At 38.8% G+C, this 72,089-nt stretch overlaps 2 protein-coding genes and 1 non-coding gene across 4 annotated transcripts; 2 read left to right on the top strand and 1 right to left on the bottom strand.

Annotated features, from left to right (window-relative positions):
- Positions 1 to 26,941: 26,941 nt before the first annotated feature.
- Positions 26,942 to 32,712, top strand: LOC115506800 (trafficking protein particle complex subunit 13-like). Its single transcript, XM_030304814.1, has 3 exons — positions 26,942 to 26,996; positions 31,267 to 31,383; positions 31,997 to 32,712. The coding sequence occupies exons 1-3, from the start codon at positions 26,942 to 26,944 to the stop codon at positions 32,710 to 32,712; spliced, it is 888 nt and encodes a 295-aa protein (XP_030160674.1).
- A 15,410-nt stretch (positions 32,713 to 48,122) lies between these two features.
- Positions 48,123 to 48,195, top strand: TRNAK-CUU. Its single transcript has one exon. It is a non-coding gene; the product is annotated as a tRNA-Lys (tRNA).
- Positions 48,196 to 50,638: 2,443 nt separating this feature from the next.
- On the bottom strand, positions 50,639 to 56,132 carry PBDC1 (polysaccharide biosynthesis domain containing 1). Of its 2 annotated transcripts, XM_030306023.2 has the most exons (6): positions 56,031 to 56,132; positions 55,881 to 55,946; positions 54,544 to 54,603; positions 53,893 to 54,033; positions 52,582 to 52,693; positions 50,639 to 52,266 (listed from the first exon to the last, which is right to left on the bottom strand). In XM_030306023.2, exons 1-6 carry the CDS (start codon positions 56,058 to 56,060, stop codon positions 52,016 to 52,018), a joined length of 660 nt encoding a protein of 219 aa, XP_030161883.1. In that variant the 5' UTR covers positions 56,061 to 56,132; the 3' UTR covers positions 50,639 to 52,015. The 2 variants fall into 2 exon arrangements, with proteins under 2 accessions (XP_030161883.1, XP_030161884.1); XM_030306024.1 differs by lacking the exon at positions 56,031 to 56,132 and having other exon boundaries at positions 51,722 to 52,266; positions 54,544 to 54,654; positions 55,881 to 55,947.
- Positions 56,133 to 72,089: the final 15,957 nt, after the last annotated feature.

Below are 72,089 nucleotides of genomic sequence, written 5' to 3'. Positions count from 1 at the left end.
GTACTAGTCTCTCTCTCTCTGTCTCTCCCTCTTTCTCTGTGGTTAGGGCTCTCTCCCTTCTGCAGCACCTACAATTATTTTCTCCCCAAAATTAACTCTCTGCACTTCCTACCTTCCATGGTGTGGCTATTTTTCACACTCTAGATGTGTAGTTTGTTCTCTCAGTCCTCAGATAAATTTCTTGGTGTTCAGAATGATTCAATACTTATCTAGCTGTGCTTGAAGGACAAGGCAAGCATAGGGTTCTCCTACTACTCTACCATATTAATTCCTCATAACATTTCTGTTATTGATGTGAGTATCACATTGATTGGTTTGTAAATATTGAACCAACCTTGCATCTTGGGGACTATATCCCACTTGATTGTGGTGAATGATTATTTTAATGTATTGCTGGATTCTGTTTGCTAATATTGTGTTTAGCATTTATCTATGTGGATTAGATATATTGGCCTGTAGTTCTCTTTTTTCTAGTGTCTTTATCTGATTTTGATATCAGGGTGATACTGTCCTCATGGAATGAATTTAGAAATTTTCCTTCTATTTTTTTGGAATATTTTAAGAATAGGTATTAACTCTTCTTTATATATTTGGTAGAATTCATCTGTGAAGCCATCTGGTCCTGGACTTTTGTTAATTGAGAGTTTTTTGATTACTGACGCTATCTCCTTACTGGTAGTCTGTTTACATTTTCTATTTCTTCCTAGGAGAGCCTGAGTGGCTCAGTCGGATAAGCATTCAACTTTGGCTCAGGTCATTATCTCATGGTCCATGAGTTTGAGCCCCATGTCAGGCTCTGTGTTGACAGCTCAGAGCCTGGAGCCTGGTTCAGATTCTGTGTCTCCCTCTGTCTCTGCCCTCCCCCCACTGCACTCTCTGTTTGTCTGTATGTTTTTCTCTCAAAAATACACATTAAAAATTTAAATTTTCTATTTCTTCCTGCTTCAAATATGATAGGTTACGTTTCTAGGAATTTATCCATTTCTTCTAGGTTGTCTAAATTGTTGGCATATAGTTTTTCATGATATTCTCTTACAATTGTTTTCATTTCTGTAGAGTTGTTATTTTTCCTCTTTAATTTGTGATTTTATTTGAGTCCTGTCTCTCTCTCTCTCTTTGATGAGTCTGACTAGAAGTTTATCATTTTTTTTATCTTTTCAAAGAGCCAACCCCTGGTTTCATTGATCTGTTTTATTGTTCTTTTATTTTCTATATCATTTATTTCTACTCTAATATTTATTATTTCCTTCCTTCTACTTCTTTTGTGTTTTGTTGATTTGCTTTTGCTAGTTCCTTAGGTGTAGAGTTAGATTGTTTACTTGAGATTTTTATTGCTTCTTGAGATAGGCTGTATTGCTATAAACTTCCCTCTTAGAATCACTTTTGTTGCATCCCAATGGTCTTGGACAGTTGTGTTTTCATTTGCATTTGTTTCCATGTAACTTTTTATTTATTATTTTATTTTCTGGTTGATGTATTCATTGTTTAGTCTCATATTATTTAACTTCCACATATTTTTGGTCTTTACAGATATTTTTTCTTGTGGTTAACTGCTACTTTCATAGTGTTGTGGTCAGAAAAGATGCATGGTTGTGGTTTATATACACAATGGAATACTAAGTAGCAATGAGAAAGGATGAAATATGTCCTTTTGTAGCAACGTGGATGGAACTGGAGAGTGTAATGCTAAGTGAAATAAGTCACTGAGAAAGACAGATACCATATGTTTTCACTCTTATGTGGATCCTGAGAAACTGAACAGAAGACCATGGTGGAGGGGAAGAGAAAAAATAGTTAGAGAGGGAGAGAGCCAAACCATAAGAGACTCTTAAAAACTGAGAATAAACTGAGGGTTGATGCGGGGTGGGAGGGTGGGGAGGGTGGATGATGGGCATTGAGGAGGGCACCTGTTGGGATGAGCCCTGGGTGTTGTATAGAAACCAATTTGACAATAAATTTCATATTAAAAAAATAATAAAGAAAAGATGCATGGTATGATTTTGATCTTCTTGAAATTGTTTAGGCCTTTTTTGGGCTAATATGTGATGTATTCTGGAGAGTGTTTCATGTTCACTTGAATGTGTATTCTGCTGTCTTAGGATGGAATGTTCTGAATATATCTGTTAAATCCATCTTTTCCAGTGTGTCATTCAAAGCCATTGTTTCCTTGCCGATTTTATGTTTCTGCTGGTTATCTGTTCATTGATGTATGTGGAGTGTTAAAGTCCCATACTATTGTTATATCACTACCAAATAGTTCATTTGTTTGTTATTAACTGTTCCTGTATGTATGTAGTATGTATGTATGTATGTATGTATGTATGTATGTATGTATTTGAGTGCTTTCATGTTGAGTGCATAAATATTTACCACTGTTATATCTTCTTATTGGTTTGTCCACTTTATTATTATATAATGTTCTTATTTGTCACTTGTTACAGTCTTTGTTTTAAAGTCTAGTTGGTCTGATATACATATTGCTGTCCTGGGTTTCTGTTGTCATCCATTTGCATGATAAATATTTCTCCATACCCTCACTTCCTTTTTTTAATGTTTATTTATTCGTTTTGAGGGGGGCAGAGAGAGAGGGAGAGAGAGAATCCAAAGCAGGCTTCGTGCTGTCAGCACAGAGCCCAATATGGGGCTTGATCTCACGAACTGTGAGTTCAAGACCTGAGCTGAAATCAAGACTTGGATGCTTCACCATTTGAGCCACCCAGGTGCCCCATGCTCTCAGTTTCAATATGCAGGAATCTTTAGGTCTAAAATGAGTCTCTACCAGCCAGTATATAGATAGGTCTTGTTTTCCTATCCATTCTCTCACTGTGTGTCTTTTAATTGCAGCATTTAATCAATTTACATTCAAATAAAGTATTGATAGATATATATTTATTTCCATTTTGTTACTTGTTTTGTAGTTGTTGGGTTTTTTTGCAGCTTTTTCTCTGATCCTTTCTTCTCTTTTTCTCTTTCATGGTTTGCTGATTTTCTTTAGTGATATACTTGGATTTATTTCTCTTTGGTGTTTGCATATGTGTTAGAGGTTTTTGATTTGTGGTTACCATGAGGTTTGTATATAACATCTTCTCCATATATCAGTCTATATGAAATAATGGTCACTTAAATTTGAACCCAGTATTTATTCTTCTCCCTGCCATGTTTCAGGTATATGGTGTCATATTTTACATCTTTTAATTTTGTGAAACCCTTGACTGATTTTTTTACAAAGATAGTTATTTTACTACTATTATGTTTTCTACTCTTTTACTCTGACTCATAGCCTTTCCTTTCCCCTCAGTGTTTCTTCTTTGATATTATTAGTAGGGATGGTTTAGTGGTAATGAACTCCTTTAGTTTTGTCTTTATCTCTCCTTCTGTTCTGAATTATAACCTTGCTATAGAAAGTATTCTTGGCTGGAGATTTTTCCCTTTCAGCACTTTAAAGATACCGTGCCTCTTGCTTGTGGCTTGCAAAGTTTCTGCTGAAAAACCCACTGATAGCCTTATGGGGTTGGTTTTGTATGTAACTGTCTTCTTTTTACTTGTTGTTTTACTTTTTTTTTCATCACTACTTTTTGTCAGTCTGATTACTATGTTTCTTGTTTTGGATTTCTTTTGGTTGATTTTAGGGGGATCTTCATGTCTCCTGGATCTGGGTATTTGTTTTCTTTCCTTAGGTTTTGGAAGTTTTCAGTTATTATTTATTCAAATACATTTTCTTCCCCCCTCCTCCATTTCTCTCTCCTCTCCTTATGGGATCCCTATAATGTGAATGTTATTATGCTTGATGGAGTCACTGAGTTCCCTCAGTCTATTCTCATTTTTCATAATTCTTTTTTCTCTCATTTGTTCAGCTTGAATACTTTCCTTACTTTGTATTCTAGTTCATTAATTCATTTCTCTTCTTCTTCCACCTATTTATTCCTACAAGTGTATTTTTAATTTAGTTTATTGCATGCTCTATCTCTGATTCATTCTTTTTATGCTTTTTATCTCTTAAAGGTATCACTGATGTCCTCCACTGTTTGCTCAAGTCCAGTGAGTATCCTTTTAAGTTTATTTCCTTATTTTGAGAGAGAGAGAGGAAGAGAGAGAGAGAGAGAAAGAGAGAGAGAGAGAGAGAGAGAGAGAGAATGAGTGGGGGAGGGGCAGAGAGAGAGGGAGAGAGAGAAATCCAAGCAGGCTCCATACTGTCAGTGCAGAGCCCAGTGTGGGGCTTGAACACACGAACCTGAAAGATCATGACCTGAGCCCAAATCAACAGATGGATGCTTAACTGACTGAGTCCCCCAGACACCCCCAGTCAGTATCTTTATGATCATTACTTTAAATCCTCTATCAGGCGTGTTACTTATATCAGTTTCGCTTAAGGTCTCTTGCTATGGATTTCTCCTGTTCTTTCATTTGTGACACATTTTTCTGTCTCCTCATTTTTCTAGCTCTCTGTATTGGTCTATGTGTTAAGAATGTCAGCTATGACTCTTGCTTTTGAAGGTAGTGTGTGGAACATGCACTTTTTTTTTCTTTTTTTTTTTTTATGAAATTTATTGACAAATTGGTTTCCATACAACACCCAGTGCTCATCCCAAAAGGTGCCCTCCTCAATACCCATCACCCACCCTCCCCTCCCTCCCACCCCCCATCAACCCTCAGTTTTTTTTTTTTTTTTTTTTTTTTTTTTATATGAAGTTTATTGACAAATTGGTTTCCATACAACACCCAGTGCTCATCCCAAAAGGTGCCCTCCTCAATACCCATCACCCACCCGCCCCTCCCTCCCACCCCCCATCAACCCTCAGTTTGTTCTCAGTTTTTAACAGTCTCTTATGCTTTGGCTCTCTCCCACTCTAACGTCCTTTTTTTTTTTTTTTTTTTTTTCCTTCCCCTCCCCCATGGGTTCCTGTTAAGTTTCTCAGGATCCACATAAGAGTGAAACCATATGGTATCTGTCTTTCTCTGTATGGCTTATTTCACTTAGCATCACACTCTCCAGTTCCATCCACGTTGCTACAAAAGGCCATATTTCATTTTTTCTCATTGCCACGTAGTATTCCATTGTGTATATAAACCACAATTTCTTTATCCATTCATCAGTTGATGGACATTTAGGCTCTTTCCATAATTTGGCTATTGTTGAGAGTGCTGCTATGAACATTGGGGTACAAGTGCCCCTATGCATCAGTACTCCTGTATCCCTTGGGTAGATTCCTAGCAGTGCTATTGCTGGGTCATAGGGTAGGTCTATTTTTAATTTTCTGAGGAACCTCCACACTGCTTTCCAGAGCGGCTGCACCAATTTGCATTCCCACCAACAGTGCAAGAGGGTTCCCGTTTCTCCACATCCTCTCCAGCATCTATAGTCTCCTGATTTGTTCATTTTGGCCACTCTGACTGGCGTGAGGTGATACCTGAGTGTGGTTTTGATTTGTATTTCCCTGATAAGGAGCGACGCTGAACATCTTTTCATGTGCCTGTTGGCCATCTGGATGTCTTCTTTAGAGAAGTGTCTATTCATGTTTTCTGCCCATTTCTTCACTGGGTTATTGGTTTTTCGGGTGTGGAGTTTGGTGAGCTCTTTATAGATTTTAGATACTAGCCCTTTGTCCGATATGTCATTTGCAAATATCTTTTCCCATTCCGTTGGTTGCCTTTTAGTTTTGTTGGTTGTTTCCTTTGCTGTGCAGAAGCTTTTTATCTTCATAAGGTCCCAGTAATTCACTTTTGCTTTTAATTCCCTTGCCTTTGGGGATGTGTCGAGTAAGAGATTGCTACGGCTGAGGTCAGAGAGGTCTTTTCCTGCTTTCTCCTCTAAGGTTCTGATGGTTTCCTGTCTCACATTTAGGTCCTTTATCCATTTTGAGTTTATTTTTGTAAATGGTGTGAGAAAGTGGTCTAGTTTCAACCTTCTGCATGTTGCTGTCCAGTTCTCCCAGCACCATTTGTTAAAGAGGCTGTCTTTTTTCCATTGGATGTTCTTTCCTGCTTTGTCAAAGATGAGTTGGCCATATGTTTGTGGGTCTAGTTCTGGGGTTTCTATTCTATTCCATTGGTCTGTGTGTCTGTTTTTGTGCCAATACCATGCTGTCTTGATGATGACAGCTTTGTAGTAGAGGCTAAAGTCTGGGATTGTGATGCCTCCTGCTTTGGTCTTCTTCTTCAAAATTCCTTTGGCTATTCGGGGCCTTTTGTGGTTCCATATGAATTTTAGGATTGCTTGTTCTAGTTTCGAGAAGAATGCTGGTGCAATTTTGATTGGGATTGCATTGAATGTGTAGATAGCTTTGGGTAGTATTGACATTTTGACAATATTTATTTTTCCAATCCATGAGCAGGGAATGTCTTTCCATTTCTTTAAATCTTCTTCAATTGCCTTCATAAGCTTTCTATAGTTTTCAGCATACAGATCCTTTACATCTTTGGTTAGATTTATTCCTAGGTATTTTATGCTTCTTGGTGCAATTGTAAATGGGATCAGTTTCTTTATTTGTCTTTCTGTTGCTTCATTGTTAGTGTATAAGAATGCAACTGATTTCTGGACATTGATTTTGTATCCTGCAACTTTGCTGAATTCATGTATCAGTTCTAGCAGGCTTTTGGTGGAGTCTATCGGATTTTCCATGTATAATATCATGTCATCTGCAAAAAGCGAAAGCTTGACTTCATCTTTGCCAATTTTGATGCCTTTGATTTCCTTTTGTTGTCTGATTGCTGATGCTAGAACTTCCAGCACTATGTTAAACAACAACGGTGAGAGTGGGCATCCCTGTCGTGTTCCTGATCTCAGGGAAAAAGCTCTCAGTTTTTCCCCGTTGAGGATGATGTTAGCTGTGGGCTTTTCATAAATGGCTTTTATGATCTTTAAGTATGTTCCTTCTATCCCGACTTTCTCAAGGGTTTTTATTAAGAAAGGGTGCTGGATTTTGTCAAAGGCCTTTTCTGCATCGATTGACAGGATCATATGGTTCTTCTCTTTTTTTTGTTAATGTGATGTATCACGTTGATTGATTTGCGAATGTTGAACCAGCCCTGCATCCCAGGAATGAATCCCACTTGATCATGGTGAATAATTCTTTTTATATGCTGTTGAATTCGATTTGCTAGTATCTTATTGAGAATTTTTGCATCCATATTCATCAGGGATATTGGCCTGTAGTTCTCTTTTTTTACTGGGTCTCTGTCTGGTTTAGGAATCAAAGTAATACTGGCTTCATAGAATGAGTCTGGAAGTTTTCCTTCCCTTTCTATTTCTTTGAATAGCTTGAGAAGGATAGGTATTATCTCTGCTGTAAACATATGGTAGAACTCCCCTGGGAAGCCATCTGGTCCTGGACTCTTATTTGTTGGGAGATTTTTGATAACCGATTCAATTTCTTCGCTGGTTATGGGTCTGTTCAAGCTTTCTCTTTCCTCCTGATTGAGTTTTGGAAGAGTGTGGGTGTTTAGGAATTTGTCCATTTCTTCCAGGTTGTCCAATTTGTTGGCATATAATTTTTCATAGTATTCCCTGATAATTGTTTGTATCTCTGAGGGATTGGTTGTAATAATTCCATTTTCATTCATGATTTTATCTATTTGGGTCATCTCCCTTTTCTTTTTGAGAAGCCTGGCTAGAGGTTTGTCAATTTTGTTTATTTTTTCAAAAAACCAACTCTTGGTTTCGTTGATCTGCTCTACAGTTTTTTTAGATTCTATATTGTTTATTTCTGCTCTGATCTTTATTATTTCTCTTCTTCTGCTGGGTTTAGGCTGCCTTTGCTGTTCTGCTTCTATTTCCTTTAGGTGTGCTGTTAGATTTTGTATTTGGGATTTTTCTTGTTTCTTGAGATAGGCCTGGATTGCAATGTATTTTCCTCTCAGGACTGCCTTCGCTGCGTCCCAAAGCGTTTGGATTGTTGTATTTTCATTTTCGTTTGTTTCCATATATTTTTTGATTTCTTCTCTAATTGCCTGGTTGACCCACTCATTCGTTAGTAGGGTGTTCTTTAACCTCCATGCTTTTGGAGGTTTTCCAGACTTTTTCCTGTGGTTGATTTCAAGCTTCATAGCATTGTGGTCTGAAAGTATGCATGGTATAATTTCAATTCTTGTAAACTTATGAAGGGCTGTTTTGTGACCCAGTATATGATCTATCTTGGAGAATGTTCCATGTGCACTCGAGAAGAAAGTATATTCTGTTGCTTTGGGATGCAGAGTTCTAAATATATCTGTCAAGTCCATCTGATCCAGTGTCTCATTCAGGGCCCTTGTTTCTTTATTGACTGTGTGTCTAGATGATCTATCCATTTCTGTAAGTGGGGTGTTAAAGTCCCCTGCAATTACCACATTCTTATCAATAAGGTTGCTTCTGTTTATGAGTAATTGTTTTATATATTTGGGGGCTCCGGTATTCGGCGCATAGACATTTATAATTGTTAGCTCTTCCTGATGGATAGACCCTGTAACTATTATATAATGTCCTTCTTCATCTCTTGTTACAGCCTTTAATTTAAAGTCTAGTTTGTCTGATATAAGTATGGCTACTCCAGCTTTCTTCTGGCTTCCAGTAGCATGATAAATAGTTCTCCATCCCCTCACTCTGAATCTAAAGGTGTCCTCAGGTCTAAAATGAGTCTCTTGTAGACAGCAAATAGATGGGTCTTGTTTTTTTATCCATTCTGATACCCTATGTCTTTTGGTTGGCGCATTTAATCCGTTTACATTCAGTGTTATTATAGAAAGATACGGGTTTAGAGTCATTGTGATGTCTGTATGTTTTATGCTTGTAGTGATGTCTCTGGTACTTTGTCTCACAGGGTCCCCCTTAGGATCTCTTGTAGGGCTGGTTTAGTGGTGACAAATTCCTTCAGTTTTTGTTTGTTTGGGAAGACCTTTATCTCTCCTTCTATTCTAAATGACAGACTTGCTGGATAAAGGATTCTCGGCTGCATATTTTTGCTATCTAGCACCCTGAAAATCTCGTGCCAATTCTTTCTGGCCTGCCAAGTTTCAAAAGAGAGATCAGTCACGAGTCTTATAGGTCTCCCTTTATATGTGAGGGCACGTTTACCCCTTGCTGCTTTCAGAATTTTCTCTTTATCCTTGTATTTTGCCAGTTTCACTATGATATGTCGTGCAGAAGATCGATTCAAGTTACGTCTGAAGGGAGTTCTCTGTGCCTCTTGGATTTCAATGCCTTTTTCCTTCCCCAGTTCAGGGAAGTTCTCAGCTATTATTTCTTCAAGTACCCCTTCAGCACCTTTCCCTCTCTCTTCCTCCTCTGGGATACCAATTATGCGTATATTATTTCTTTTTAGTGTATCACTTAGTTCTCTAATTTTCCCCTCATACTCCTGGATTTTTTTATCTCTCTTTTTCTCAGCTTCCTCTTTTTCCATAACTTTATCTTCTAGTTCACCTATTCTCTCCTCTGCCTCTTCCATCCGAGCCGTGGTGGTTTGCATTTTGTTTTCCATTTCCTTTAAAGCGTTTTTCAGCTCCTCATGACTGTTCCTTAGTCCCCTGATGTCTGTAGCAAGAGATTCTCTGCTGTCCTGTATGCTGTTTTCCAGCCCAGCGATTAATTTTATGACTATTATTCTAAATTCACTTTCTGTTATATTATTTAAATCCTTTTTGATCAGCTCATTAGCTGTTGTTATTTCCTGGAGATTCTTCTGAGGGGAATTCTTCCGCTTGGTCATTTTGGATAGTCCCTGGTGTGGTGAGGGCCTGGAGGGCACTTCCCCTGTGCTGTGGTGTATAACTGGAGTTGGTGGGCGGGGCCGCAGTCCGACCTGATGTCTGCCCCCAGCCCACCGCTGGGGCCACAGTCAGACTGGTGTGTGCCTTCTCTTCCCCTCTCCTAGGGGCGGGATTCACTGTGGGGTGGCGTGGCCCGTCTGGGCTACTTGCACACTGCCAGGCTTGTGATGCTGGGGATCTGGCGTATTAGCTGGGGTGGGAAGGCAAGGTGCACGGCGGGAGGGGGGGCAGGCTTAGCTCGCTTCTCCTTAGGTGATCCACTTCAGGAGGGGCCCTGTGGCAGCCGGAGGGAGTCAAATCGCTGCCGGAGGTTTGGCTCCGCAGAAGCACAGAGTTGGGTGTTCGCGCGGAGCGAGCAATTTCCCTGGCCGGAGCCGGTTCCCTTTGGGATTTTGGCTGGGGGATGGGCGGGGGAGATGGCGCTGGCTAGCGCCTTTGTTCCCCGCCAAACTGAGCTCTGTCGTCCGGGGGCTCCGCAGCTCACCCTCCCTTTGTCCTCCAGCCTTCCCGCTTTCCGAGCAGAGCTGTTAACTTATGACCTCCCAGACGCTAAGTCGCGCTTGCTAAGTCGCGCTTGCTGTCTGAACACAGTCCGTCAGGCCCCTCCGCTTTTGCAAGCCGGACTCGGGGGCTCTGCTTGGCCGGCGAGCCGCCCCTCCGCCCCGGCTCCCTCCCGCCAGTCCGTGGAGCGCGCACCGCCTCGCCGCCCTTCCTACCCTCTTCCGTGGGCCTCTCGTCTGCACTTGGGTCCGGTGACTCTGTTCTGCTAATCCTCTGGCGGTTTTCTGGGTTATTTAGGCAGGTGTAGGTGGAATCTAAGTGATCAGCAGGACGCGCGGTGAGCCCAGCGTCCTCCTACGCCGCCATCTTCCCAGAATCCCCTCTGTTCTCAGTTTTTAACAGTCTCTTATGCTTTGGCTCTCTCCCACTCTAACGTCCTTTTTTTTTTTTTTTTCCTTCCCCTCCCCCATGGGTTCCTGTTAAGTTTCTCAGGATCCACATAAGAGTGAAACCATATGGTATCTGTCTTTCTCTGTATGGCTTATTTCACTTAGCCTCACACTCTCCAGTTCCATCCACGTTGCTACAAAAGGCCATATTTCATTTTTTCTCATTGCCACGTAGTATTCCATTGTGTATATAAACCACAATTTCTTTATCCATTCATCAGTTGATGGACATTTAGGCTCTTTCCATAATTTGGCTATTGTTGAGAGTGCTGCTATGAACATTGGGGTACAAGTGCCCCTATGCATCAGTACTCCTGTATCCCTTGGGTAAATTCCTAGCAGTGCTATTGCTGGGTCATAGGGTAGGTCTATTTTTAATTTTCTGAGGAACCTCCACACTGCTTTCCAGAGCGGCTGCACCAATTTGCATTCCCACCAACAGTGCAAGAGGGTTCCCGTTTCTCCACATCCTCTCCAGCATCTATAGTCTCATGATAATTGTACTTTTAATCCTCTTCACCTATTTCCCCCTTTCCCCCACTCATTTCACCTCTGGTGACCACCAGTTTGTTCTCTATATTTAAGAGATTATATTTTGATTCTCTCTTTTTCTTTATTCATTTTTTTCATAATTACACATGTGTGTGAAATCATATGGTATGCGCTTCCTCTGACTGACTTATCTTAGCACTGTACCCTCTAGCTACATCCAGGTTGGCAAATTGCAAAATTTCATTCTTCTCTATGGCTGAGTAATATTTCTTTGCATATATACCACATCTTTATCCATTCATCTATTGATGGGCACTTGAGTTGCTTCCATATCTTGGCTATTGTAAATAATGTTGATATAAACATAGGGGTGCATATATCTTTTTGAATTAGTGTTTTTGTATTATTTGGGTAAATAACAGTAGTGAAATTATTGGATCATATGGAAGTTCTATGTTTAATTTTTTTTCAAGAACTTTCATTAGTGGATAATGGTGTATGAGATGTCCTTTTTCTCCACATCCTCACCAATACTTGTTGTTTTTATGTTTTTGATTTTAGCCATTTTGAGAGGTATGAGGTTTTGATTTGCATTTTCCTGATGATGAGTGATTCTGAGCATCTTATCTTCTGTGTAATGGCCATATGTAAGTCTTCTTCAGAGAAATATCTGCCCATATCTTCTGCCTATTTTAATTAAATTATTTGTTTTTTGGGTGTTGATTTTTGTAAGTTCTTTATATATTTTTATATTAACCCCTTATCAGATATCTTTTTATAAATATCTTCTCCCATTAAGTAGGTTGTCTTCTTGTTTTGTTGATTGTTTCATTTGTTATGCATAAGCCTGTGATTTTTATGTGGCCCCAATAGTTTATTTTTGCTGTTTCCTTTACCTTAGAAGAAATATCTAGAAAAATGTTGCTACAACTAATGTTGAAGAGATTAAGGCCTGTGTTCACTTTAAGGATTTTTATGGTATCAGGTCTCACATTTAGGGCTTTAATCCATTTTGAGTTTGTTTTTGTGTATGGTGTAAGAAAGTGGTCCAGCTTGATTACTTTGCATATAGCTGACCAGTTTTTACAGCACCATTTATTGAGGAGACTATCTTTTCCTGTTGCATATTCTTGCCTCTTATGTCATAGACTAAGTGACCATGAAATTGTGTGTATATTCTGGGCTCTCTATTCTGTTGTATGGATCTGTGTGTCTTGTGCCACTACTATGCTGCTTTGATTATTACAGATTTGGAGTATATCTTGAAATCTGTTATTATGATACCTCCAGTTTGTTCTACTTTCTTCAAGATTACTTTGGCTCATTGGGGTCTTCTGTGGTTCCACATAAATTTTATGATTGTATGTTATAGTTATGAGACAAATCCTGTTGGTATTTTGATAGAGATTCTATTAAATCTGTAAACTGTTTTGGATAGTATGGATATTGTAACATTTGCTCTCTCAATCTATGAGCATGGAATATCTTTCCATTTGTTTGTGTCATCTTCAATTTCCTTTATCAATATTTTGTAGTTTTCAGAGTACAGGTCTGTCACCTCCTTTGTTACGTTTATTCCTAGTTATTTCATTCTTTTTGTTTCAATTATAAATAATATTGTTCCTCTCTTAATTTCTCATTCTGCTACTTCATTATTGGTGTATAGAGACACAAGAGATTTCTGTACATTGATTTTGCATCCTATGACTTTACTGAAATTATCCATTATAGTAGTATTTCACTATAGTATTTAGGGTTTTCTATATAGAGTATCATGTCTTCTGCAGATAGGCACATGTTTACTTCTTCCTTACCAATTTGGATGCCTTTAAATGTTTGGTAGAATCTACCTGTGAAACCATCTAGTCCTGGACTTGTGTTTGTTGGGAGTTTTTTGATTATTGATTCAATTTAGTTGCTGGTAATTGGTCTGCTCAAATTGCTTTTTTCTTCTTGCTTCACTTTTGTAAGTTATATGTTTCTAGGAATTTATCCATTTCTTTTAAGTTGTCCACTTGTCATATAATTTTTCATAATATTCTTTTATGATCCCTTGTGTTTCTGTGGTGTCAGTTTTTATTTCTCCTCTTTCATTTCCTATTGTATTCATTCAAGCATTCTGTCTCTTTTCTTTTGGATGAGTCTGGATAAATGTTTATCAATTTTGTTGATCTTTTCAATGAACCATCTCCTTGTTTTATTTATATGTTCTATTGTGGATTTTTGTTTTTATTTTATTTATTTATCCTGTAATCATTATTATTTCTTTCCTTTTAATGACTTTGGGATTTGTTGGCCCTTTTCTAACTCTTTTAGGTATAAAGTTAGGTCATTTATTTGAGATTTTCCTTCTTCTTATGGTAGGCCTCTATTGCTATAAAGTTCTCTCTTAGAACTGCTTTGGTTGCATCCCAAAGATCTTGAACCATTGTGTTTTAATTTTTGTTTATCTCCATGTAGTTTTTTATTTCCTGCTTGAATTCTTAGTTGATCCATTTATTGTTTAGTAACACATAATTTAACCTCGATGTATTTTTTACAGATTTTTTTCTTTAATTTCAGAGAGAGAGAGAGAGAGCATGAGTGGAGAAGAGGGGCAGAAGTCACGAGAGAGAAAGAGAATCTCAAGCGGGCTCTATACCAAGTGTGGAGCCCCACGTGGGGCTTAATCCCACAAACCATGAAATCATGACCTGAGCTGAAATCAAGAGTCAGACGCTCAACGAACTAAGCCACCCAGGTGCCCCATCTTGTTTTTATTTCTAGTTTTATAGTGTTGAGGATGGAAAAGATGCATGATATGACTTTAGTATTTTTAATTTGTTGGGACTTGTTTTCTGGCCTAACCTGTGATCTATTCTAGAGAATGTTCCCTATGCACTTGAAAAGAAAGTGTATTTGTATATTTTAGGATGGAATGTTTTGAGTATATCTGTTAGATCCATCTGGTCCAATGTGTCATTAAAGCCACTGTTTTCTTGTTGATTTTCTATTTGCATTATATCCATTATTGTAAGTGGAGTTTTAAAGTCTCCCACTATTATTGTATTATTATTGGTTACTTTATGTTTGTTAGTAGCTGCTTTATGTTTTTGGGTGCTTCCATGTTAGGTGAATAAATATTTACAATTGTATGTCTTCTTGTTGGCTTGTTCACTCTATGATTATGTAGTTTCTTTCCTTGTCTCTTGTTACAGTTTTTGTTTAAAAATCTATTTTATCCAATATAAGTATTCCTACCCCATCTTTTATTTCAGTTACATGTGTATCATACATGATTTCTATGCCTTCACTTTCAATCTGCATGTGTTTTTAGGTCTGAAATGAGTTGATTGTAGACAGGATATAGATGGATCTTGCTTTTTTATCCATTCTGTCACCCTATGTCTTTTTATTGGAATGTTTAGTCCACTTACATTCAAAGTAATTATTGATAGGTTTGCATTTATTGTCATTTTGTTACTAGTTTTATGGTTGTTTTTGTAGTTCTTCTCTTGCTTTGTGGTTTGATGGCTTCCTTTAGAGATATGCTTAGATTCCTTCCTCTTTATTTGTGGATATCCATTATAGGGTTTTGAGTTGTTGTTAGTATTAGGTTTATATATGATATTCTGTACACACAGAAGTTCATATTAAGTTGATGCCTTCTTAAATTTGAACCCTTCTAAAAGCACTAAATTTTTACTATCTCCCTCATGTTTTATGCATATGGTGTCATGCTTTACATCCTTTTGTTTTGTGAATCCTTTGCTGTTTTTAACATTCTCTCCTTATCACTATATTTTTCCATTTTAATTATTATGTGTCTGGGTGTGGACATTATTGTGTTGATTTTTGGGAGGCTCTCTGTACCTCCTGGATCTGGATGTCTGTTTCCTTCCCCAGATTAGGGAAGTTTTGAGCTTTTATTTCTTCAAATAAATTTTCTTTCCCCTTTTCTTTCTCTTATCTTTCTGGGATCCATATAATGTGAATATCATTATGTTTGATGATGATGTTGCTGACTTTTCTTAGTGTATTCTTATTTTTATTATTCTTTTTTTTCTTTTTCCTACTCCATTTGGTTGTGTTTTTGATTATTATGTTTTCCAGATCACTTATTTGTTCTTGTGCTTCTTCTTATCACCTATTTATTTCCTCTAGTGTATTTTTTTTTAATATTTTTTTTCAACGTTTATTTTTATTTTTGGGACAGAGAGAGACAGAGCATGAACGGGGGAGGGGCAGAGAGAGAGGGAGACACAGAATCGGAAACAGGCTCCAGGCTCCGAGCCATCAGCCCAGAGCCTGACGCGGGGCTCGAACTCACGGACCGCGAGATCGTGACCTGGCTGAAGTCGGACGCTTAACCGACTGCGCCACCCAGGCGCCCCACCTCTAGTGTATTTTTAATGCCAGTTATTGAGTTCTTCATCTCTGGTTTTTAAAAAGTATTTTATATCTATTTTGAGGGTCTCACTGAGGTTCTTCACTGTTTTCTCAAGTGTAGTGAGTAACTTTATGACCATTACTTTAAATTCTTTATCAGGCATATTATATATCTCCATTTTGTGTAGCTTTCCTGCTGTGATTCTGTCCTTTTCTTTCATTTAGGATATATTTCTCTGTCTCCTCATCTTGTCTAACTCTCTGTGTCCATTTCTATGTGTTAGGAAAGTCAGCTACATTTCTTGCTCTTGAACGTTGTGGCCTTATGAAGAAGAGGTCCTCTAGTGTCCTGCCATGTATTGTTTGTTCCCTGTTTACCCAAAGCTGCCCCTTCAGAGTTGTCGCCTATGTGTGTTGTGTGTGTTCTATTGTTGTGGTTAACCTGCATTTGCCTTCAGTCCAGTCATCTGCACCGGTCCTTTGCTTTCTTTGGACAGTGTTTGATCCCTGTGTTGTTAAGGTCCAATCTGTAGCAGCCTTGGGCTTTAGTTGAGTTAGGCCAATTGTTTTTCATAGCTGTGGTCATACCAAACAGCAAGGTACTCTCCCTGTGTTGTCCCCTGCGAGGCTTTCATTGGTGGGCAGGACATGTAGTCAGAGTAGATGTCTGCCCCCAGCCCACTCTTAAGACTACAGTGGAGCTGTGTGTGGTTATCTTCCCCTTTCCACATAAAAAGAGCCACTTTGGGGTGGTGCTGGCCACTGTCAGGGCTTCTTGCACAATGCCATGCTTGTGGCACTACTTTGGATCTACTCCTGCTAAGTGCAGGTTGGATGGTGCGGATCTGTAGGGGAACACAGATGTAAGGCATGTTGTTAGCAAACCAAGTGATGTGTTTGTGTCAAGGGGAACACAGATGCAGGGCATGTTGTTAGCAAACTAAGTGATGTGTTTGTGTCAGTTACTGCAGGTGTCTATGTATCTAGGCTAGGGTGTGTGGAAGGGAAATGCTTCCTGCCAGCTCTTTTGTTCTTGAGAAGTCTCCTAAAGATCTCTGTGCCTCCAGCACACATTCTGAGATTAATAAATAAGTCTCCTTCCCAAATATCCCAGGCCTTTTTCAAACTGCTGCTTCTATGCTAGATCTTGGTGGGATTGTTTGTTATTCTGTCTCTTTAGGGGTGTAGACTCAGTTGCCTATCACCCTTTGGATCTCCCAGAGATGAGCACACTTATTTCTAAAGGTGCAGGTGTTAAGCCCCACTACTTGCATAAACTTACATATTTAAGCCCTTCTGATTTTCATAGACAAATTTTATTGGGAATTTGTCATGCTTGAGGTGCCTGGTGTGGAGTCTGCTCCTTACCTTTCTCATTTCTTATGGTTTTCCTCCCTCTGTTATACAGTCTCATGGGTCACTTTTGTTCCCAATATCATCTCTGCCTTTCCTACCATCTTCAGTATGGTCCCTTCTCTACAATTAGCTGTGGAGAGTATGATCCACAAGTCTTGGGATCATTTTCTGAGTTATTTACACTTATGTAGCTGTTATCTAGATGTATCTATGGAATGAAGTGAGCTTAGCATCCTACTACTCTTCTCTCTTCCCTGTAAATATATCTCAAATATTCTTTATCCATTCATCTTCCCAGGGACATGTGGGTTGCTCCCATATCATGGCTATTGTAAATATAGCTTCAATAAACATAGATACATATATCTTTCTGAATTAGTGTTTTTATTTCCTTTGGGTGATACCCAGTAGTGGAATTACTGGATCATATGGTATCTATGTCTAATTTTTTTAAGCAATCTTCATACACTTTTCCATAGAGGTTGCACCAATTCACATTGTCTCCAACTATGCACAAGGTTCCCTTTTCTACGCATCCTTGCCAACATTTGTTATTTCTTGTCTTCAATACTAGCCATTCTGATTGGTGTCAGAGGATCTCTCATTGTGGTTTTGACTACCATTTCCCTAATGGCTAGAGACGTTGAACATCTTTTCATGTCTGTTGGCCATCTGGGTGTCTCCTTTGGAAAAAAAAATGTCTATTCATTTCTTCTGCTCATTTTTAATTGATTTTTTTTTGTTTTTTGGATGCTGAGTTTTATAAATTCTTTATATATCTTCAATTCTACCCTCTTATCAGATATAACATTTGCAAATATGTTCTCCAATATTGCTATTTTGCTTAATTAATGCTTTTCTTTGCTCTGCAAAAGCTTTTTATTTTAGTGTATTGCAAATAGTTTATTTTTGCCTTTGTTTCCCTTGCCTGAAGCAACATATCCAGAAAAATTCTGCTAAGACCAACATTCAAGAGATTACTGCTCATATTTTCTTTTAGGATTCTATGGTCTCAGGTCTCACATTTACGTCTTTAATCTACCTTGAGTTTATATTTGTGTATTATGTGAGAAAGTGGCCCAGTTTCATTCGTTTGCATGTTACTGTCCAGTTTTCCCAGAAGCATTTATTGAAGAGACTATTTTTCCCATTGTATATTCTTGTCTAGTTTGTCTTAATTAACCATATAAGCATGGGTTTTTCTCTGGGTTCTCTATCTTGTTTCATCAATCTATGTATCTATTTTTGTGCCAGTACCATACCATTTTGATTACTACAGCACTGTAGTATATTTTGAAATCTGGGATTTTGATACCTCCAGCTTTGTTCTTTTTCTAAAGATTGCTTTTGATATTCAGAGTCATTTTTAATTCCATACACAATTAGGATTATTAGTTTTAGTTCTGTGACACATACGATAGGTATTTTAACAGAATTTGCATGGAATCTGAAGACTGTTTGGGATAGTATGAACATTTTAACATTATTAATTCTTTCAATCCATGAGCATGGCATATCTTTCCATTTGTTTGTGTTGTCTTCAATTTTTTCATCAATGTCCTATAGTTTTCAATATATAGCTTTTTCACTGGCTCAATTAAATTTATTCCTGGATATTTTACTCTTTTGGTACAATTGTAAATTGAATTGATTCCTTAATTTCTCTTTCTTCTACTTTCTTATTAGTGTATAGAAACACAAAAGATTTTGATATATTCATTTTATATCCCACAACGTAACTAAATTCATTTGTTCTAATAATTTTTTGTAGAATCTTTAAAGTTTTCTATATATACTATCATGTCATCTGCAAATAGCAACATTTTAAATTCTACTTTACCTATTTAGGTGCCTTTTATTTCTTTTGCTTGTCTGATTGTTGTGGCTAGAACCTCCAGTACTATGTTGAATAAAAGTACTAAGAGGGAACTTCTCTGTCTTATTCATGATCTTCTCATGAATTCCATTTTTCACAATTGGGTAAGATGTAACTGTGGGTTTTTCATATGTGGCTTATAATATTTTGAGGTATGTTTCCTTTAACTCCACTTTATTAAGATATTTTTTTCATGAATGAATGTTAAATTTTGTCAAATGATTTTTCTGCACCTATAGAGATGATCATATGGTTTATGTTCTTTCTCTTGTTGATGTGATATATCACGATTTGTGAATATTGAATCACCCTTTGTACCCTGGAATAAATCCCACTTGATCTTGGTGAATTATTTTTTTAAGATATTGTTGTATTCGGTTTGCTAATATTTTGTTGAGAATTTTTGCATCTATGTTTATCAGAGATGTTGGCCTGTAGATTTAATCCTTTTTTTGTAGTGTCTTTTTATGGTTTTGGTATCAGGGTAATTCTGACCTTGTTTAATAAATTTGGAAGTTTTTCTTCTTCTTCTATTTTTTGAAATAGTTTGAGAATAATGGATATTAACTCCTCTATAAATGTTTGGTAGAATTCACCTGTGAAGCCATGTATTCATGGACTTTTGTTTGTTGGAAGTTTTTGTTCATTACTACTTCAATTTCATTACTAGCCATTGATCTGTTCAAATTTTTTATTACCTCTTGCTTCAGATATAGAAGATTATGTGTTTCCAAAAATTTATTTATTTCTTATAGGTTGTCCAAATTGTTGGCATATAATTTTTCATACTATTCCTTTATAATTCTTTGTATTTCTGTGGTGTCATTTGTTATTTGTCCTCCTTCATTTCTGATTTTATTTATTTAAGCCTTTCTTTTTTCTATGAGTCTTGCTAAAGGCTTACCTTTTTTATGTTTTCAAAGAACCAACTCTTGGTTTCATTGATCTTTTCTATTTTTTTTTCAGTCTCTACTTCACTTATTCTTTTCTTTAATATTTATTATTTCTTTACTTCTATTGGCTTTGGGCTTTTGTCCTTTTTCTAGTTCCTTAGGTGTAATTTTAGATTATTTGTTTGAGATTATTTCTGTTTCTTAAGGTAGGCCTCTATTGCCAAAAATTTCTCTCTTAAACCTGTTTTCTTTTTCTGCATCTGAAAGAGTTTGAACCTCTGTGTTTTCATTGTCATTTGTCTTCATTAATTTTTTAAATTTCTTTTTTGATTTATTTTTTGACCCATTGGTTGTTTAGTAACATGTAGTTTAGCTCTCATGAGTTTTTGCTCTTTTCCATATTTTTCTTGCAATTGATTTCTTGTTTTATACCATTTTCTTTGGAAAAGATGTTTGATGTGATTTCAATCTTCATAAATTCAATGAGACTTCTTTTGTGGCCTAACATGTGATCTATCCTGGAGAATGTTCGATGCACACTTGAAAATATTGTGTATTTTGCTGTTTTGGGATGGAATGTTCTGTATACATCTGTTAGGTCCACTCAATCTACTGTATAGTTCAAAGTCATTGCCTCCCTGTTGATTTTTGTCTGGATGATGTATCCACTGATATAAGTGGGTGTTTAAATCCCCTACTATTATTGTATTACTGTCAACTTTTCCTTTTAAGTCTGTTAATATTTGCTTTGTGTACTAGGTGATCTTATGTTGGGTGCATAGAAATTTACATTTGTTATAGCCTCTTTGTGGATTGATGCTTTTATCATTGTGTAATGCACTTCTTTGTCTCTTGTTACAGTCTTTGTTTTAAAATCTATTTTGTCTGATATAAGTATTGCTACCCGAGCTTTTTTTCACACCCATTTACATGTAATGTCTTTTTCCATTCCTTCACTTTCAGTTTCTGTGTGTCTTCAGTTCTGAATGGAATCTCTTGTAGGTAGCATATAGATGGGTTATGGTTTTGTTTCTATTCATTCAATCACATTGTCCTTTGATTGGAGCTGGAATATTATTTTGCTAAATTTGTCTGATGCATACCTTATTCTAAGTGGCCTATCATATTGTGATTATGTCCTTTGACAAACTGCAGGGAAACGTTATCATATTTCCCCATTGTTGCATGCCAAAATGTGCATTCAGAACTAGGCAGCTGCCTTGACTACAAATACTGCCCATTTAGACTGTCTGCCTCATCTGCTCCCCCTCACCTTCAACTTCTGTGTGCTTACATTGGAATTCCTGACCATGACTTCTGGCCACTGCAAGCCCTTGCCACAATTTCCTTTGACGTTATTATGTTTTCTTCCATCATGTTTCTTCCTGATATTATTATGATCTCTTCCATGATTCTTCCCATCACTATTGTTACTTCTTACAACACACTTCATTTCCATTTTCCTTCTACAACACCAGGAAGACACTTCACAAACACTGCCAATACTTTAATCCAATGAGCTGGAGAAGCTACCCACACACTGGGAATCAGAAATCCTGGACTAGTCATTTGATTTCTAATCATCTGTACCCACCTTAAATGCTTACTTGGTGATATATTCAATTTCAACTAATACGAATTAACAAGAATGTCTTTGCTCCCAGTTTTCCTTCATTTAGATGCCCCACCCAATTTTTGCTCAATTGATCCTCAAGGAGTCATTTTGGAGGCACAAACAGCTCTTGGCCTACAGACGTTTTAACTGCATTATCAAGTCTGGTATAGAAGAAATATCCAATAAATGTGTACAAATTACTGGGTTTCTTGCTGGAGGCTCTGTTGAATGCTTTATACGGGAACCTCTGCCTTTACCTTTTATTGCAGGTCTACATTGCAAGGCTTTCACATCATACATTGTTTTTCCCCTAGCCCTCTGATTGGCTTCCCCTGGTCCATGTATTACAATGCACAATTGTCTCCCTTGACCTGTCACTGAAGATTTATCCTACATGTTACAAATGCCCTGCTTTTGCTATTATGGCTAGTTACCAATGACCCAAAAGAGCTATTTTCATTCCCTTAGTCCTGGGAATTTCAATTTTTACTAGGATTGACTGGGTTGAGCACTGGTACAATGGCCCTAGCCACCCCAACTTGGGTAACTGAGGCTAGTTAACAATTATCAGCTATCTTACCCCAACATGCACAATGGCTACATAAAACCCTGTCCCTTGTGCAACAGGCTCATGAGTCTCTTCCTCAGGACAAGTTCAAACCTACTTACACAAGATAGCCCAATATGTTAACATATTCCACAATGTTACCCAAATCTTTGAATAGACTTCCACAGCCCTTTGAGCTCATTGATCTATTTGTCATGACTGGACCCTACAACTTAGAGACAATGACTATAGACTGTATTTGAGACTATTGTCTCTTTAATTATTATAGGAATTGTTATTATAACCTAGTTAGATATGTACTTTCTTGGTTAAAATATGCCACATCCTCGAATTTTAATATATCTACTATCCAAACTGATAATATTTTCACTGTTAACTCTGATGCCTCAGCATCACAGGGAGGATTAACGGTGTAAGAACTTACCAAAGAGCTCTTTTGCTTATACTGTAAGTGTTTGACATTAAGCTTTTGATGTCTGAAGCAACCACTTCAAAGACATTCATCTTGAATAAATACATGGGCACCTACACAACTAGATAAAAAGCCAGGGTTCCCTATTCATGAAATTCCCCTTTGTATAAAGTTCTGGTTCACCTAAATAAGTGTTTGGCTGACCACTTGCTTTTTACTTCCTGCACTTTAATTCCCACTGTATGTTTTAAATTCATCTATTAGAACAAGACAGGGATGTCCACACTCACCAATGTTATTTAACATAGTACTAGAAGTCCTAGCCTCAGCAATCAGACAACAAAAAGAAATAAAAAGCATCTAAATCAGCAAGGAAGAAGTGAAAAATTCACTATTTGTTGATGACATGATACTCTACATAGAAAAACCAAAAGACTCCACCAAAAAACTGCTAGAACTGATACAAGAACTTAGTAAAGTCACAGGATACAAAATCAATGTACAGAAATCTGTTGAATTTATATATTCCAATAATGAAGCGGCAGAAAAAGAAATCAAGGAATCAATCCCATTAACAATTACACCAGAACCCACAAGATAACTAAGAATACTCTGAAAACTACAGAATGCTTATGAAAGAAATTGAAAATAATTCAAAGAAACGTAAAAACATTCCATGCCCAAGAATTGGAAGAACAAATATTGTTAAAATGTCAATACTACCCAAAGCAATCTACACATTTAATGCAATCCTTATCAAAATAACACCAGCATTTTTCTCAGCTAGAACAAACAATTCTAAAATTTGTATGGAACAAAAAAATACCCTGAATAGCTAAAGTAATTTTGAAAAGGAAAACCAAAGCTGGAGGCATCACAATTCCAGTCTTCAAGCTGTATTACAAAGCTGTTATCATCAAGACAACATGGTACTGACACAAAACACATAGATCAATGGAACAGAAGAGAGAACCCAGAAATGGACCCACAAATGTATGGCCAACTAACCTTTGACAAAGCAGGAAAGAACATCCAATGGAAAAAAGACAGTCTCTTCAACAAATGGTGTTGGGAAAACTGGACAGTGACATGCAAAAGAATGAACTTAAACCACTTTCTTAAACCATGCACAGAAATAAATTCAAAATAAATGAAAGACCTAAATGTGAATCAGGAAACCATCAAAATCCTAGAGGAGAACACAAGCAGCCATCTCTTTGACCTCGGCTGTAGCAACCCCTTACTAGATATGTCTCTGGAGGCAAGAGAAACAAAAGTAAAAATGAACTGTTGGGACTTCATTAAGATAAGCTTTTGCGAGGAAAGGAAATAGTCAACAAAACTAAAAGGGAACCTTCGGAATGGGAGAAGATATTTGCAAATGACACATCTGATAAAGGGTTGGTATCCAAAATCTATAAAGAATTTAACAAACTCAATACCCCAAAAAACAAATAACCCAGTTAAAAATGGGTAGAAGACATGAATAGACATTTTTCCATGAAGACTTCCACATGGTTTGCAGACACATGAAAAAATGCTCAACATCACTGATCATCAGGAAAATAGAAATCAAAACTATGATGAGTTATCACCTCACACCAGAGTAGCTAAAATTAACAACAAAGTAAAAAACAGGTTTCGGCAAGGATGTGGAGAAGGGGAACCCTCTTACACTGTTGGTGGGAATGCAAACTGGTGCAGCCACTCTGGAATACAATATGAAGTTTTCTCAAAAAGTTAAAAATACAATAATCCTATGATCCAGCAATGGCACTACTAGGTATTTACCTAAAGGATACAAAAAAAATGATTTGAAGAGATACATGCACCCTGATGTTTATAGGAACATTTTGGCAGTAGCCAAATTATGTAAAGAAACCAAATGTACAAAAATTAGTGAATACATAAAGAAGAAGTGGTATAGATATACAATGGAATATTACTCAGCCATCAAAAAGTATGAAATCTTACCATTTGCAATGATGTGGATGGAGTTATGCTAAGCAAAATAAGTCATTCAAAAAAAGACAAGTACCATATGACTTCACTCATATGTGAAATTTAAGAAATAAAACAAATGAACATGGGGGTAGGGGAAGAGAGGCAAACCAGGAAACAGACTCTTAACTATATAGCACAAACTGAGGGTTGTTGGAAATGAGGTGGGTGGAGGGATGGGTTGAATGGGTGATGGGTATTAAGGAGGGCAATTGTGTTGTGCACTAGGTGTTGTATGCAGGTAATTAGTCTCTGAATTCTGCACCTGAAACTAATATTACACAGTATGTTTACTATTTGAAATTTAAATACAAATTTGGAAAAAATAAAGAAACGTTTACTGATAAAATAAAAATCACCTGAGATCTCTTCCCCCTATGATGTCTATCATAGCCATGTTAGTGGCTTTTTCTTGAAATGTCTTGTTATGTATATATTAATAAGTGCTTTTTCTAACCTTGATGGGTTTTTCTCTTACTTTATTTGTAATCTCCCTCACCATGATTATATCCCTACTCTACTCCTTTCCTAGGTGGATCCTTCCAAATCCTTCCTTATGTTCACATATAAAATATATAAATTGTGGGAATGATTCATTACTGTTTTGTTAACAAAATGTTATGCTAGCTTATGTACTTCTCTGTATATACACCCCTAGGTATGTGAAAACTCCTACTCAAAAAATTATTCCATTTATATATATGTATTTATATACTCCTTCCTTGTGTATCTCTGGTTGATATACTCCTTACTCATTATATATCTGGTTGATAGTGTAAACAGTATAAGAAAGTTGTACCGGAGGGACAGAATCTTAAAGACACTTTTTTTAAAAAAATGTTGCTGGGTTTTCTGGAATTGTTTCTCTAATCTGTTTACGGGTACTAATTCCTCTATTTTCAGTGATAAAGACCACATTGCAAATCCATGTCAAAAATTAAAGAGCTGAGGCGCCTGGTTGGCTTAGTCATTTTGTCTCAGATAATGATCTCATGGTTGAGATGGAGTCTTGCAACTGGCTCTGCACTGACAGCACAGAGACTGCTTGGGATTTTCTCTTTATCTCTTCCCCTTCCCTGTTCACATGTGCATACACTCTCTCCCAAAATAAATAAGTAAACTTAAAAAAAAGAAAAAGAAAAAAATCTGAGAGCTTCAGTTCTAATCTAATCTGCAAAAATGACCTGAAAGCTTTTGTCTTCCCTGAAGGAAACCCTTATCTTTTTGTAGCTACAAGGCTGTGATTTCTGAAAATCAGAGTGTCATCTTGTGAGTGGCTGAATTACAACACAAATTGGTTCACAGGTTCTCTTCTGCTAAAGTTAGGGAATTAAGTAATGGAACCTTGAGATTTAGAACAGGGACATTTGCATAGATCTCAATAAAGGTGGTGACAATACCCTCAGTCTCTCAATTCTACCGAGCCTTTTTACCAGTAGAAGTGTTACTTGGTGGTGGATTGTGTAACTCCTCTGTCCTTATCCTCTCAAAGGAAAGAATTCAGTGGAGAGACTTGATAGGGAGTTTAAGTAGCAAAGGTTTTTATTTAACAAAAAGCAACAGTACACTCTAGAGATAAAGGAGTGGGTTGACCCAAGGATAGGTAGCAGTGCTGAGTTTCTTATTGTGTTTTTTATGGGTGTTTATTCAGTCTCCTCCCTCCCATCTTATTATTGCTCCACCCTCAGATCCGCCTTGGTTTCCTCCCCTCCAACATTTGCACAACTTTGTGTTAGTCATTTTCCCATAAGCACCTAACTGCAACCCACGGGAGTGGGGGGGGGGCAAACCACAACACCAATACTATAATAACCTCAGGGTTACTAGTAGGTAGGGTCTTTGTTAAATGCACATGTTCCAAAGTTGGAGAAGTCTCTGTATCCCGTATCGTCTCTTATCAGTCTGTGTTAAACTGCAAAAGCAGTTGGTCTAAGGGAGATAGGACAGTCTCTGGGTGGAAATCAGGTGGTCCCTGGCAATTGTCCATCCTTTACCCTTCTTTCTCCCCTCCTGCTCATGTCTGCCTACTGCAAAAGAAGGAACGTATTTGTCCCTGCCTATGTGTTATTCCCTTTTGACCAGAAAAACCTGTAATGATATTTTCTTAGGTAAATGCCTGGGAGAGACTGCTAGTTCTCCTTAAGACCTGCTCCCACCACTTCCTCTTTGCTTCTAGACCTACATGCTTCTAGACCTATATAACTAGACTCGAGCCTCAGTAGGCCCAATGGGTGAAGCACGAAGTGTGATATATGAGTATGTGTGATATACACTAACGGAGCTGCATTATATTTTTATTTACACAGAAAATTATCTGAAGAATATGTGTGAGAATGTGTTTTAAGGGTGTGGAATCATGATAGTGGTGATGGTAATATAAAGTTGTATCAAATAAAATTGAAAAGCCAAAACTGCCTTGGTATAAAAAAGAGGAAGTAATCCAAAGCATTAGGAAGATTTGGATGTTAGAGTGGATTTATCATAGAACACCTGCTCGTCCATCCCAGGAGTGTCCAAGGGACACAACTTTCATCATGATTGTGCAGAATAAACTTGTGAGGGGAACTTTAGCATCCTTGAAAAGCTCTGTGATCACTATTCCCTGTAGGTCAAATGTTACACGGGAAACTGTCACCATCAAACAAGGATCCCTAAACTCAATAGGGAGAATGGGATTCCTGGATTGCTGGGGCCAAGGTGTGGCACTTAATCACCAAAGAGAAGGTGAGCATGGTTAATGTAATGGACAGCACTGCCAAATCAGTAATCAGAATAGCCTGACTTACAGAGACCTACAGCATTAGATAATTGATCATGGAGTCCCCAAAACTGAAATAGATGGGCAGCTTATGAAATTTTTATTTGATCTGTCTGCACAGGAGTGATCTAGGCTTAGTGAACAAAGTCATTAAAACATTGAGGTAGTCCTATAAGTTTGCAGACTGGAACCAGTTTACAGATCCAAATGCCTTTTTTTTTTTTTAATTTTTTTTTTCAACGTTTATTTATTTTTGGGAGAGAGACAGAGCATGAGCGGGGGAGGGGCAGAGAGAGAGGGAGACACAGAATCGGAAACAGGCTCCAGGCTCCGAGCCATCAGCCCAGAGCCTGACGCGGGGCTTGAACTCACGGACCGCGAGATCGTGACCTGGCTGAAGTCGGACGCTTAACCGACTGCGCCACCCAGGCGCCCATCCAAATGCCTTTTGAAAGAAGGTTGGGGGCATGTTCCATAGAGGAAAAACCCTACTACACTATTAGCAACTTATATTGTTAATTTCTGCCTACCTTCCCCAAAGGGATATCTGATCATTAATCAGGGGCCTGTGCAGTGAGAAAAGAAAAATAATTAGGCTTTTAAGGGATTACTGAACACTGGCTTTGAACTGACACTTAATTCCTGGAGACTTCACTGTGAATCTGCAGCACATAGAGTATGGCTTATGGAGGTCAAGTCATCACTAGAAATTTAGCACAGATCAATCTCTCTGGCTTAGTGAGTACACAAAACCTACCCTGTAGTTATTTCCCCCAGATCCAGAATTCATAATTGGAAAAGACATACTCAGCTACTGGCAGCATCCCTACATTGGTTACCTAACCTGTGTAGTGAGGGGATATTATGGTAAGAAAGACTAAGTAGAAGCCCCTATTACTGTGACTATCTCTAAATATGGTCAGCTAAAAAGAATACATTTCTAGATGGATTTCCAACTTTAGTGTACCATCAAAGAATTGAGAGATGAAAAATTAGTAATTCTTATCACATTCCCATTCAACTGGCCTGTTTGGTTAGTACAGAAGACAGATGAGTCATGAATAATAACAGTAGATCTTATAAGTTTAATCAAGTGGTGGCTCCAAGTGCAGCTTCTATTCTAAATGTGATTTTATTATTTGAACAAATTAATACATTCCCTAAACCTAGTATGCAGTTATTAATCTGGAAAATGATTTTTGTCTATACATTTAACCCTTGAGCAATGCATTGGTTGGGGCACTGAACCCCTGTGCAGTTAAAATTCTTCATATAGCCCTTGACTCCTCCAAAACATAACTAGTAATAGCTTACTGTTTACCAGAAGACCTACAGAGAGCATAAATAGCTGATTAACACATATTTTGTATATGTAATATATATTGTATTCTTACAATAAAATCAGCTAAAGAAAAGAACATTATTAAGAATATCATAAGAAATAGAGTATACATTTACAGTACTATATTGCATTTATTTTTTTTTAAATCCGTGTATAAGTGAAACCGTGCATCCCAAAGCTGTGTTGATCAAGGGCAACTGTATTTGTTAGTAAAGACCACCAGAAGTAGTTTTCTTTAAGCTGGTAGATCGAGAAATATACCTTCACTGTCCTAACTCAGTAATATATCAACTCTCCATACCTATGTCATAATTTAGTCACAGGGACCTAATTGTCTTTCTCTTCCACTGGACACCATGCTGGTCCATTAAATTGATAGTATTGTACTGATTAGACCTGGTTAACAGGGAGTATCACCTACACTAGTTACTTTGGCAAGACACTTCTTGCCAGAAGGTGGACAGGAAATCTCACAAAAATTCAGCCACTTTCTACCTCAGTAAAATTTCTGGTGGCCACTGGTCTAGAGCACAAGATATACCTTTTAAGATGAAGGATAAGTTTTTTTCATTTACCTCATACCTCATTATCTATGCTACTCTTACCCATTCACAAGTGACTGATTTTGAATGGGGCCCAGAAAAAATGAAGATCTTGCAAAAGGTCAAGGCTGCTGTGAAAACTGCATTTCCACTTCTGTCATTTGCTCCAAAAGATATGATGGGGCTTGAAAAGTAAGTGGCATGTAGAGATGATCTTTCGAGCCTTTGGAAACCCCTACAGGTGACTCACAGACTCAGGATTTGGGGCAAAACCAAGTCATCTGTGGAACATTACTCCCCTTTTGAGAAACAATTTTGGGGTTGCTTGCTACTAGGCCTTAGTAGAGACTAAACACTAAACCAGGAGCCAAAAATTTACCATATGACATAATCTGCCCATCATAAACTGGGTACTGTGGGACTCAAGCCATGAATACAAAGTTGAGTGTCCACAACAACACTCCATTATTATGTGGAAGTGATATATATTAGATAAGGCTCAGCAGGTTCTTAAGGCACAAGTAAATTGCATGAAGAAGTGCCTCAAATGCCCATAAGATCCTACTTCTGCTACTTTACCTTCATTCTCTCAACCTGAATCTGTGGCCTCTTTGGGAGTTCCCTATGACTGGTTGACTGAGGAAACAAAAATTCTGCTCTATTTTACAGATGGTTCTCCACAATACACATGCATGTCCCAAGAGTGGACACCTGTAGCACTACCAACCTATTTGGGGATAGCCCTAAAAGACAACAGTGACTCGAAATCCTCCCAATACACAGAACTTTAAGCAGTGCTCCTACTGTTCACTTTACCTAAAAGGAGAAATGGCCGGGGTTCCTGGGTGGCTCCTCTGTTAAGTGTCTGACTTTGGCTCAGGTCAAAATCCCATGGTTTGTGAGTTTGAACCCTGTATCAAGTTCTGTGCTGATAGCTCAGAGCTTCTGGATTCCGTGTCTCCCTCTCTCTGTCCCTACCCATCCCCTCTCAAAAATAAATGAACATTAAAATATTTTTAATAAAAAAATAAGAAATGGTCAGAGGTAGGAGTATATAGCAGTTGGTAAGTTGTGGCCAATAGTGTGACAGGATGGCCTGGAACTTGGAAGAAACACAATTGGAAAATCAGAGATGAGATCTGGGGATGAGAAATGTGGATAGATCTCTCCAAATCAGTACAATATGAAGCTATTAGTGTACTATGTGTATGCTCATCAAAGGGTAACTTTAGCAGACAATGCTTTCACTACTCAGGTGGATAAGATGGCCTATTCTTTAGACATCCATCAGGCTCCTTTACCAGTCATGCCTCTCATTTCCAATGGGCTCATGCACAAAATGGCCATGGTTGCAAGGATGGAGGTTATTGATAGATTTTACAATGTATCAACTTTGCTAGGCTGAACTACATTTCCCAGAATTCTGTGTATTGTATGTTTCCAGTTAGGATGGGCCACAAGGAAGATTCTGCCAAGATTTTGGAGATATAACAAAGGCAGCAGGCATATTGTAACATAAACACGTTATTGCTTATCTGTTGACCTAATTCAGGATGAAGCAGCAGCTGAGGCAGTTATGTGTGTATAGCTCCAGGACAAGGGAGCCTTGATTCTACAGGATACTATTGCCACCCAACTCAAAATCACTAAGAATGGACATGGGTTTCAGTCCATCCTGTTGCCTTCCAGTTTGTGTTCATGAGATTACAGCCTTCTCTTGATCTTGCCTTTCTGCCTGCCCTGTGGGTTTCAAACACCTGCATTGGATGCGAAAACAATATTACAGGGACTGCTAGCCCCAATAATTATGTAAGCCAAATCATTATATCTATGTAGCTATCTAGCTATCTCTATCATCATCTATATTGCTACTAGTACTACTTCTCATGTTGAAACTTGACTGATATAGTTGTTTGGAAGCCAGGTCCTTTCCTCTATGTAGTGTCCTTGATTTGTTCTGGGCCTGCCTGTACCTCTTATCCCCAATGACTACATCTGGTGAGCATATTACTCATGTTTTGTTAAAAAATCATTTGTATTTTATGATGTTTTGACATATTGGGGCCTTGCTGACCAAGGAGAGACTGCCCCTCCCAGGGAAAGCTATTTCCTTTAGATAGCATATTACTCCCCTGTGAGAATGCCTTTTATATGCAAACCAGTCTGGAGCCCATACCAGCCAACTACCTCTTTTATGGAGCTTTCAGTTTAAACCACTATCCCTTTGCCCTAATATAACCTAGGACAGGTACCAGGCAATTAGAGAAAGTCCCTATAGCCAGGAGCCTGATGACATTATTCAAATTAGCCAACTCTAATCTGCTTACTTTAACTGCTTTGTCTTTCCCACAGAAATTCCAATGAAGACTTGCACCTATGTGTTTCTTTCATTCCTCTGCCTCCTGACCAACCTTAGTGCATCCCCATGTGGCCATGTGTGGCATACCATGCCACCATTTCTTAAGAACTGTAAGTATTAAACTCTTCATTCAAAAGCAATTATCTCCATGTCTGTCATTTCACCATACATGACTCAAATGGACTCCAGTGCTTTATAAGACAGTGGGGCAAAATTGTGGTCAAAATAGAAGGGAATCCACCCAGACAGATTTTTATGACACTCAAAGTTGTGCTATCTACTAAGCATAGTTTATTCACCAACTTTCCAGTTACATGTGAAGATAGGGATTTACCTGGTAATTTCTCTAACCAGCTGATAACTGGTGGCCCCCTACCAGAAATGGCAATGTTTGGGGGAGGTGTTGGCTTTATGATAAATACTTAGAAATACATTTTTGAGAGGCAAATTCCATTTATGTGAGAATTCCCAATGATTGCAAATAAGTTGTAAAATCATATTGAAAATACTGATCTTCAGACAAGTACTCAGCCTTTACATCTTTTGGTCTTCATGGCTACCATGGCAGAACATTCATTCAATTGTTGCATTGATGATGTCATCCATGACAAAATAAGGACACTTGGAAGAGTCATCCTGTAGGTTCAGTATCTATGCAATGGTGTGGAGGAAAGATGTTTTTTAGTAAACTGTGCTTATTTCCTTTTCTCCCTCCATTTGAAGTTAAAACAAAGTTTTACAATTCAGGGATGAGTGACTTATTTCTTGAAATCCAGATTCAGAATATTTCATCTTCAACTGTCTTTATACAAAAAGTTTTATTAAAGCCACCTGAAATGTACACCAGGGAAGAATTAAATACTGTCAATCAAGCTGGTGAAGATCAGTGTACCTTTGGAACAAGAACATTTTTACAGTCAATGGAAGGACGCCAGTATTTATACTACCTTGAGCTTAAACAGGAATTTTCTGAGAAAGCTGGTACCATTAGGGGACTAATAGAAATGGGAACATTAGATATAGTGTGGAAAAGAGATCTAGGTGAGATGGCAATGCTACAGACAATCCAGCTTCAAAGAGAGGCTCCAGGTTATGGAAACATGAGGCTGTCTTTGGAAACAATCCCAGATACTGTAATTTTAGAAGAGCCTTTTAATATTATCTGTAAGATAACCAACTGCAGTGGTAGGAAAATGAAATTGGTTTTGAAGATGTGTGATACAGATTCTATTCGTTGGTGTGGAAGTTCAGGAAGGTATCTTGGAAAGCTGTCACCAAGTTCATCTCTCTGCTTCACCTTGACACTACTGTCCTTAAAACTGGGCCTACAAGGTGTCTCTGGCATACAGGTAACAGACAAAGTATTAAAAAAAACCTATGCCTGTGATAACCTTGCAAAGATCTGTGTAATACCTTCCACGTTTAAAATGAAAAACTGAAGAAAATTACTAGTGTTATGCTTTCCACAGAGAAGTTTTACATACATTTTTCAGCATCAAAATCATCAATAGCAAATACACAGATTATTTTCATTTACTTCCTTTAAGACTGTGAATGCCGGTGATAATTAAACATTTGTTGATTTCAAAAAAAGAGCAATCTGTCGATTTCCATTTTATATTAAGTGCACTCTAACATTTCTTGTTTTAGTAAAGCTGCTATTGAGAACATAAAAACTTAGCAGTATATTGATAATTTAAATGATTATTATGGTTTATTTGCCAAGAGTTCAATTTATCCTGTCTTATTTTGATGACAGTGCTAAATAAAATTCAGGATGACTCTCATTATTTAAACGTGTTGACATTTACTACTTGGAAATGACAATATTTTAAAGTTGTATTCCAAATTATTAGGGCTTACATTTTTTTACACACTGAACTGGCTCTTTTTCACTTATTTTTCTTGGTAAAATTTTATGAACATGTGGAGTTATTTTCTTCAGTTGTTATGCCTGCAAGGGCCCTTGTGAATCCTACCTGGATTAGTCAGTTGGTTTTTAACAGTGTAATGGTTTTTCACTTTTATTCAAAGCCAAAATCAGCCTTGTTTATATATGTACATCCACATACACACACCTAAAATGTGCGACTTCCTTTCTTAAGTAGATTTAGTAGGTTTAGTAGGTTTGCAAATTTTGGGATGAGGTTTGGAACTCTGAACTAAAATGGTCACTTCCATAAGTGCAAGAACAGGCATTTGTTCCCACCTCTGTCTCCCACAAAAATATGGATCTCCTAATTACTATTGAGGTTGGTATGATAAAGAGGTGTGCAATAAGAATATTTTATTGCGATCTGTAAAAAAAAAATTATCCTATCTTTTACTTACATGTCAGTTTTTTGTTAGAAAAATAAAATCATCTCAGACATTAATCATTAACTTTTGAAAATATAAGATCCATACTTCAATAATATTTTCCTCGAGTCTCTACCCTTCCACATTGTGTTTCTTTTAATGATTATGCACTAATTTCTTAGTTTAGAAACAATTCATGAATGCATTATACATAGAAATGACAGAAATTATAAGCCCCCTCCATTTGCTCCTTTAGGCCCAAGAATAGTAATGGACTTTCTCATATTAGCTTTCGGTTACTGTTTTATCTACCTCCAGCTTTTCTGACTCACTGAACACACCTGAGTAAATAATACCTTTACTAACTTTGACCCCATTCTCTCTTTTTTATTGAAGATCTGATTGATCAACATAAGCAGATATACATGAATATATGCATACACACTATACATATACCACACACAAGTGTGTACCCCATGAGCTCCTTGCCCACACTTGGACATTAAAATTAGTAGTATAAAGTCATAAAATAACTTGTTTTACCCATGAGGTACATTTATGGAATCCTTGTGTGAAAAGTATTAGGAAATCAAAAACAAGTGATGAATTAAAAGGCAAGATTAAAAACAGGGTTTGGATGGAAAGGTTGAAAGATGGTGGCAGAGTAGGAGAACCCTAGGCTCACCTTGTCCTACAAACACAAATAGATAACTATCAAGTCATCCTAAATACACCAGAAACTGACCTGAAGACTGGCACAATAAACTACGCAAATAAAGATAAAGAAAATGCCATATCAAAGAAGGTAGAAAGTTTGGAGACTCAGTTTGTGAGAGAAATAGATCATGGCCACTGTGGTGGGGAGGGAGCCACGGTTATGGAGAAGGGTGAGGAACAGACTAGCACATGGCACACAGGAAAAATGAATCCCCAAAGCAATTGACTTGGAAAGTGAGAGGGGCTGACTTTCGTGAATTCTTGCAATCAGTGGGGCTTAAAGCCTGGAGTTTTAAAGTTAAGTGGGCTTCACTATGATCCAGAGGAAATTGCACTGCTCTGGAGAGAGAACAGGCAACTTGTGGATACATGGCATGAAAACAGTGATTTGAAGAGTGGCTGGGGCAGACAGTGGGAAGGTTATTTGTTCTCAGAGCACATCTCAGAGAGACAGCATTCATGTAGAGATCCTTCTTGGAACAAAGGAACTATCAGGAACCATTTCCACCCCCCCCAGAACTGTTCCTCAGCATCAGCACAAGGCCACATACAGGAATAAGCATAGCACCTACCTAACTCGCTTACACAAAGCCCCTGCTCCCCATGCTCTGGTGGAACTGCCTTTCTTAGTAACACTTGCCTCAGTCCCAGTGCAGCAGGCCCCCTGCCCCAGAAGACCACCCCCAAACCCATCTCCTGACACAGGATTTATACTGCGCCTCAGTTCCAGCAGCAGTATTGACAAGTCTCATTTTCACAAGCAGACCAGAGAACACCTAGTTAAAACATGCCACATTCAGTCCAGGGACAAAACACTGCCCACAACAGGCAAAAAGAGCATCTGCAGATGACTAGCCTGAAGGATAAAGTAGCCAGAACAAAAGAGCAGAGCATATGAAACACACATTGGTGACACTCCCAGAAGTGCCAGTCCCTAGGGAATGGGACATTATACTGCAGGATACTACAGAACCTCTTCTTCATGAGGCCATTACCCTCAAGAATAAGAGAGACAGCTGACGTTGCTAACAAACAGAAACAGGCACAGAGGCTTAGAAAAATGAAAACACAGAGAAATTTATCCCAAATGAAAGAACAGGACAAGGTCACAGCCAGATATCTAAATGGAAAGGATATATGTAACATTCCTTATAGAGAATTTAAAGTAATGACCATAGTGGTGCCTGGCTGGGTTCATTAGAAGAGCATGTGACTCATGACCTCGGGGTTGTGAGTTTGAGCTCCACTTTGTAGAGGTTGCTTAAAAATTATATTTCTTAAAAATAGTAATGATCATAGGATACTCACTGAACTTAAGAAAAGAATGGAAGACATGAGGGAGACCCTTAACACAGAGAAAAGGAATAACATAGCAGAAATGGAGGGCTCAAGGGGCACCTGTGTGGCTCTGTTGGTTAAGCATCTGACCCTTGATTTCACATCATGTCATGATCTCACAGTTTGTGAGTTTGAACCTTGCATCAGGCTCTTTGCTCTGACAGTGTGAGCCTGCTTGAGATTCTCTCCCTCTCCTTCTCTTTCTCTCTCTCAAAATAAATAAACTTAAAAAAAAAAAAGAAATGGAAGGCTCAATAACTGAAATGAGAAATACACTTGATGGAATGAACAATAGAGTGATATATACATATAAGTGATACAAGGGCTGGTTCAATATTTGCAAATCAATGTGATACATCACATTAATAAAAGAAAGGATAAGAACCATATGATCCTGTCAATAGATGCAGAAAAAACATTTGACAAAATACAGCATCTTTTCTTAATAAGAATCCTCAAGAAAGTTGGGATAGAAGGAACATACTTTAACGTCATCAAAGCCATAGATGAAAGGCCCACAGCTAACATCCTCAATGGGGAAAAATTAGAGCTTTCCCCCTGAGATCAGGAACAAAACAGGGATGCCCACTCTCACCACTGTTATTTAACATAGTGTAGGAAGTCCCAGCCTCAGCAATCAGACAACAAAATGAAATAAAAGGCATGCAAATTGACCAAGAAGAAGTCAAACTTTCACTTTTTGCAGATGACATGCTATTCTACACGGAAAACCCAAAAGACTCCAGCAAAAAGCTGCTAGAAGTGATAAATGAATTCAGCAAAGTTGCAGGATATAAAATCAATGTACAGAAATCAATTGTATTTCTATACACCATTAATGAAGCAACAGAAAAAGAAATCAAGAAATCAATCCCACTTACAATTGCACCAAGAACCATTAAATACCTAGGAATAAACCTAACCAAAAATGTTAAATATCTGTATGGTGAAAACTATAGAAAACTTATGAAAGAAATTGAAGAAGACACAAAGAAATGGAAAAATATTCAATGCTCATGTACTGTGAGAACAAATATTGTTAAAATATCAATACTACCGAAAGCAATCTACACATTCAATGCAATCCCAAACTTTACACCACAAAAGCCATAGGCCACCAAACTTTACACCACAAAAAACTAGAAACCGAAGAACATACTAAGCCCAAAGTTAGCAGAAGGAAGGAAATGACAAAGATCACAGCAGAAATAAATAAAATAGAGACTAGAAAAACAATAGAAACCATCAATGAGATTAAAAGTTTTTCAAAAAGATAAAATAGATAAACCTTTACCTAAACAAAATTTACACAAGAAGACAAAAGAAATAAAATCATAAATAAAAGAGGAGACATTACCACTGATATATTTCTGATCCTACAAAAATACATAGCATTATAATAGACTACCATGAACAACTGTATGCCAACAAATTGAATAACATAGGAGAAATAAATAAATTACTCAAAACAAACAAGTTACCAAGACTGAATAAGGAAGAAATAGGAAGTCTTTACACCTGTCAGAATTGATAAAAATTTTAAAAAAGGAATAACAAGTGTCAGTGAAGTGTGAAGAAAAAGGAACCCTTGTACCCTCTTGTTGTGAATGTGAATTGGTGCTGTCACTGTGGAAAACAGGATGAGTGTCCCTCAAAAAATTAAAAAAAGAATTACCATATGATCAGTATTTCCACTACTGGGTATTTACTCTAATAATATGAAAACACATATGCACCACTATATTTATTGCAATAGCCAAGATATGGAAGCAACCCAATTGTCCATTTATAGATGAATGGATAAAGAAGGTGATATATATATCATATATATAAACATCACTCAGACATAAAAAAAATTAATGAAAAATTGCCATTTACAACAACATAGATGGAACCATAGAGTATAATTCTATGTGAAATAAGTCAGTCAGAGGGCTGCTAAATCAGACACTGGCTGTTTAGCCTGCTTTGCCCCAAGTTCCATGTCCCTGTGCTCTAGCATGACTGCCATTCTGTGTCAAATCTACATAAGTCCCAGTGTGATGAGTCATTTTCCCAGAAGACCAGTGCTTGTCCCTGCCACACAAGGTCTCTAAAGTTTAGATTTTAAAAGTCAGCACCTTGGCTGGGATACAGCCCAATGTGCAGTACATTGCTCCAGGCAGGCACAAAACCTGGAAACAGACAGCAAGAAAACAGTGATCTGAAAAATACCTGGGATACAGGAGAAGTAATTCACTCTTCTGGGAGTGCTTCCTTGAGAACAGCAAGCACAGAGACACCTCTCCAGGGACAGAGGAGCTGGCTGGCACCTGTTCTCTCACCTGCCCCACAGGATAAATGAACTTCAGGAAACAGCACATCACCAACACTGAATGCCTAACCTGCATACAAGTCCTTGTCCCCTGTGCACTGCTGGTACTGCCTTTCTTGGGCAAGTGTTCATAAGGACCGGCACAGTGAACCCTTTCCCAGAAGACAAGTAGAAACCCCACAGGTACCCCATCTACTAATGATAGAGTTCTGTAAGGCTAGTGGAAGTACCACCAATTCTCATTTAACAAGAAGACCAGAGCACACCTAGTTAAAATTTGCCACACTCTGACCAAGGTCCAAATTCTGCCCATTGCAGGCAAGAAAAATCTCTACAGAAGATTGACCTGAGGGTTAGAGAAGCCAAAACACAGCAGCAGAGGGCCTGCAGCACATATCACTGACACTCACTGAACTGTCAGGCCCTGGACACTATATGATCTCTTCTTCATAAAGCCACTACTCTCAGAAGGAAGCGAAGCAGGCTTTTCTAACACAGAGAAGAAGACAGAGATGTAGACGAAATCCCAAGATGGGAGAATTCATCCAAAAAGAAAGAATAAAATGTCACAACCAGAGATCTAATTGAAAAAGATATAAGTAATATGCCTGATGGAGAAATTAAAGCAACAGTTATAAGGATACTCTCTGGGCTTGAGAAAAGCATGGAAGACATCAGGGAGACCCTTTCTGCAGAGATAAAAGAGTTAAAAAATAATCAGGAAGAAATGAAAAATGCAATAACAGAGATATGAAACAGACTGGATGAGTGAACACAAGAATGGAAGAAGTAGAGGAACAAATGACATAGAAAATAAAATAATGAAATATAATGAAGCTGAAAAAAAGAGAGAAGAATGATGGATCATGAGAGCAGACTTAGGGAAGTCAGTGACTCCATAAAATATAATAACATTCATACCACAGGGCTTCCAAAAGAAGAAGAGAGAGAAAAAGGAGCAGAAGTTTTATTTGAGGAAATAATAGCTAATAAATTCCCTAATCTGGGGAAGGAAACAGACATCCATATCAAGGAGGCACAGAAAACCCCATAAAAATCGACAAAGCAGGGGCGCCTGGGTGGCGCAGTCGGTTAAGCGTCCGACTTCAGCCAGGTCACGATCTCGCGGTCCGTGAGTTCGAGCCCCGCGTCAGGCTCTGGGCTGATGGCTCAGAGCCTGGAGCCTGTTTCCGATTCTGTGTCTCCCTCTCTCTCTGCCCCTCCCCCGTTCATGCTCTGTCTCTCTCTGTCCCCCCAAAAAATAAATAAACGTTGGGAAAAAAAAATTAAAAAAAAAATCGACAAAGCAGGCAAACACCAAGACATATTACAGTTACATTTACAAAATATGGAGATAAAGAAAAAATTCTTTAGCAGCAGATATCTCCACAGAAACTTGGCAAGTGAGAGGGGAGTGGCATGATATAGTCAATGTGCTGAATGGAAATAATTTGTATCTGATAATACTCTGTGCATCGAGGCTATCATTCAGAATAGAAGTAAGGATAACGACTTTCCCAGACAAAGAAAACTAAATGAGTCCATGAGCACTAAACCAGCCCTGCAAGAAATATTAAGGGAACTCTTTAAGTGGGAAAGACCAAAAGCAACAAAAAGTAGAAAGAAACAGAAAATCTCCAGAAAAAATGACAAAACAAGTAATAAAATGGTACTCAATACATATCTATCAATAATTACTCTGGATGTAAATGGCTTAAATGCTCCAAACAAAAGAGATAGGGTGTCAGAATTGATTTAAAAAAAGAAAAAAAAAAAGAAAAACAAGACCCAACTATATGCTGCCTATAAGAGACTCATTTTAGACCTAAAGACACCTTCAGATTGAAAGTAAAGGGATGGAGAAACACTTATCATGCAAATGGACATCAAAACAAAAAAAAAAGGTGGAGTAGCAACACTTATAACAGACAAACTAGATTTTAAGCCAAAGAATGTAATAAGAAATGAAGAAGCGCATTATATCATAATAAATGGGTCTAGTCAATAAGAAGATCCAACATTGTAAATATTTATGTCCCAACATGATAGCACCAAATACATACAGCAAATAATAACAAATATAAAGGAACTCATTGATATTAATATTATATAGTAGGGGACTTTAACACCTCACTTACATCAAAGAACATATCATCCAAGCAGAAAATCAATAAGGAAACAATAGCTTTGAATGACACAATGAAGCATGTCATAGACTCTAACTCTAAAGTTATCTTTTGTCTAGCAAAAGAGCAGATGCAGGATTAAAACGAGAGATGGCTAATGTCCGGGAAAAAGACAAGAGCCCTGAATAAGGGTCCTTTCCCCATATTTATTCTGATCAGATGGCTTGCAAACATTATGGGCATGTACAAAGAGACAAAGAAACTAGGAACATTAACTTCAGGACATGAGGGGGAAAAGGGGATTTTGAAGATATACAGTGTTTGGGGTTTGGGTCAATATAAAGCAAAATCCAGGTGCCGGGCAGATGGGTAGATGGTTGTTAACAACAGACAGGAGGTATCGTGTCTGTTTATTTTTGCCAGCCTAAAGGATGAAACAGAGGGAATTACCTCAGGTTTAACAAGGCACCTTTTCCTTTGTTAATCATCTCTGCTCTGGGCTGCATTGCCTGCAGCACAGTGGTCCATAGTCCTATTCACCAATTTACCTAACCTGGCCTTATTCTCCTATGAAAGCAGCTTTCTGCTATAGTACTAAATTTTGGGTGCTTTCACCTTGAATATCTAATCTTGTTATTCCTATATATTGGGCACCTTTGCACTGTTTCTATTTCAGGCCTTTGCCTCTCCCTCTCTATTTTGGGGTGACTTTGCACCTCCCTACTCCTGACACTTTTGTGCCTCCCTATTCTTGGAGTGCCAATCTGGTTACCCAAACTCAGGTGTGAGCATTTTAGGACTTTGTATTTCTTTATGCCTTGTTAACCTGTTGGTGTAAGCCCGGGGGGTTCCTAAGCTTATCCCCCACAGAAGTAGATAGACTTAACAGATATATTCAGAAAATTCCATCCTAAAGCAGTATAATACACATTCTTTTCGACTGCACATGACAGTTTCCCGAGTATGTAACACATTAAGTCAAAACTCAACCCTCAACAATTACAAAAAGATTGACATCATACCATGCATCTTTTCTGACCACAATGCTATGAAACTTAAAGTCAACCACAAGAAAAAACTTGGAAAGACCATAAAGACATGAGTCTAAGAACATGCTACTAAAGAATAAATGGGACAACCAGGAAATAAAAGTACAAATAAAAAGTACCTGTCAACAAATGAAAAGGAAAACACAAGAGTCCAAAAGATTTGGGATATAGCAAAAGTGGTCATAAGAGGAAACTATAAGAAGAAACTATATAGCAATAGAGGCCTATCTTAATCAGCAAGAAAAATCTCAAATAGGTAACTAACTTCACACCAAAAGGAGCTAGAAAAAGAACAACAAATGAAGGCTAATACCAGCAGAATAAGAGGAATAATAAAGATTAGAGCAGAAATAAATGATTAAAAAAAAGTAGAAGAGTTCTATGACATCAGGACCTGGTTCCTTGAAACAAATTAATAAAATTGATAAACCTTTAGCTACTCTTCAAAAAGAAAACAGAAAGGACCCAAGTAAGTAAAATCACAAATGAGAGAAGAGAAATCACAACCAACACCACAGAAATACAAACAATTATAAAAGAATACTGTAAAAATTTGGATGCCAACAAATTGGGAAATATGGAATAAATGAATATATTCCTAGAAACTTATAACTTAAAAAACTGAAGCAGGAAGAAATAAAAAAAAACTTGAACTTACCAGTAACCAGGAAAGAAATGGAATAAGTAATCAAAAATTTTCCAACAAACAATATCCAGGGGCAGATGTCTTCACAGGAGAATTCTACTAAACATTTAAAGAAGAGTTAATACCTATTCTTCTCAAACTCTTCCAAAAAATAGAAATGAAAGTAAAAGTTACAAACTCATTCTACAAGGCCAGCATCACACCTATTCCAAAACCAAAGACTCCACTAAAAGAGAACTACAGACCAATATTCCTTATGAACATGGATGCACAAATTCTGAACAAAATACTAGCAAGTTTAATTCAACAGTACGTTAAAAGAATCATTGACCACGATCAAGTGGGAATTATTCCTGTGTTGCAAGCATTGTTCAGTATTCCCAAATCAATCAATGGGACACCACATTAATAGAAGAAAGGATAAGAACTATATGGTCTTCTCAATGGATGCAGAAGAAGCATCTGACAAAGTACAGCATCCATTTTATTTATTTATTTATTTATTTATTTATTTATTTATTTATTTTTAAGTAGGCTCCACGTCCAATGTGAGGCTGGAACTCACAACCCTGGGATCAAGGGTCAGATGCCCTACTGACTGAGGCAGCCAGCTGCCCTGGTATCCTTTCTTGATAAAAAAAAAAAATGTCAACAAAGTAGGGATAGATGGAACATACCTCAACATCATAAAGGCCATATATGAAAGACCCACAGCTAATATCATCCTCAATGGGGAAAAATTGAGAGCTATTACTCTATGGTCAGGAACAAGACAGGGATGTCCATAATCACCACTGTTATTTAACATAGTTCTGGAAGAACTAACCTCAGCAATCAGAAAACAAAAAGAAAAAAAGGCATCCAAATCAATAAGGAAGAAATCAACCTTTTGCTATTTGCAGATAACATGGTACTCTATAAAGAAAACCCATAAGATTCCACCAAAAATTTGCCAGAACTGATGCACAAATTCAGTAAAGTCACAGGATATAGAATAAATGCATAGAAACCTCTTGCCATTCTATAAACCAATAAAGATTCAGCAGAAAGAGAAATCAAGGAATCAGTCCCATTTACAATTGCACCAGAAAGAATAAGATACCTAGGAAGAAACAAAACCAAAGATGTAGAATATCTGTATTCCAAAAACTAGAAAACATTGAGGAAAGTAACTGAAGATGACACAAAGAAACGTAAAAATATTTCATGCTCATGGGTTGGAAGAACAAATATTGTTAAAATGTCTACATTACTCAAAGGAATCTATACACTTAATTCAATCCCTATTAAAATACCACCAGCATTTTTCACAGGGATAGAAAAAAAAAGTTCTCAAATTTATATTGAACCACAAAATATCCCAAATACCCAAAGTAATCTTGAAAAAGAAAAACAGGATGGAGGAACCGTAGTTCTGGACATCAAGTTATATTACAAAGCTGCAGTCAGTGATCAAGTCATTATGATACTGAAGAAGCTATACCTGGCTAACAGACACATGAAGAAATGTTCAAACCGCTCATCATCAGGAAAGGACAAATCAAAAACACAATGAGATACCTCACAATTGTCAGAATGGCTAAAATTAACAACACAGGAAACAACAGATGTTGGCGAGGATATGGAGACAGGGGAATCCTTTTACACTGTTGGTGAGAATGAAAACTGGTGCACCCACTCTGGAAAACAGTATGGAGTTTCCTCAAAGAGTTAAAAATACAATATCCTATGATGCAGCAATTGCACGACTAGGTATTTACCCAAAGGATACAAAAATACTGATTCGAATGGGAACATCCACACCGAAGCTTACTGCAGCACTATCAACAATAGCCAAATTATGGAAAAAGCCCAAATGTCCAATAACTAATGAATGGAAAGAAGAGTTTGTATGTGTATGTATACATACACAGAATGGAATATTACTCAGTCATCAAAAAAAGAATGAAATCTTTCCATTTGCAATAACGTGGATGGAACTAGAATGTATTACGCTAAGCAAAATAAGTCAGTCAGAGAAGGACAAATACCATATGAGTTCACTTACATGTGGAATTTAAGAAACCAAACAGATGAACATAGGGGGAAAAAAGGAGAGAGGTGGGAGGCTGGGTGACTCCGTCAGTTAAGCATCTGACTTGGCTTGGGTCATGATCTCACAGTTCGTGGGTTCGAGCCCCGCATCACTCTGCACTGTCAGTGCAGAGCCTGCTTGGGATTCCCTCTCTCTCTCTCTCTCTTTCTCTCTCTCACTTTCTCTCTCTCTGCCCCTACACCCTTGCACTCTATCTCTCAAAATGAATAAATAAACTTAAAAGAAAAGAAAAAAAATGGAAGAGATTTTCCTAAAAAAGCGAGACAAAAAGAGAAGCATAAAACAGACTCTTATATATAGAAAACAAACTGAGGTTTGCTGGAGAAGAGGCAGGCAGGGGGATGGGTTAAATGGGTGATCGGTATTAAGGAGGGTACTTGTTATGATGAGCATTGGGTGTCATATGTAAGTGATGAATCACTAAATTCTACTCCTGACACTAATATTACGCTATATATTAACTAACTGGAATTTAAATAAACTTGAAACAAAAAATAAAACAAAACAATGTCTGTAAAAAGAGATTTTATATTATTATATAATAATAAAGGGGACAAACCAACAAGAAGATATAAGAGTTGTAAATATTTATGCACCCAACAAAGAGCGCCAAAATACATAAGACAGTGTTAAAAAGACCCTAAAGGAACTTATCAATAGTAATACAATCATAGTAGAGGACTTTAACACCCTACTTACCTTGATAGGCCTATCATTGAAACAGAAAATAAACAAAGGAATAGTCGTTTTGATGACACATTGGACCAGATGGATTTAACAGATACATTCAGAACATTCCATACTAAAACAGTAGAAGTCCTAGCCACAGCAATCAGACAACAGAAAGAAACAAAAAGCATCCAGAACAGTAAGGAAGAAGTACAACTTTCACTATTTACAGATGACATGATACTCTATATAGAAAATCTGAAAGACTCTACCAAAAACTGCTACAACTGATAAACAAATTCAGTAAAGTTGCAGGATACAAAATCCATGTACAGGAATCTGTTGCATTTCTATATAGCAATAATGAAATAGCAGAAAGATAAATTAAGGAATCAATCCCAATTACAATTTCACCAAAAAACATAAGATACCTAGGAACAAACCTAACCAAATAAGTGAAAGACCTGTATTCTGAAAACTATTAAGTATTGATGAAAGAAATTGAGGAGAACACAAAGAAATGGAAAGACATTCCATACTTATGGATTGGAAGAACAAATATTGGGAATATGTCGATACTACCCAAAGCAATCAACAAATTCAATGCAATCCCTATCAAAATAACATCAGCTTTCTTCACAGAGTTAGAACAAACAATCCTACAATTTGTATGGAAACAGAAAAGACCCCACATAGCAGAAGCACTTTTGAAAAAGAAAATCAAAGTTGGAGGCATCACAATTCCAGACTTCAAGTAATATTACAATGTTGTAGTAATCAGAACTGTATGGTAGTGGCACAAAAACATACACATAGATCAGTAGAACAGAACAGAAATCCCAGAAATGAACCCACAGCTACATACATGGTCAAGTAATCTTCGACAAAGTAGAAAAGAATATCCGATGGGAAAAAGACAGGCTCTTCAACAAATGGTGCTGGGAAACTGGACAACAAAATATAAAAGAATGACATGCTTTCTTACACCATACACAAAAATAAATTTAAAATGGATGAAAGACCTATATGTGAGACCTGAAATAATAATAATCCTTGAGAACACAGGCAGGAACTTCTTTGACATCAGACTTAGCAACTTCTCACAAGATATGTATCCTGAGGCATTGGAAACAAAAGCAAAAATAAACTATTGGAACTTCATCAAAATAAAAAGTTGTTTTTTTTTTTTTACAGCAAAGGAAGAAATCAGCAAAACTAAAAGGCAACCTTACAAAATGGGAGAAGGCATTTGCAAAGGACATATCTGATAAATGGTTAATATGTAAAATATATAAAGAACTGATAAAACTCAACACCCAAAAAAATGAACAATCCAATTTAAAAAATCAGCATAAGATGAGAATAGACATTTTTCCAAGGAAAACATACAGATGGCCAACAGACACATGAAAAGATGCTCAACATCACTCTTCATCTGGGAAATACAAATGAAAACTACAATGAGGTATCACTTCACACCTGTCGGCCAAAATCAACAACATAAGAAATAACAGGTGTTGGCAAGGATGTGGAGAAAGGGGAACCCACTGCACTATTGGTGGGAATGCAAACTGGTGCAGCCACTTGGAAAACAATATGGAGATTCTTCAAAAAGTTGAAGACAGACAGGGGCACCCGGGTGGCTCAGTTCATTGAGCATCTGACTTTGGCTCAGGTCATGATCTCCTGGTTTGTGAGTTCGGGCTCCACATCAGGCTCAGAACCTGGAGACTGCTTCGGATTCTGTGTCTCCCTCTCTCTTTGCCTCCCCATCCTGGTTCACACTCTCTTGCTCTCTTTCAAAAATAAATAAACATTAAAAAGTTGAAGATAGAACTACCCTACTATACAGCAATTGCACTACTAGGTATTTACCCAAAGAATACAAAGATACCAATGCATGCACCCCAATAATTATAGCAACAATTTCTACAATAGCAAACTTTATGGATATAGCCCAAGTGTCCCTTGACTGATGAATGAATAAAAAATATATGGTAAATATATAGAGATACATACAATGGAATATTAATCATAGATAAGCACAAATTATTGCCATTTGCAATGATGTGGATGGAGCTAGAGAGTATTATGCTAAGCAAAATAAGTCAGTCAGTAAAAGACAAATATCATATGATTTCACTCATGTGGAATTTAAGAAACAAAATAAATGATTATGGGGGAGGGGAAGGGAGAGGCAAACCAAGAAACAGAGTCTCAACTATAGTGAACACATTGATGGTTACCAGAGTGGTAGGGGTTGGGTTAAATAGGTGATGAGAATTAAGGAGTGCACTTGTTGTGATGAGCACTGGGTATTGTATGCAAATGTTGAATCACTAAATTGTAAACCTGAAGCTAGTATTACACTGTATATTGACTAATTGGAATTTAAATTAAAAGGTTTTTAAAAAGTATGAACACCAGAAGTAAAATCTGAATCCATTTTGAGGACACAACTTTAGCCTCCCAAAACAACCACAAATTGCTACAAAGGGCCATATTTCATTTTTTCTCATTGCCACATAGTATTCCATTGTGTATATAAACCACAATTTCTTTATCCATTCATCAGTTGATGGACATTTAGGCTCTTTCCATAATTTGGCTATTGTTGAGAGTGATGGAACTGGAGAGTGTAATGCTAAGTGAAATAAGCCATACAGAGAAAGACAGATACCATATGGTTTCACTCTTATGTGGATCCTGAGAAACTTAACAGGAACCCATGGGGGAGGGGAAGGGAAAAAAAAAAAAAAGAGGTTAGAGTGGGAGAGAGCCAAAGCATAAGAGACTGTTAAAAACTGAGAACAAACTGAGGGTTGATGGGGGGTGGGAGGGAGGGGAGGGTGGGTGATGGGTATTGAGGAGGGCACCTTTTGGGATGAGCACTGGGTGTTGTATGGAAACCAATTTGTCAATAAATTTCATAAAAAAAAATAAATAAAATAAAATAAAAAAAAAGTCTATATTGCAGAATCCAAAATTGGAAAAAAAAAAAAAAACAACCACAAATATCTTGGAGAATAAGTAAAGTCAAAATTATTTGATAAAATATTATTTTGACTAAATAATATCTACCTGAGAGGTAGTAAGTCTGAGTGATCAAGAGCACAAATTCTGAAAGCTCATTATCTTGGTCCAAATTTTGTGGTCAATTATAACATTCTAGGGCACTGTGACAAAAAGCACTGTGATAAACACTTCATGAGCATTATATCATTATATCATTATATCATTTACTTTTTTAAAAATCTAGTCACCCCAATCTCAATTTTTTAAAGTAAGCTTTACACCCAACATGGGGCTTGAACTCACAACCCTGAGATCAAGAGCTGAATGCTCTGTTGACTGAACCAGCCAGGCACCACAATTCAGTATCAATTCTTATAAAATGAAAACATTCTGACTTAAAGAAAATGCAATTTATATTGAAAAAATTAGACAAATCCTGAGTAGAGTAGAAAAAAATAAAAGCTAGCCAGACATATAAGTGGTCATCATGTGAAAGTAGTGCAGTTCAGGAGACCAACATCATGTTGATATCTGTAATGCTTCTATAATTTTAGAGATAGAAACATACAGACATGGAGGGGTACCTGGCTGGCTCAGTTGGTAGAGCACATGACTCTTGATCTTGGGGTCATGAGTTCAAGCCCCATGCTGGGTGTGGAGCTTACTTAAAAAAAAAAGAAACATGTAGGCATGGAAAAATGGCCATTCACAGAACATATATACACCACATGCTTTAATTTTGAATGATCAATTAAGATATTGACTATTTATCTGAATAAAAAAATATATGAGAGTAATTGTGGTGTACTAATGTAGGGTAGTGAAAATCATCCATATTGTGAGTAAGCAAAGAAGGTTGTATTATTTGTAGAAAATTTTAAAAACAGTAATAAAACCAACAAAAACCCGGTCTGCTTGAATTATCACCATGCTCTGTCAATTTTAAACAATGTCAGTGATAAAATACACCTCTCCAGAAAAAATATTTTGTCTAAGGTCTAAACAATTGATTAAGTTACTGTTGAGTTTTATTAATATATATGTAAGCTTCAAATGAAACCTACTCATTACTAAGCACTGTATTGTTACCTATAAACAAATACAGGGAACTCCCGATTATACTAATGGCCCTTGATGCACACAGACTCAGCTACAAGAACTCCTTCAAAAAATAAATTCAAAATGGTTTAGAATCATTGAAGCTTGCCTTCGGTACGGTTCTATGTCTCCAATCATCTGGTACAACATTTTTGTTTAAACTATAGTTTCGAAATGAATAATGACAGTGCAGTGAATGTTTCTACTTTTGAAGTGGTCTCAGTACGCCTTCTTTATTCATTTCCTATTGCTGTTGTAACAAATTACCACAAATTTAGTGGCCTAAAACTTTAAAATGACTGTGATTTCTCTTTTGTAAATGCCAAAATTACTTTGTGCCCTTTCCCTGCCTCCAAAAGATGTCATGGACATAAACAACTGGAATGGTACCACATTCTGAATAAATCATAGATGTTTAAACACTATGTCAAGCCTGGCTTCATATCATATTCCAAATAATTCAGAACAAAGGCTCAAATCCCAAACATCCTGACCTCTATCACAAGGCTATCACCTACTAATAGGATTCCCCTTCTTCTAGCTTCCAATAGCATGTTCCTTACTTCCTTTTGAGCCCTCATCCAAGGCATCCTTAAAGTCCATATTACTAGTGACAGCCTGTTTAAGGCAATTTTAAGGATTTATCAGGCTCCTCAAAATTCTTCTAGCCTTCTCCCACTGCTTGATTACAAAACCACTCCCACATTATAGGTACCTGATACTGCAGCACTCCACTTCCAGTACCAGAGTCTGGGGCAGTTTTCTACTGCTCTGTAACAAAGTACCACATAATTAGTAGCTTAACACAACACCCATTATTATCATACAGTCCTGTGGGTACAGCTTAACTGGGTCCTCTGCTAAGGGTCTCACAGGGTATCAGTCTGGTGTCAGCCAGGACTGCAATCTGAGACTTAAGGTCCTCTTCCAAGTTCACTGGTTGTTGGTAGAATTCAGTTTCTTCTAACTAGAATGAAATTCCCATTTTCTTGCTATCAGCCTGGGAGCATTCTCAGCTCCAAGTGGCTACCCTCAGGCCCTTGCTACATGGCCCCCTTGACTCACAACACAGCTTTTAGCTTAAGGCCAACAGGTGAACAGATGCTGCTTATCTTAAGGGCTCACCTGATTAGGCCAGACCCACCCAGGACAATCTCCCTTTTAAATCGAAATTAAATGGTAAATTAAATGCAGTAATGAAATCCCCACATATTCACAAGGCTTGCCCACACCAACCGAAGGGAATCACACAGGGCATGTATGCCATGGGTGGAAATCTTGGGACCATCGTAATTCTGCCCACTCTTTCCCCTTTGAACTTGGATGCTGCCTTGGATTCCTGACCTTACAGTGCTGCTGAAGTGTTCCATGTTCTTATGCCCCTCCCTTTTCCCAGTTTGCATGTCCTAGTCCTTGGACTGATGAGCAACCTGGAAAAGACCACCATAGGCAGGATTGTATGCAGCCAACAATCTTTATTCTTCCCCAGTCCCTCAGGCAATGTGTGTGGACATACGTTTGTGGATATTTAAGAATGAATGAACTAGAGAAAGTCAATATAGCAAAAAAGTTCTTAATTTCAAAAAGTCTGTCTAGTATGAAGTATTTAACACTCTCCTACCCATTTAAAAACATATTTCTCATAAAATGAAGTCTAAACAGATGTTTTAAATATTTTTAAGAATTGGCTAAAGAGAATTCATAGAGAAACCTATGTGCTTCATGCACAACTATTGCTACTAGCTGTATGTATCTCTAGTTCAGCTCTTGCCTAGAAAATAATTTATCGGGGCGCCTGGGTGGCGCAGTCGGTTAAGCCTCCGACTTCAGCCAGGTCACGATCTCGCGGTCCGCGAGTTCGAGCCCTGCGTCAGGCTCTGGGCTGATGGCTCAGAGCCTGGAGCCTGTTTCCGATTCTGTGTCTCCCTCTCTCTCTGCCCCTCCCCCGTTCATGCTCTGTCTCTCTCTGTCCCAAAAATAAATAAAAACGTTGAAAATAATTTATCAATTAAGTTTAACTTTTATTTTTCTTCTATGTCCACTGGGGGAAAAAGCCTCATTTTCCCCACTTCTTTGCTCTGATAAATCCTTTCTTCAATGATCATGCTGTGGTTAGTTTTAAAAGTATTTATTTACTGTTTGTACTGTAAACATTGTGGCTTCCTCTAAATAGTTTTGGCATCAAGGTCAGTAGGTCTATGGGGACATGCACAAACTTTATACATATATAAAGATAACTGAAACATGCACTCTTAAAAGTCATTAGATGAGAAGAAACCCCCTTCCCAATCTATATAAAATCAACTGGTCTATTTTTTGAGTCTGACAAAATATTTAAAAATGTTCATTTTTACATTTATATATAGTGTATAAATGTATGTTATTGTTCTTAGCATTATAAAAGGGAAGTCACTCTACCAGGCTTTATATTAATTATTATTTTGAGCTAGCTTTCAGGTAACAACTTGGGTACCAGAAGAGAAGCAGGTACTGAAGCAGGTCCAGTCCTCTTCTAATGTGAACTGGGCCACATTCACTAGTCTGTTAGGCTCAGGTCCCTGCTCTTATCACCATAGAATATTTATCAAATATTTTGTGAGATATATCAAAGAAAATAAGAAAGCTATACTTACTCAAATACCAAGAGTCAACTCTTATATACGAACTTCTAATCCCCAAACCATATACAGGGCACCTGAGTGGCTCAGTAGGTTAAGAGTCTAGCTCTTGATTTCTGCTCAGGTCATAATCTTATGGTTCATGTGATTAAGCCCCGTACTAGGCTCCACGCTGACAGTGGAGCCTGCTTGGGGTTCTCTTTCTCTCTCTCTCTCTCTGCCCCTCCCCCACTCATGTAAGGGAGCACTCTGTCTCTCTCTCTCTCTCTCAAAATAAATAAACTTTAAAAAAAGTCATACACAACTTAACAGGTTTGAGAAACATTCACTATAGGAAACAATGATAAGCATTTAAAAACAGGCATAAATCATTTTATATGACATGATAAAGAGGTTATATACTTGAAAAAAATCTGAAGTGTCAAATAATTTGAAATATCTTTTAAAAGTCAATCACAGATATAGTCATAAGAACCAAAAGAAATTTATTTATAAAATTTCTTACTTGACCAGTGGTGAGAACCAAGAAATACTATACCAAGCAACAATCAACTAAGACCCCACTTATAGTCTTTAAGCCAGTTCATACAAGAGAACAACCAAAGTAGCTCTTGATTATTAGGCTAGAAAGATGTCCTTCTGCGTGTCTTTCAATTGCACAATGACATATATTTAACCACAGGAGTCTGTGCGGCCAGTATCATGGTATCTATAGACTTAGTTGAGTCACCCCTTCTAGGGGGCTATTCCTTGTCTAGCTTACATAGCTGTTTCACTACTCTTGTTGATTTCTTTGTTGGCTTCTTTCTCTTTTTCTTCTCCTTTGTTGGTTTTCACTTTTTCTCCTTCTCTTTTGGCTCCTTTCTCTTCTGCTCTTCCACTGTCAGCTTTCTCTCTTCCATGGTTGCCTTCTTTCTCTACTTCTTTGTCATGAACACTGATGTAAACTGCTTTGTTATAGCCTTCCCGGTTCCGAGCAATTTCAATGGCAAAAAATTGTATCCTGGGGGCTGAAAGGTGAATAGAATTGATTATTGGTCATAGTCACAGTTACTTCTCTAAACCTACTGGAAATCTACCAAAAAAGCTGAACTAACATTCAAAGTATTCCAGAACAGTCATAAACTTGAGAGATGTGTCATTCTAATCTTGTTAAATGAGGCAGAAAATACTCAACTATCTTAGTCACTCAACAAACAGTAACATGATCTTTAAATATATAACAAATAAAATGATCCCCAAACTATTCATGTCATTAATTCTTTGGTAAAACCAGATCCCTCACTTTCTTTATACAGAAACAATTATAGAGGCAAGAATCTCACCAAAGATGGTGTTTTCCTCAGTGTAGCCCTGAGAACAATCCAGTCGCAGCAAAGTACCATAGTTGAAGTCTTCTACAATTCCGTCAAACTTCAAGCAAAATGGCCTCCACTTCTATAAAGGCAAAAAAGATGCCCTAGATGACAAATGCAGGAGGCTGGTGAAGTCAGGCCAGGGAAAGGGATTCCACTTGCTCAGTAAGGAAAATAGCCATAGGGAAAGAGACTATGACTGAGCTGATTTCTAGTTTCACTAGCATTGAGTTTCTGTGCTAACTATTGTCTTTAGACTGGTATTTCCCAACATGAACGATATTTTAACTTGACAAAAATATTTAAATCCTTAACTACAGAATTAAAATTTGATTTAATTTTTTTTTAATTTTGTTTTGAGAGAGACAGAGCACAAGTGGGGGAGGGGCAGAGAGAGAGGGAGACACAGAATCTGAAGCAGGCTCCAGGTGCCAAGCTGTCAGCACAAAGTCCACCACAGGGCTCAAGTTCATGAACCCGAATTCATGAACTGTAAGATCATGACCTGTGCCGAAGACAGATGCTTAACCCACTGAGCCACCCAGGCACCCCTAAAATTTGATTTCTTAAACATATTGTTTTGTTTTTAAGTTATTGTTAACTCAGCCCAAAATAGCTATTCATCTCCACTGAAGCACAAATGAGACCAAGGTGGCAGGAATGTGGCACAAAGTCACAAAGTTAAATTTTAAAAAAGAAGTCCATTCACTAGAGGCAATTTTCCAAAGATCAGTAACAACCCGCTAAGTGTTAAATGTTTACATTTTTCATAAGACAAGGACCTACCCTCACGGAAATATTTTCCCCACTATAATAGTTTTAGCACACTGTCAAAGTATAAGATAATCAGGTAAGTAATGTGAAACCTAAGTTTTCCAATTACCCATGGCCCACAATAATGTGAACTTAAATCCAGGTAATTCAACACCTCTCTGTACCCTATTTGCCAATCGTCCATCCAAGCCTTCTGGCTAAACTACTAACATAAGCAAATTTGTTTCTCCCCCCCTGAAAAGGCTGGGTAGAAAGAAAGAAAGAAAGAAAGAAAGAAAGAAAGAAAGAAAAGAAAGAGATCCAGTGAACATGAAAAACTCATAAACCAGGAAAATGTTTATTTTGTTTCATAACTTACTTATTAGTTGATTATAACTACATAAAAGCCCTGGTTCTTTACATATTTCCTTAAAACAGACAGAAAAAAGTTTAAATGTATAAAAATATATTTACAATCAATAATTGTTGGTCAGATTATAGGTAATATTTAAGAGAGAGAAATCTTACCTCTTTAGCTGATTCTGATTTGAGCTCTTCTGGGTCCAACACATCTATCCTGAGTTTCTCAAAATTTTTTCGAAACTCAGAATAGATTTGGTCATCCACTTTGGTGAGTTTCAGGAACTGTGGGTCAACTGATGAAATGAGCTGCCAGACATAAGACAACACACAGATGCTAATCTCTAATTTGCTACACTTCTTTCCTCCTTCCCCAGAAAATCCTTATGGTTCTAAGGGCAGAAGACTTTATTAGGAAGTACAGACAGACTAGGTCCCAGTTGAAATCATGACATAGTTTTCAAGGGCCATGATCTACTACAGTCCTTTACACCATTTAAACATTTTCGGTCCTAGTACTGCCTGAATATTGCCCTCTATGAATTGTTCATTCAGTCATCAAACATTTATTAACTGCTTACTATGGACTAAGAATTATTTTGCCAGTTAGCAGCAGAAAACTGGGCAAAGAAATACAAGTCCTCATTGTCAAAACAAAATTCACTTCCACCCCCCTGTTTTCTGTGAGTAAGATCTTACAGTAATAAAAATTATCTCCAAAATACAACTGCTTAACTTGCTGAGCACAGTCATTAGCAAAGAACCATACACTACAATTACATGTTTAATTCTGCTTAATAATGAAGCCAGACAACTCACCTTGTAGTAGACTTCAGCATGCTGCATTGCTTTCATGGCCCAAGCCATCTCAATATCAGGCTGCAAAGGAGTGAAGAATGAATGCCAGGTCAGAATCTCCAAATCCTGCTACTAGAGAACAAATTAAGGATGTCTGTAGAGGTCTAGTTAATGCTCAATAACACTACCAAATGTGGTGTTACTGTCAAAGGATAAAAACTGAACTAATGGGTCTGGACAGTATAAAACTTTTGTCCTTATGAAGGAAACTACCTACCAAAAGAAGCTACCTACACAGTCTAATCAACAGCAAAAGCCACTGGCTCTTTTCCCAGCAGCTAGTGAAAGCATAGGAGACTACATATAGTGGTAGATAAATTGCCTTCTCAGGACTGAGTTAAATCACTGTAAAACTGACTGAAATAATATACTCACATACAATACTGAGTTGTTGGGAATACAAAGTAAGATAATGGAAGTGAAATATTCTTCACTTTTAATAGTGTAGCATGTTATAATCATCATTTGTGCTTATCAGATAGCCAATTCCCCATCCTATAACACTTAAAAATGAATCAGTATTGTGAAGCCAGCTAGGTTATAAATAAGCCTTACAAAGTACCCACCACCTGTTCCATTAAAATCTCCCATTCCAGCTAGATGGATCTGTTTCACTGAACCCAGAAAATCCACTTGCATTTTTGCCTCCACACCTTCCATCAGGTCCTTTTCCCAACTGCCAACCCATGTACTTTATCCATCTATACTTTGGGGATCCAGCTAGAGATTCACTTTCTCAGTGAAGTCTTAAGACCTCTACTGTCTCAGTTCTAAGGGGTTTCTTCTTGGGCTAAACTCCTTTAGATCTTATATCCTAATCTAGTATACATCAATGATATTTTTATTTGAGTGTTACTATATTGTTATGTCCAGATGTCTTGTATCTCAAAAATATCATGTGCTTTCTCTTTAAGAATCTAAACTAGACACACCATAAGTCAGTGCCATTTTACTGAATAAGGTTATCACTCAGGAACCTTTAAAAATTAGTGATTCCACAATCTTATCCCCCTCCCAAATATTTTCATTTAATTGGTATATATTGCGACCTGGACAACAGAACATATAAAAGCTTCTCAGGTGGTACTATTGCAGCAAAGTTTGGGAACAATTTCCATTGGCATTTGGCATGGGTTTGTGGATCAAAAAGATTAGAATTAATAAAAAAGTGTGGTCTCTGGCCGGCAAGGAGAGGGTTCACAGAAGATATCAGCTCAGGGGGTTACAATTTTCTGTTAGGCCCTGCAGACATCCCAGGGTAGTTGGGTGAGTGGAAGCTGGGGGTGAGTCATACTCACATCGTTGCCATAAGACTCAGCTGGGAGAGAAAGAGCATGTGCCACAGACACCAGTTCCCCGGAAACCTGGGAAGGGAAAAAGAAGAGAGGAGTCATGTTCAATGCTCGACCCGGCTCGAATTCCCCACCCACCCCAGAGCAGCGTCTCACCGGCTCAGCAGTCACACCAGTCGCCTCCATGTTGCACACACAGCGCAAGCACCCGTTTCCCGGAAATGACTATATGTGTGCTCTTTCTGCAGTTGGTTGGAAAAGGAGGGCCGGGCCAGACTGGCTCTCTTCCGGCTGTGCCTGCTTGCAATCTCCCTCGCCTGGAGGAGGGTGGAGGCGGAGTCACTGGCCCCGCCTCCGATGTGCTACCGGGGCTCAAAAGGGTGTGGCTTTGTTGCACAGTCAGTGATGCTTGAGGTGGTCTCAGGTAGCTGAATGCTCATTAATATCACTGGTGATCAAGCGAAAAGCCTGAGTTAAAGCTTTCACGTGCCCAACGCGCTGAGTGACCAGCAGAGATGTGGATTCACACTCTCCATTTGTGCAAGCAGGTGCATACACCCATACAGCACACACACCCCCAATACTCCACCTTGGGAGAAAATTACAAACAAGCATGGTGCTAGGCAATAGAATGAAGGGATAAAGAAGTTAGTCCCTGTTTTGGAAGAAGTGCATACAGTGAGAGGGAATCTAAAGTGGTTGTCAAGAAATAGCATTATGCATGTGGAACAGAAATAGAGGATAAATACACTGAATTATAAAGGGCAACCAGCAAAGGAGGCCAACCAGGCAAGGAAGGACACGCCAGGGAGAGAGAATTGCATGTGAAAAGGAACTTAAGAACTAAAACCAACGGGACTTTATTACAAATGTTAAAAAAAAAAAGCTGCAGTAAGAGAGTAGTCATTTATAATCTTAAGGGAAAAGTTGGGTTTTCTATGCTGAATATTAAGGATTTCAGACTTTAACCAAAAGGAATGGTAGCCTAATAAATATCTTTAAATAGACAGTCTTGTGAGGAAAAATAAGTTCTAAGAAGATCATTAAAGGAAAGAGTGGAAGATAACTTTGAAGAAGGCAATTTTGCCGGCACAGAGAACAAACTGAAGGCACAGGATGATGGAGACTTAACAAAGGCAATAACAGTTGAGACGGATTCTGAGACTTAACAAGGGAAATAGAATCAGTAGAACTCATGGACTAATTGGGTATGGGGGATAAAGAAGAATCAGGATTCCAGTGTGAGTCCCAGATTTCAAAATGGGATTTGGGAATGCATGCATTGAGCTAAAAAACACAAGAGAAGGGATGATGAGCTTAATTTGAGGAGTTGAGTTTGAAGAGCCTATGGGACATTCAGATAGAATTGAGTAGTTAGAGAGGGATATGATCAGAGATATAAATCATATAGCTGTTTCTTTAGGTTTAATTGAGCCGTTCAGAGGAAACTATGAAGAGCTGTAAAGACACAAAGAGTGGCAGGCCAAAGAAAGAACAATTTATGAAGAAGAAAAAGGCAGGGGAAATAAAAGAGTAAAAGAGAGAGAGAGGGAGAGAGAGTTGTCAGTGAGACATCAGCAAAGAACCAAAGGAGAGTCTCACAAAAAGCAAATGGGTGAGAGAACTTCCAGGAAGAAATGAATAGTATCCAATAGCCTGGGTTGAGTACACTAAGCCCACAAATATTGAGAGGTCATTGACAACCTTAGCAAGAACAGTTTTTAGTGGAATGGTCAGGGCAGAAGTCAGATGGTAGTGGGTTGAGAAGGGAGTGGGAGTTAAAGAAGAGATGACAATGACCATAGAAAGTTCTTCCAAAGAGTTGAAGCTAGAAAGAGACATGAGGTCCAGGGACTTTTCAAAGTTGTGGTGAAGTACACATAACAGAAAAATTCACCCTCTTAACCATTTCTAAGTACACAGTTCAATAGTGTTAAGTATATCCACACTGCTGTGCAACAGAACTAGACCCTCTTGCAAAATGGAAATGCTACAGCCCGTTAAAGCAACAACTTCCCATTTCCCCTGCCCCCCAGCCCCTGGCAAGCACTATACTACTTTCTGTTTCTATGAATGTGACTACCGTAGATACCTCATATAAGTGCAATCATATAGTATTTGTCTTTTTTGTGACTGGCTCATTTCACTTAGTATAAAGTCCTCAAGGTTTGCCCATGTTGTTGCCATGCGACAGTATTTCCTTTGTTTTTAAGACTGAATAATATTCCATTGTATGTATATACCACATTTGGTTTATCCATTCATCCATCCATGAGTATTTGGGTTGCTTCCCCCCTTTTGGCTATTGTGAGTAATGTTGCTATGAGCATGGGTGTGAAAATGTCACTTTGGGACACTACTTTCACTTCTTTTGGATTTATACCCAGAAGTGAAATTACTGGATCATGTGGTAATTGTGTTTTTAATGTTTTGAAGAACCTCAGGGACTTTTTAAATTATTATTTTAGGTTTAGAAAGACTTACATGTGCTGGGGAATTGGCCTTATGCAAAAGACTTCCCTGGAGGGTGAGCTAGGTATCTCCAGAGAAACGGAATGAAGACAGGTAGTAAAAACAGGAGATTGAGGTGTTCCTTCCAGAAGCTTCCTGTTTTGTCTATGAAGCATGAGAAGGCAGCTGAGAGCAAGAGGGAATGTGTTAAAGTCTTGTCTTGAGAAGAATGTCTTAGAAGTCCTGCATAGCAGCTCACAGGAAAGGGCAGACCACTCTAACAAGGAGATGGAGGGACATTCTCAGGGAACAGCTAAAACTAGAGGGCATGATTCTGCAAGAATAGCAGTCTGTGTTTAACCCAGAGGTTCAACTGTAAGATGGGTCATACACATGGATGCTGAATGTTTGTGAATGTGGAGGTCTGACCAGGAGGTCAATAGACAACAGTAAAATGGAGGGTTAGACTCAAGATGATGGCCAAATATGTGCATAACAAGTGAATATGAATAGAATTTTAGGAAACACAACTGGCCTTTTACCTGAGGAACCATTTAGGTAATTTGCTTTATCTAATGTTTTGGGCAGATTAATTGCCTTTTATTTATAAAACAGAAAAGTTATTATGATGTATAGTATAGGCACAGTTTGTTAGGATTATTTTACTTTTTTTTTTTTTTTTAACATCGGGGGACTTAACTTCTCGCCGCTCAAGTATTCACAGCCTTAGATACTTGCAGAGACCAGAAACTGGGGAACTCACAAGATTGGAAAAGCCAAATGCTCTGTACCTGCAAACAGCAGGAGATGTAACTGTCACCCAGAGTCTTTCCCATTGCCAGGCCAGGCAGAAATATCAAAATAAGCATTGGCCTTTGCACTCACACCTATGGTTTCAGATGGACTCAAGGTAGCGGCTATTGAAATAAGGGAAAGAGGAGTGGGCCAGTAACAAAAGACAGTTCATAAAAGGGGAGAGTTGATGGACTTTCAGAACCGTATCGAAGAAAGGCCCTTTGGTGTGGGGCAAGAAAATTGGAGATGAAAGTTCAACTGGGATGATTCTTTTCTGGAAGTGCACCACTGAGTTGACCTTTGGCAGGTAATGTGGACATGCCACGGATGGAGCCAAAGGCATCACCAGTCCTGACTAAGGTGCTGAAGTATCTGTAATGCCAGAGATAAAGTGGGGAGGGGGGAGAAAATGCAACCTAGAATTTGCTGGAGCTAGGGAGCCATAGGGTGGTAGAAGGAATCTTACATGTAAGGAAGGCATCTTCCATTATCAAATATGTTTGTCATTGGCAAGGGTGAGTGCTGCTATTTGCAGGCGGTAAAGTCATGTAGATCCTCCTTAAAATATGGATCACATGGTCTTGGTGGCTGTCAGACTATATGGGAAGACAAACTTGAAGGACCTTGAAAATGGTCATTAAAATTTGGGATGAAAAATAGGACTATGGTCTGAAACCATGTAAGTTAGTCTACTATGAAAATGTAAAATCTGGAAAATAAAAGTGTTTTCTGTGACAGGTGTGGTTCATGATACCTACAGAGGTTGGCTTGTGGCCATCTTATGGAGAGTGTGTTTCATGCAGAAACAGGGTGTTAGAGATGACATCTTGAGTGATTGCGTCTGCAGGGTGTGTTCTATGGTCAGGAGGGAGTGCAACAATGACCCCGGGATGCCATCCCAAATTGGAACTTGTCCCAGAAACCTCATTGTAACATAGCCCCAAAATACATACAGCAAAAATTGAAAGAATTGAAAGTAGGTATGGGCAAATCCAGTAAAAACAAAAAAACAAAAAAACAACAACAAAAAAACCCCCACGTCTCTCAGCAATTGACTGCTCAAACAGCCAACAATTTAATAAGAATTTAGAAGTTTTGAAGATGTGAACAAACTTGACTGAATGGATAAATCCTGAGCCCCAAACCCAACAATTATATAATACACATTATTTATTGTCAAGCATCCATGCAACATGTATGATAAATATATTGGAACATGTGACAAAGTAAATGTCAAAAAAAAAGTGACAGCGTTCAATTCACTCAGACAGGCTAGAAGCTATAATTTGTATGAGGTAGGGTGTCCTGGGGCAGTGAGGTCGGTGAGCTATTAAGCACAAATCGAACAGCAAAATAGGCAGATGGTATTCAGGGGTGTGGTTCTTATGGACTGTTTAGCTATTGGACTATAGACAGGGAAGCAAATTCGATTGGCCTTGAAACTTTGTGACTAAAAGCTGGGAGGAAAAACAACTGGGGCTATGGTCAGAAATCATGTGAGAGAGTATTCCATGAAAACAGAAAGCCTGATTTACAAAATGTAACAGCGGCCAGGTCTAGGAGATGGCTTGTGCCATCTTGCTGAAGCTGTTGCATGTGAGTGTGGTGATCATATATTCCAGGACTGTTTTGTGCTCAGGAGGAAGTACAACAGTCCCTTAAGATGCCATCCTGGCCATCTGACACAGTTGTTACATCTGACACAGGTGACACAATGCACTGTGTTCCTTTTGATGTAGGGCCTCACAAGTCCCTGAAAATCTTGCTCTGTCTTGGGGTCCAGTGGCCAGGAAGGGTTGACATCATGATACCACCACAACTGATACCACCAAATACCTCTCCTTTACTGAAAGAAAGGCAGGGCCATTCACTAGTCTCCATAAGTCCCTCTCAGCTTTGTGTCATGTCCACAATCTCACCTCCATCCTGCCCCCTTACTATCAAAAGTAGCTCTAGTGTCACCAGGGGTGCTGTGATAAAACAATGATTACAGGCTGGCCATGGACCCCAGCTACTGCTCTTTTGTAACTGACAAATAGATTTGCTTCTCAGGAAGGGAAACTCAAGAAACACCATTTAACATCCATAATACCAACTAGCGATAAACTTAGACCTTAAATTCAAGTCTTAACCCTCCATCTACTGTTTTTGTACAAAAACAGAGGTCTCTCTCCCTCTTTCTCTTTTTACAAATATTAAATGGGAAGAAAAACACTTAACTTGTAGAGTTATTCTGACATCAATGATGTAGTGTAAAACCTAATTTAGGAGAGCTGCCCAATTTATGAAAACTATACTTTTGTTTGCCATTAATCAGTAGCTGTATAAAGAAAGGAAGGGCTACTCCCTACTGCCACCTTCAGCACACCTGGAAGTCAGAAGGCCCTCATGATCCATGAATACTATACCAGGGACCATGACACAATTCAGGTTCCTTGTCTAGCAAAAAAAAAAAAAAAAAAAAAAAAAAGTGATAAATTAAAAGTGAAACTGACACGTCGACAAATATTTGATCATTCTACCCTAAAGAAATGCTGGCTCATTGGAGTTATGAACCTGTTTTGCAGAAGTTGACCAACCACCTAGGAGACTAGCTAAGATGGAAGCAAACCGGGGAGAATTCTTGCAGCTGTGTGGAAGGGGCCAAGAGTGGATGAAAGTAACCTCTGTGATGACACACTCCATGATCTCTCCCGTTCATCATGCTTAGGCCACCATTTTCTGAACATGTGTCCCACGAAGAAGCATGATTCCTGAATGCACATGCCCCTATGTGCAGTCAGCATATTCCATTCAACCCTACAGACCCCTTGACATCCTGACCCCTTATCCTTAAATACACCCAACCCCAACCCTTCAGGGAGGCGGATATGAGAAATGTTCTCCTGTCTCCTTGCTTGGCGCCCTGCAACAAAACCATGTTCCTCGCCCAAAAGCTGGTGTCAGTACTTGGCTTGTTGAGCCTCTGGCCATGCCAATATGGAACCTGCAGAATATGGGGTGGGTCCCATCAACAGAATTCACAGGTAAAATCTGCAAACTCTAGGGCAACTGGTAGGCAAAGCCGGCCCTTCAGACCTATGCATAGTTAGGAAGCATGTAGGTCTGGAGTGGCAACACTTCTACTGGGTAGGTTTGGGGGATTCAGAACTTCTAACACTTTGAGAGACAGGCAAGACAGTCCAGTGAGTCACAGTATAAGGTATCTATTCCTAAAAGGAATGACTTTCATATTCATACTCTTTTACTTCTCACTTCTACTGTCCCTGGTGTGTCAGGGGATTGTGTTACATACAGTATGATAGGCAGACTGGGCCCCATAAAGCAGACTGGAGACTGAGAATAGAGGGCTCCCATTATAGGGATGGATGCTATTTTGCCATCCTACCTAAGATGTATGCTTATCTGAGTGTGCAGACCCTGGCTGGGTTTATTTTGCAAAGGGTGTTTGTCGGTATTATGAGAGCTTCCCTTCTTGGTATCCCACCTTCAACGTGGCATCATCTCTTTGCCCTTAGTGGGGTTTGAATTCCATTTAGGTTTTGTTTTATCTCCTCTTTGTGTTCCTAATGTCTTACATGTAGTATATACCTCATGAAATTTTTCGTTCAATCTCCAATATTTGTTGATAACCTACTCAGAGATGTGCCTATATGTGGCTAAGCCCGAGGTATATAATAATGAATAATGCACAGTACCTTCTTACAAGGCACTCATCCTAGTGAGAGATATTGTTACATTAAAACTGATCATTGGGGCGCCTGGGTGGCTCAGTCTGTTGAGCGTCTGGCTTCCGCTCGGGCCATGATCTCACAGGTCGTGGGTTCGGGCACCGCATCCAACTCTGTGCTGATAGCCTGGAGCCTGCCTCGGGTTCTGTGTCTCCCCCTCTCTCTGCCCTTCCCCTGCTCGTGCTCTGTCTCTTTCTGTCTCTCAAAACATGAATAAACGTTAAAAAATTTTTAAAAATAACCTGATCATTAAAAAGAAGGTAGCATTAAAAAAGAGATAGTAATAATTGGAATGATAGAGATTCCAAGGAGTAATATAGTGGCTGGCATATATTAGAGAATTTCCATGATTTTTAAAAAATTTAAATCCAAGTTAGTTAACTATAGTGTAGTACTGGTTTCAGGAGTAGAATTTAGTGATTCATCACTTACATATAACACCCAGTGCTCATCCCAACAAGTGCCCTCCTTAATGCCCATCACCCATTTAGCCCATCCCTCTACCACCTCCCCTCCAGCAACTCTCAGTTTGTTCTCTGTATTTAAGAGTTTCTTATGGTTTGTCTCCCTCTCTGTTTTTATCTTATTTTTCCTTCCCTTCCCCTATGTTCATCTGTTTTTTTTTTTTTATTTTTGAAAATGTTTATTTTTGAGAGAGAGAGAAGAGACAGAGTGCAAGCGGGAGAGGGGCAGAGAGAGAGGGAGACACAGAACCCGAAGCAGGCTCCAGGCTCTGAGCTGTCAGCACAGAGCCCGACACAGGGCTCGGGGCTCGGGGCTAGAACCCACAGACCGTGAGATCATGACCTGAGCCAAAGTCGGACGCTTAACCGACTGAGCCACCCAGGTGCCCCTGTTGTTGTTGTTGTTGTTGTTGTTGTTGTTGTTGTTTTAATTCCACATATGAGTGAAATCACATGATAGTTGTCTTTCTCTGACTTATTTTGCTTAGCATAATACACTCTAGTTCCACCCACGCTGTTGCAAATGGCAAGATTCCATGCGTTTTGATCACCGAGTAATATTCTATTGTATATCTATACCACATCTTCTGTATCCATCCATCAGTCGATGGGCATTTGGCTCTTTCCATAATTTGGGTATAGTTGATAGCTCTGCTCTAAACATTGCGGCGCATGTGCCCCTTCAAATCAGCATTTTTGTATCCTTTGGATAAATACCTAGGAGTGTAATTGCTGGGTCCTAGGGTAGTTCTATTTTTAATATGTTGAGGAACCTCCTACTGTTCTCCAGAGTGGCTGCACCAGTTTGCATTCCCACTAACAGTGCAAAAGTGTTCCCCTTTCAGAGGAGTTCCGTGATTATTTGTTGGATGAATGGATCAATGAAAATACATCCAGGGAATTATGGGAAGACAGAGAAGGGTTCTAAGCTATCTTTGGGGGATGGTGGAATCTGCACAACTGAAGTGAACACATTTTGGGCTAAGGTTGGAAGGAAGCTTCTGATGCAGTGAGTTTCCAAGAAAATTCTGGGAATTTTGATTTAATGTTGTTCATGAGTAAGGGTAAGGAAATAATCATTCTGTTAACTGCTGAGTCTGGATCATATGGGACTCAGACTGTGCCACACCAGTTGGGGTGTTTGTGTGTGTGTGTGTGTGTGTGTGTGTAGATGTTTAAGAGAGAAGGCCTCCCTAGGCACACCAAGGGTAATTCAAAGTGATTTGAAATCAGGCCAGACTTAAAATCACTTCCTCTCCTCTTCAGTCTCTGGGACGTGATGATTTTATAGTTAAAGCAAAGTATGTCATCTTTTATTTGAGAGACACTTGAATTTTATTATCTTTGTGACCTTACGCAGGTTTCTGGAGCTTACTGAGCCTTGGTTTCCTCACTTCAAAAGTGGAAGTTATAGCCACACTTGCCTCGCTTGGTTATTTTAACGATGGCATTATACAATAAGTGGACATGTGAGCTCTTAGCACAAGGCCTTGGAGCCTAGTAAATGCTCAGTAAATTCTAGATCATTCAGAATGCTATGGGCGTTCCAGACATAGCTCAGACTGAGGCTCTGAGATTATTTTCTGCAAGGGTTCCTTTGTCCCACATCTGCTAAGGGAGAGGGAGGCCTGGGGCAATGAGGGGAGAAATAGGCATAAGTTAGTCATGCTACTTATGGCTTCAGCTGCAACTTCCTGGTGCTATGGTGAACTAGGGCTGTCACATTGGTTGGGCATAGACCCCAGTCATGTCCGTGTTGCTGCAGTGGGTCATAACTTTTCCTCAAGGGAAGCTCTGAAAGCTTCACTAAGCAAGCACAATACCAGAATGTTATCATCAGGACTTTGGGCATTAGAGGCAGCAGCCCTGGGTTTCAAGAAGAAACATGAACTAAGCCCATGGCTGGTCTCTATGCATAGTCACTTTTGTCTCTTCCCCTTCTTTCCTTCCTTTGTCTTTATTCTCTGCATGTCTCTGTCTCTCTGTTGCTCTCTCCCTCCTTCCTGCCTCTCTCCTCTCCTCTCCCTCTGCTCCTTCTTTCTTTTTTGCTTTCTTATAATCACGGGACATTTTTATAGAAACATAAAACAGTTTTTAATGTTATTAACACTTGATAATCCAAGCCCCATCTCTAAATTTTATCAGCTAGCAATGTGGAAAATGTTTTTATTTCAGTTGTTTTTCTTTCCCCCCTAATTGATCGCAGCAATTTGGTCATTTAGAACTTGGATCAATTCTTCACAGAGTCCTCTGAAGCCTTTCCCATGCCCATATTTCAGATCTCCTTTGTCATTCCATTCCATTCCATTCCATTCCATTCCATTCCATTCCATTCCATTCCATTCCTGGGTGGGGTACGGAGTCATGTCAGAATATGCCATTAAGCCTGTCCCATGTCCAAGCCTGGTGATGACCTTGGTGGCCATCACACACCCTAGCCGGGGCTGCTGAATATGTTGATGCAGAGCTCAGTGGAGTTCTGGAGCATCCAGAGAAGAGGCAGGGATGAGACCGGTGATGAGCCTGTTTGGCTGCCCTGGTGTTAACCCTGTTTTTATTCAGCCACATCTACAAAAGATCCCAGGGCTCTGGACCCAAGTATCCCCAGCACATTTCTCTGAGAGTGGCTCCTGTGGTGCCTGGCGGCACAGGAGCATCCTTTGTTCTGACCACAGGCCCACCAGTTGCATATGGTGATCACCCACCATGAAAGGGAGCCATTTGGCCTGTGCTGAGTGATTTGCACTGCTTCCTCACTCTTATAGAAACAACTCCTTCAGTTTTTAGTCTCAGCCCCTCATTGGATTCATAGTCTATCCTATGGGAACTGGGCCAGGAGACAAACCTGAGTAAGGGATATCACCACTCCCCTCAAACAGCCATAGTGCTATTAGGGGGCCAAACTGGGCTTCCTGGCTCTTTCTTCCTTAGGATGTCGTTTCCTAGTATCCTTTTCTGTCCCTAAATCAAGTAGTCCTCTGATAGAAAAGAAATGCTATCTCGCTGTGACTAAAATTATTTTATTGCCTAACCAAGAAACAGACTCTTAACTAGAGAGAACAAACTGATGGTTACCAGAAGGGAGGTGAGTGGAGGGATGGGTTAAATAGGTGATGGGGATTAAGGAGGGCACAGGTTGTGATGATCACTGGGTGTTGTATGGAAGTGTTCAATCACACAATATTGGACACCCGAAATAATATTACACCGTATGTTCACTAACCAGAATTTAAGTAAAAAATTAATATATATATATTCTATATTGTAATATATTATATTCTATATTCTTCTATATAAAATTCTAATTATTCTTCTATATGGAATATTCTATATTCTATATAGAATATTCTTCTATATAGAATTCTAATTATTCTATATTATGATATATTATAATGTATTATGTAATATATATTATATATTATATATATATATATATTATTGTCTGACTCATGTTGAAGTTGAGCACCGTTTTTCATGAAGGATGGGGTGTGTGGGCAGGGGGCAGGAAGGCCATTTCTGCAGGTCAGCACACATGCTCAGCAATGTCTGGAATGCAGCAAGGGACACCACTGAATCTCATGGTAGTAGTTTATATGCCACATTACCATACTCCCATAGAAAAGAGACCAGGGGAATACATTCAGAACTAAGAGTGATTATTTATCGGTTGTAGAATTATGGTTGATTTTTGAATTCATCGTGGTAACTTTCCCCAGCTTTCCAAGATTTCTCTGGTGAGCATGTCAAGTCTATATGGTGGGTTAAACACAAGAACAAGATCTGGAACAAAGGGCTGGCAGTGCTGGTCAGAGGAGACTGAGTGAACTGGCTCCAGAGGCATTGCCTGAGGCCACTCCCTGAGGTGAAAGGAAGCAAGAAAGAGAAGCCTTCTGGTCCTTGACCCTGAACCATCAGGTTCATGACCCTCATTCATGACCCTCAAACTATTTGTGCCCCATTGGCTTCCCTGTACACCTCCACATTGATGAAATCCCATACCACGGATACCAGAGGACTGGATCTCCAAGGGTTCACTTGTTAGAATGTTTTGACCTAAACAGAGCACTTTCCAAGTGGCTCTGGGGATCAGTCCCTTCGACAAGATCCTTCTAGGTGAAGAAGGCTTGGAGGTGCCACAGTGCCACTGAAAGTCTAGCCTCTCTTGTATTTCATATTCCACTTCCCCATCCTGGGTTAGCAGTGCAGGCTGTGTGAAATAATCCCAGTAGGGAGGGGACAGTCATACTGGATAGTCTGGAGAAGGCAGCCTTGGAAGTTCGGTGGGTTCCCATGGATAGAGAAAGCCAGAGACAAATGACCATTAGGATGATGAGTGCTGTTTTCTAGAAAGACCCCAGTAAATAGGCTCAGAGCTGCTTTATCTGTCAGGCAAGATGGATGCACTAAGATGGAAGGTAGTTGTCACCACCAATCCAATGGTCTCAGCGGTGGCTGGTGACTGTATATTTCTTCCCAGACGGTGAGCTGTAGAACAAGAATTTGGCATTGACCAGACAGGTACACCAGCGATGCTTCTGGTGCAAAGTGTAGCGACATACATAGTATTTGTGGATATGATTGATAGATATGCTTTATCCAAATGTTGGCATGCACAAGGGGTAAGCAGACTTAGAGAGCCATCATACCCTGTCCTCAAAAGCTGTGTTTTTAAACAAACAAACAAGTCTATGGCTGTGGTCGTGTATCACATAGCTCAATCACCTGAGAAACAGAAGATTTTCTTAAAAGTAGAAGCTGATTCCAGTTTGACTAGCGCAGAGTGAGTGAAGGAGAGTGGCCAGAGAGTTAGCCAGGAATTAAATCCGGTAGAGTCTTTACAGGCTGAGGACTGGGCTTTTACTCTGGGTGAGATCAGAAGCCATTGGCAGGCTTTGAGCTGAGGAATAACACAGCTTACAGAAATACATCAATACAGAAGAAAATCAAAGTTTTAATAAATATATTGGGTGAGGAAATCAAGGCCAAATCAAGATGCGGAAGTCTAATCAGATGACTGACTTGAATGCAAAGCACATGCCCTAAGTTCTACACATTTACTGCCAGCTGGCCAGAGATGTGGATCTATATTTTTGAGCTGCCTAAATGGAAAGAGGGAAAGGTGACCACCAGCAGGAGTCACAGCATCCCTGAGGTCAAACCTGAATGCACAGGAGTAGCCAATGCTTTTCCTGGAGACAAGTTTCTCCCATGAGTCATCCTAGGGAGGTTACTGTATAATGAGTGAACTTCCTCTTCAACATTGTCCTAACACCAGATACGACGATGACCACTCATGGAGATACTTTCTCTCAGTGTACACTCTCAGTGTAAGCACAGCTGAGCAAAAGTTGTTTGTTTCCTTACCCTCACGAGCACTACCAAATTGTTTGAGAACAGTGTCCATTTATTCATGGGTGCCCTAATGTGTTCCCTTCGCTTGCTTGTTTTGTTGTTTGGTGTGCTATTTATCGTCTGTTTTTGTTCCTTAAGGTTATTTACCCTTTGCCTGTTATATGTGTTAGAAATATTTTCTTTGTCTTGGGAGTTTGTCGATGATGGTACAACCATAAGGGGAAATTGAGGGAAACAAATTTTTGTGGGGGACATTAGCACCTCCCTATCATTCTTCACTGGATTAAAAAATTGAGTAAACATGGAGGATGTTGGTAATATATATTTATTCATTCAGCAAATATTTGTTGAGCACCTCCTATATGCCAGTCTCTACTGAGACAAATTAGTGAAGAATTGGACACACATACCAAACAACAACAACAAAAGCCCTGGGTTTGAAGAGCTTGCCTTCTAGAGAGCAGAGACATGCAAACACTCATAATAAGGAAGTAAATTACATAATGTGTTGAAAGAACAAAATGCATTCAAGAGAGAACAAAATAGGACAAGATAAATGGGACTTGTACGTGTGGTGGGGAGGGGGATTTGGAATAGATGTTTAGGGGTAAGCCACACTGAAAGATGACATTTAATCAAAGACATAAAGGAGATGAAGGAAGTGGTCATGCAGACATCTGGGGGGGTGGGGGAAGAATGTTCCAGGCTGAAAGAACAGATGGTGCCAAAGCCTTCCCTTTAGGAGCAAGAAGGTCACTGTGGCCAAAGGGGAATGAGAGAAGAGGAGAGTACTATGAGATAAGGTAAAAGAGGTAACTAGAGGACAAATCACATATGGCCTTGTAGGCAATTATAAGGACTCTTAACTTACCATGAACGAAATGAAAGCTCTTGGTTTTAAGCAGAGGCACGATATGATCCGATTATATGTTTTAATAGCATTATTCTGGCTGCTAGATTGATTATCAGTGGGGCAGTTTGGAGGGGGGGTGGTGGGCAGGAGGGTGAAGCAGAGAAAGAAGTCAGGAAACAATTCCAATAAGCTAGGGGGAAAAACTGACGGTGGCTTATAACAGGATGTTAGCAGTGGAGGTGATGAGAAGTGCTCAGATTCTGGACATATTTTGCAAAAAGAGCTCACAGGATTTCCTGACCCGTTGAAAATGAGGGGTGAGTATAGCAGCATAGTGAAGGACCACTCTCAAGTCTATGGCACAACAGCTGAATGAATAGAGTTGCCATTACCCTGCGATGGAAAGTACTGCAGCTGAAGAAGGTTCATAGGGGAAGATGGGGGAGTTCAATTTTGGACTTGTTCATTCGGGTTAACTCTTACGCAATGTTCCCAGTGAATTAGAAAGGGAGGTCATCAGCTAAGAGTGAGGCTGGGAGAGGCAGTGTTGGAGGTTTGAAGAGAGAATATAAGTTGTGAAACCGAAGGGTGGGTAGGGATGGGGGCATGAAAAAAATAAGTAGTTTGAAGATGTGGACTAAATATCTTGTGGAAAGGTGTTTTAGTTTAAATAGTGACACTGGGTGTTCAAGATCAGACAATGTTCATTCTTTATGATCCAGTCAGAGAGATACAGTCTTTATGATACAGTCAGAAAACTGTAGCTTTTGCTGGCCTTTCGGCCTGTGAATACAGGTTTGCTCTTGCTTGAGAGGGTGGTATGAATAGGCCTGAATGAGGAAATAAGTTACCCGTGTTTACACTTACTTCCTCAGTTGTGCTGAAGAAGCACAGATGGGCCTAAGACATGATGGGATAGAGCACACTTCACCTGGCTTATGCAAAACTGCACTTTTGAGTTTTGCTTATAGAGAAAGAGCTCACACAATTAGGCAATTTGACCCAAATCTGAAAGTGAGAGACAGGTCAGAAAGGGCATTCAGAGGATGGAAAAGGAAACCAGTAAGCCCCACCATCTTATACCAATGGGAGATAAGCAGGGACTGGCTTATGAACAGGTTTCAAAGCCCTGCTGGCCTGCTTGGTCCAAACTGCTGTATGACTATTTACAGATCTTACAGAGTGCTTCCTTTGAGACACCAATGCCAGTATTGAGAGACTAAGAACCATGCTACAACTAGAAGAGGAAGACATATCCAAGTATTGCTAGTGTAAGCATGTCAGAGAGTGGGACTTTATACCCTTCCCCCAAATCGAAACTTCTTCTAACCCAGACAAACACATAAATTCTCTTGTTTTACATACATACATACACACACACACACACACACGTATTTATACACACATATAAAATATAGCATATCGTATTATATATTAATTATATTACATATTATGTTATATGTTATGTATTATATATGTTCTATATTATATATGTGCACATAGATATACATATACATGAACGTACACACACACACACACACACGGATTTTTCTTCCAGATGGGGCCTCCCTCAAATCTTCTTTGCTGATAGCAAATCAGATGCAGGGGAGGGTGGAAATACTGTCTGAAATAAACTGAAACTCGGGCCTATAAGCAAACTCTACATACAGTGTATCAGACCCATGAAAACTCAAGGGAGGCCACAGGCCATTTGATTCACTGTCTACCCAATTTCCCAAGGAATCAGAAGTTGTGGCTGCAAAGCATCCTGCAAAAGTGTCTCCCCATGCCCCCTCCACCATGCACCTATACTGAAGCCAGGTATCTGGGTCCACAGGTAGAGGGACAGTCTTCCCCACCTGTTCCCCACGGGGTAGAAGATTGAATCTAGGATCACATCACTACTGTTCAGTCTATCCTCTGCCTCCATGTAGTACACCAGGCAATGTCCTCCTTCATTCCACCACCAGATGGATACTCTGCCTTCCTTTTACCTGAATTCCACTTACCACAGAGGCTGGACATTCCACAACAGTTCTGAATCCTCCCCTTTGAGCCCCTGGCATGGAGCACGGAGAATTACACAGATGCTTCCGTCTGTCTGTCTGTACTGCCGTGAGCTACAGAGGTGGCCAGCTATCTCCATAGCCCTTCTTATTTTCCTGAACTTCAGGGAGAAGTTGACGAGTAACAGCTGATGACCAGCCTGAGTTTCCTGTAGTTTCCCTCTTCCTTGAGCTCCACATAGCACCGCGCCTCCTAGTCGCCCTTCCCATCAGCCCTCCCCAAAGCAGAGATTCGTGTAGCCACTGAACCTCAGTGAGGATAATTTAATAGCTGTCAATTACCGGTGGTGGTGACTACAAGAGCATATATCGTTTGGGATACTGGTAGCCGCCACATGTTCTACAGAGGCCTTAAAATGCTGGAACCTACAAAATTAAAATTTTAGAAACACTTTGGCCAGGAGGGCTGGGGATTTAAGGAGTGGCATCCCACACCCCTGTGCCATCCGGCCCCAAATAAGGATATGCTGCAGGTATACTACCTCCTCCAGGTGCACATGTTA

This window comes from Lynx canadensis, chromosome X, assembly GCF_007474595.2.
Source record: "Lynx canadensis isolate LIC74 chromosome X, mLynCan4.pri.v2, whole genome shotgun sequence".
NCBI classification, from domain to species: domain Eukaryota; kingdom Metazoa; phylum Chordata; class Mammalia; order Carnivora; family Felidae; genus Lynx; species Lynx canadensis.
The sequence above is the reverse complement of the archived record's forward strand: the minus strand, read 5'-3'. Positions and strand labels throughout refer to the sequence as shown.

Excerpts from the sequence above, each read along its gene's own strand:
- LOC115506800 (XM_030304814.1), top strand. The coding sequence starts at position 26,942 with ATGGGATTCCTGGATTGCTGGGGCCAAGGTGTGGCACTTAATCACCAA. Across the intron at positions 26,997-31,266 it reads ACTTAATCACCAAAGAGAAG|AAATTCCAATGAAGACTTGC; the intron begins GTGAGCATGGTT and ends TCTTTCCCACAG. Across the intron at positions 31,384-31,996 it reads GCCACCATTTCTTAAGAACT|TTAAAACAAAGTTTTACAAT; the intron begins GTAAGTATTAAA and ends CTCCATTTGAAG.
- PBDC1 (XM_030306023.2), bottom strand. The coding sequence starts at position 56,060 with ATGGAGGCGACTGGTGTGACTGCTGAGCCG. Across the intron at positions 55,947-56,030 it reads CTGGTGTGACTGCTGAGCCG|GTTTCCGGGGAACTGGTGTC; the intron begins GTGAGACGCTGC and ends TTCCCTTCCCAG. Across the intron at positions 52,694-53,892 it reads AATCAGAATCAGCTAAAGAG|AAGTGGAGGCCATTTTGCTT; the intron begins GTAAGATTTCTC and ends TTGCCTTTATAG.